The 72,089-nt window shown below is 37.9% G+C and overlaps 1 long non-coding RNA gene across 2 annotated transcripts; it reads left to right on the plus strand.

Annotated features, from left to right (window-relative positions):
• Positions 1-14,850: 14,850 nt before the first annotated feature.
• Positions 14,851-27,735, plus strand: LOC141541421 (uncharacterized). Of its 2 annotated transcripts, none has more exons than XR_012481791.1 (3): positions 14,851-15,079; positions 24,609-24,722; positions 27,121-27,735. It is a non-coding gene; the product is annotated as an uncharacterized LOC141541421 (long non-coding RNA). The 2 variants fall into 2 exon arrangements; XR_012481790.1 differs by lacking the exon at positions 14,851-15,079 and adding an exon at positions 20,586-20,684.
• The last annotated feature ends 44,354 nt before the right edge of the window (positions 27,736-72,089 follow it).

Consider the following 72,089-nt stretch of genomic DNA (forward strand, 5'->3'; position numbering starts at 1 on the left):
TCAAATGGGGCACTTCATAGGTGTTCTTTGCTTTGGACTGAGAGCAGAGTAGCATGAATCACAAAGACCTGAATTGAAATCCAACCTCAGAAACTCACCAGTTGAGTAATCTTGACATCATTTAAACTGTTTTCTTTACTGCAAAATAGGGACCATAATAGCACCTACCTCCTAAGGTTGTATGAGGATCAAATGAGAAAATACTTATAAAGCACTCAGTACAATGCCCAGCACCTTATAGGCACTGCATGGCTTTAGCTATTATGATTATTAACCAAAAAAGTCTAGCTGGACCTATCTTATTTCACCTCTAGGACTATTGAGTCATTCTTAAGGATTAGGCTATTAATGATGGGTCAACAAACAGGTATATCTTCATTTATTTCCTTGACTTTGGTCAAAGAAACCATCTTTACTTTGTTGTAACCCAACCATTACCCTAACAACCATTATTCCATTAGGTCTTTCCTGTTTTACCAGAATTTCCCCCCTTGGCAGTAAGGTGAGGTGAAGAACTCAGATTCTCTGGAACCCTTGGACATTTGTCCTTGGTCTGAAGTACTACTTGCTTTATTTTAAGTGACACTTGCTGGATAATTTTTGAGTATGGGATTCAACAATCAAAGCTCAGCATTCTGTTCCAACTATAATCTGATCTCCAGCCTCCCAAAGACTTGCTGTCTCCAGAGCAGGGACCCTGGCTCTGATGCGCAAACCCTCCCTCCATCAATGGAATATTTCAGGACACACTTATTATCATCCTAAGTTATATATTTACAAGGGAGAAAGAACACTAATAGATATGTCAATAATAAGGGTCAAAAATGCAAAAAGAATTCTACCTTGTGCAGACTGGATGGCTCCCAAGTTTCTGAAGCTATGCTACTCAGCTGAAATTTCCTGGGACCAAATGGGCCCATCATGATTCTCCCAAATGTGACTCAAAGAAAATGACAAATTTCTCGAGCTCCCTCTCTGGAAATAGTCTAGCTTGGCTTTGAGTAAAGTGCATTCAGGTTGTACTGGCTTTGTAAAATGGGGTAGTTTGCTGCACCTCATTTGCTAAGGGTTACTAAGATTCTTTCCAGTTCTAAATCTATGAGAGAATCACTCTTAAGCTACTGAGAGAAGCTAAATAATGCAGTGAATACAGCACTGGTTCTGCAGTGAGGGAGACCTAAGTTCAAAAGCTATCTTAGCCACTTGTAAGCTGTGTGACCTTGGCAAGGGATTTAACCTCAGTTTCCTCATCTGTAAAATATACACAATGATGGAACCTACCTCTCAGGGTTGTTGTGAACCTCAAATGAGATGATAATTGTAAATTGCTTCTATGTAAGTACCAGAGAAGCTTTTTTTTAATGGCAGGCCTCTGATGCACCATCCTCAATTTTCCACTTAACCATTCTCTAAATGAGTAATTATTATGTCCTTCCTCCAAGGGAGAGCATGACATGACTTGGAATACCCCAGTGCAGGGACAGTGGTAGAGTAGATAAGTGCTAGCTTTAGAGTCAGAGAGCTCAAGCTCAAATACTGACTCTGATTCTTGAATCCTGTTTGAACTTCAGTCTCAATTTCTTCATTTGCAAAGTGAGAGGGTTGGACTGAAGAACCTTTAAGATCCCTTCTGGCTCTAAATCTTCCCACTTTACAAAAGCATTCTGTCCTTTTTTTCTCACCAGTTGGTTTAGACATCACACAAAACTGCCTGATCCATGGACAAAGAATACCAAGACTTTTCCCTAAAATTCAGAAATTCAACTTCTCGTCTAAAGCCATGAAATGACATAGGTGTCTCTAGCTAGAGATTTACTTTTATAATAGGCATGAATTGACTTACAAATTGCTGTTTATTTTTATAGCTTCTTCCAAACTTAGGGATTCTCCAATAAGCAGAGGCCATTAGGCGGATGCAGTAGCAATATAAAGATTTCTCAGGCACAGAAATGCTTGAAAATCAAGCCGGGTGCTAATTTTGCAACAACTGCCTTTAGGTCTTGAAAGTGCCTGAGCGATTTTCACAAAGCTTCCTAGTTATAAATAACAGGCCGACTGCTCTGACGACAGGTTTAAATTAATTTACTGGGCTGCCAAAACTAGGAGGCAGCAAATATGTTTCTGATTTGAATGTACAGCGGGAGAGAAGGCGGGTTTTTTTTTTCTTTTTTTTTTTAAACCAGAAATGTGACCTAACGGGCTACAATCCACCCCCTCAGCATCCTAACTTATGCCTCTATTTATTGACACTCAGGGACATATGCTGCTGACCAGGTATAAAAATTATCCTGGCATTTACCTTGCTTTGAATTCCATCCATTGGATTCCCTAAGTCTCTCACAGGCCAGCCCTGCACAGCAGATTGTTGATTACTATCATAAGCACCAGGAAGGAGTGTGACATACAAGAAGCAGCCTTCTTCCCTGGGAGTTTGCTGTAATAAGCCTGTGGAAACAGCAAGGGATCCAGAGCTGTGCCATGCTATGGCCCCAGCCAGAGCCTCTGCAGAGACAATCCCTACAACAGTCGTTCTTGGATCAGAAATCCCTAATGATTTGGAAAAGTAAAGGAGGATGAGTTTGGGGTGTGCTCCTGGCTCCCAGCCCTCAGTCAGTTGGGAGAAATGATGGTGCATAATTAGTAAATAGTGTCATTTTTAGCATGGCTGGGATGACTGTTGTTCCAGGGTCTGTTTCTGGGATGGGGCTGTCTTATGAGAATTTTCCCCATCACTGGAGCTCTTTGAAAAGAAAGAAGATCCCTTGACAGGACTATGGCAGAGGGGATTCTGGGTCGATTAGACTAGCTGACCTGTGAGTTCCCATCCTGAGTTGAGATTCTATGACTCTGTGATTTTCCAAACAACTTTCTTTAAGAAAATCTATCTTATGATTCAGGCCAGTTCCAATGATTTTGTGATGAAGAAAGCCATCTACACCCAGAGAGAGGACTGTGGGAACTAAGTGTAGATTACAACATGACATTTTCACTCTTTTTGTTGTTGTTTGCTTGCATTTTATTTTCTTTCTCATTGTTTCCCAGTTTGATTTGATTTTTCTTGTGCAGCAAGATAATTGAATGAATATGTATGCATATATTGGATTTAATTAAATCTCTACCATGTTTAATATATATTGGACTACTTGCCATCTAGGGGAGGGGGTGGGGAAATTGGAACACAAGGTTTTGCAAAGGTTAATATCAAAGAATTATCCATGCATATGTTTTGAAAAATAAAAAGTTTTAATAAAAAAAGAACAATGAGTTGGGGAAAAAAGAGTGTATCTTATTATCATGGTCATTCTCTAAGCAGTTGTGTAGCAGACTGACATATTATCTAGACTTCCTGTGTTTGTATCATCAATAACTTATTCATGTTCTTCTAGCTCCCTGATTAATACATGCTTTCCTTGATGGCAGGAATTGGTCCTCCTTTTAAAAAAAAAAATCCATGACAGTGGCTCTCAATGGGTATACCAAGTTGCAGGTTTCTCTAGATGTTCTTCTAAATGCTTTCAATACGCTACTTGACAATACCTGGCCCCAAATATAGTTTGCTGCCCACTTTTCTTGGGTTGGCAATGGGAAGGTCCTAAAAACAGCTCTATCCATGGAAGTACAAAGCTGCCTCCTCTCCTCTCAGTCCTGAGGAAGTCAAAAAAGAGTAGGGTGGGAGGGAGGAGAAGGAGAGATAAAAGAATCCTAATGGGGCTGGAGATCTGACTACCTGGGAGCTTTTCTTTGTTTCATGGCAAAGAATATCGTGCCATGATCCAAGAAAGTTTCAGAATCAATGATCTAGTGCCTTGGAAACATCAACAGAGGGCAGGGAAGGAAGAAAATAGGAAGGAAGGAAGGAAGGAAGGAAGGAAGGAAGGAAGGAAGGAAGGAAGGAAGGAAGGAAGGAAGGAAGGAAGGAAGGAAGGAAGGAAGGAAGGAAGGAAGGAAGGAAGGAAGGAAGAAAGGAAGAAAAGTGGGGAAAAGAGGGAAAAGGGAGGGAGGAAGGAGGGGAAGAAAGAAGAAAAGAGGAAAGGGAGGGAAGAAGGAAACAGGAAAGTAAGGAAGAAAAGAAAGGAGGGAAGGATAAAAGGAAGGAGAGAGAAATAAGAAAAGAAATGAAGGAAGGAAAGAAGAAAGAAAGGGAGGAAGAAAAGAAGGAAGGAAGGAGGGAGATTGAAGGAAGTAGGGAGAAGGAAGGAAGGAGGGAGAATGAAGGAAGGAAGGAAATGAGGAAGTGATGCAGTTAGTGGCAGTGCAGAGTTGAGGTGTGAGAATCTGGTAGGCGCAGATTCAACCTGAAAGAATTCATGATCCCGAAATATTAGACTGGCAAAAAAAAGTTTATTGTTAGCACTGCAGAAGGGAGAGAGGAAGGAAGGAAGGAAGGAAGGAAGGAAGGAAGGAAGGAAGGAAGGAAGGAAGGAAGGAAGGAAGGAAGGAGGGAGAAATCAGAAAGGAAAGAAAGGAAGAAAGGAAAGAAGGAAGGAGAATGAAGGAAGGAAAGAAAGAAAAAAAAAGGAAAGGAGAAAACTCAGAGAAATTGTCTCCATGTTTTTCTTGCTACCACTTAAAGATAATAACAAAAAACAGTCACAATAATAATAATTGACATTTCTATAGCCTTGTGATATAAGAGGAGTATGGATCCTTGCCCCTTGTCAGCACTCTGTCATACTGACACAGCTACATCTATTTCTTTCTCCAAGGAAGCAAAGGGCTTGGAGGGGGATAACTGACTTAAGACTGAAAATGTGAAACCTAAGGGAGGAAAAAAGAAATGGCAATCAGGAAAACTGCAGAAACTAGCAAGTCTCTTGCTATTTCCCCTCACCCTGGTGGGCTTGCTGAGGAGTTTTCCCTTCTCGTTCCTGTGGTCTGGCAATCTGAGTGAGATTGGGGCTATTCCAGTTGCAGCAGGCAAGACTCGGATTCCTTGTTTCCCCGCTGAGCCAGACTGTTGCCCCACAGAGCCAGGGCTTTTAGTGTCAGGGACTCCCTGATCTTCTAGCATCTGTGGAAGCGGCGATGACTCTGGTGGGAGGTGAGAAGGGGATGTTTTGCATCTTGTCTAATTTTGCCCAGGGCTGAAGTGACTATGATTTTCTCTCTATGGCTTCCATGAGAGGAGGAGGGAGAGACAGTATAAGACACTGAATTCTCTCTGGAATCTTGGGGATTGTAGTTGGAAGGCTGAAACCTGAAGGCTTTGTGATAAGTGTGTAGCTTTATAACTTTACAATGCTATCTAATGTAATTAAGCACTTGCTCAACTTTGACCTAAAAAGGGGCAGGGGGGAAAAAAAGGGAGGGGGGTAAGTGACTGAAATAACATGATGCTACTGAAAAGAGAGGGGCATAACTAGCAAATGAGGGCAGAGCTAGGAAATGGCAGGGTTAGGAACATTCCTGGGTAAGAAGCCCAATATGGAACAAAGACAGGTAGAAATGATTGACAGCCACCTCTCCCAGGCTCATTGAAAGAACCCAGATGAAAATTCCATTACAATAAAATTGTCAAAGTGTTTCATATAAAGAATAAACATGACATGATAGATAAATTGATGAACTTGGATTCAAAATGATTAGGAAAAAAATAAGCACTTATTAAGTGCCTACTATATGTCAGGTACCATGCTAAAGGCATTTTACAAATATTATCTCAATAACCCTGCAAGGTAGGTGTTGTTATTATCTCTATTTTTCAGTTGAGGAAACTGAGGCAGACACCAAGTGACTCATTTTAAATTTGAATTCAGGTCTTCTTGATTCCAGACCTAGCATTCCATCTACCTCTTAAGACTGGGGACTGAATTCTATCCTTAACACTTATTAGCCTTATTAATTATATGATTGTGGTTAAGCTACCTAATTTTGGTTTCCTCATCTAAAAAATAAAAACATACAATTAATTGGACAACAATTTGTCTGAAAAATATCTGGGTGTTTTAATTGGTTGCAAGCTCAATTTGAGTCAACAGTTTGATTGATATGCACTGTTTGATCTCAGAGGAAAGAACCAGGAGAATAAGGCCAATTAAAGGAGATTGAAAAGGTCAAGATCAAAGGTGACCTTACCTTTGGACTGTCATTTGAGGTGGATCCAAAAACAAAATAAAACAACTCTGCCCTCCAAATATCTCCTTGACTAAATTTGGTAATGAAAATTTCCATATTATTTACTCTTAATCTAGGAGTCATAGATTGTCAGAAATTTATCACAGGGTAGAGAGCTTCAAGTCTATGGGCCAGATCCAGCCTTTGATTGGATTTTATTTAGCCTATTGGAAGGATGGAATGAGAAAGCATGAATGGATGGCAATCTGTCATCAGAAGACATACTTCATTGATCCTGGGCTCATTAGTTCATTGAAATATATAAGTATGGGGCTCACTGGTCTAGAAAATCATCTAAATATGGGGTAGACACCAAAAGTGGTATCCCTATTTATGCCTATTTTTAAAAAAATGTAACATCTTGACTTTGGCTACAATATCTTAAAAAGTCACAATATAGATATATTACTGCTTGAAAGTTTCTTTATATGTTCTTTATGTCATTGCATATCTACATTTGTTTCTTTTTTTCTGCATGTCTCCTTCTATACTTATCTCTGCGAATATTGTGTCAATGTGTCTATTTGCAAGTCCACGTACATGTGTTTTATTTTGTGCATCTTTCTCTGTAATACTCTTTCTTTTGGGGACTCCATCACTTTGTCCATATGTATTGCCTTCTTCCTTTCCAGTTCACCTTCCTTTCCTTTCTTTGTACTTTAACCATTTCTAAAAGCTAGCAAAAAAAAATACAATTGTTGAAAGTTATTGTTGAAAAAAATTTTAAGTGCTTCCAAGAAGCTTTGAGGATTATAGTGATAGAGTGACAGGGAAGGAGGCCATTATTTTATGGTTAAAGATTACTTTGTAATGACATAACCAGGTCAATTATTCATGAACCTCCTATTATTCTATCTTGAGCTGATACTTTTAAATGATAAAACAAAGTGTTAATAAGACCAATGTCTCTTTGGTTATTTTGTTGAAAACTTTTCTGCATCTGGTACTTTCTACCCTGCTCTCTCTCCAGGAGAGCTTCCACCATCATCATCTGCTTTAGTTCTAGTCTTTACATCCACACCAAGGCTCAAGTTGCAGAGATGATATGAGTAAATAATGACTAAAAGTCTCCAAAAGTCAAGGATTGCCTAGGAAGTTAGTAGACTCTCCCTCACTGGACTTTTCCAAGCTAAAGCTTTTTAGTGATATTGTTCAAGGATTTCTTGGTTAGATATGGGTTGGATGAGGGAACCTCAGAGACTTCCATACTCAATTTTGAGATTCTGAGATTTCAGCAAGTGTTTTCTTCTTAGCTTCAGGCTATTAAGAGTTGTGTGTGTAACAGAAAGAACATCCCTAGAGTCTAAGCATCAGCAGCTAAGTCCAGTTGCTTGGAACTATAGTAGACATATTAGAAGGGGAACTCTCAATTCAAAGAAACAAATGAATAGGAATAGGAAAAGGATCATAATAATTAATATATATATATATATATGATACTTTAATGTTTACAAAATACTTTGTGTTATCTAATTAGATCTTTATAGCAATTCTGTGAATTAAATACTATTTTCATCCCCCATTTAATAGATAGGGAAATTGAGGACGAGAGGTTAAACATAACAATGATAATAGAATTTATATAGCACTTTGTGGTTTCAATGTTCTTTACAAATATTATTTCATTTGATCTTTACTGTGATGTGTTATTATGATCCCCATTTTATAGGTAAGGAAACTGAGGCATATAGAGAGCTTAAATGAATTGCTCAGTGAGTATCTGAAGCTAAATTTGAATTCAGGTCCATCTTCCTGACTCCATCCACTGCACCACCAACTTGCTCAAGCTAAGTGATTTTATAAGATCATAGCTTTAGACTCACAATGTTACAAGGTAGGTGCTATTATTATCACTGCTTTGTATTTGAGGAAACTGTAGCAGGTGAAGTGATTTTTATAGAGTTACATTGATAGTTAAGTCGGATTTCAATTCAGGGTTTCCTGATTCCACACTCAGAGCTCTATTTGCTACCTTGTAGCACTGTGAAGATGGGATAAGATGACATTTGTAAAGCATTTAACACAGTGACTCTAACAAAGTAGGTGCTTAGTAAATGCTTGTTTTTTCAGTATGAATTATATGATTCCCTGTAGGTTTTGCTAATGGAAGTGATTCCTGTCTCTGAGTAACTCAGGACAGAGAGAGAGAGAGAGAGAGAGAGAGAGAGAGAGAGAGAGAGAGAGAGAGAGAGAGAGAGAGAGAGAGAGAGAGAGAGAGAGAGAGAGAGGAGAATGGGGAGAATCTGAAAAATTCAGTAATGTTGTCTGCTCATGAATTGTTTGATAGGGCAAAGAACTGAAATCAGTCAAAATCACTTAGTAATGATAGGTTGATTGAGTCCGGGCGTGGCATAATGGTGCATATGATAGAGTGTACAAGAGTGCTGGACCTGGAGTCAGGAAGACATCTTCCTGGAGAAGGAAATGGCAAACCACTCCAATATCTTTGTCATAAAAATCCCAAATGAAATCATGAAGAATCAAACGTGACAGAAATAACTGAAAGACAATAAAGAGTTTCTATCAAAAAGATCCTTTTTTCATAGTGAGTATAGGAAGCAGGGATAAAAATGCCTAGATCTAACTCAGTCTTGATTGTGTTTTGTATTCCACATTTACAGTGCTCTTTAATCTTCATTTGGGTGTAGAAGGTCTTTAAGGGACCTGTGATCCATTCCCATCCTTTTGCACTTTACAGGTTATCTCAGCTGAATATCTGCTCTCTATCTGTCTTTGGAACGACCTCTCCAGATCTCTGGTTTTGCTCTTCTGTGTCTCCTACTGAACCAGCTCTCTGCATCTTATTTATGTCTCTCTGTTTTCACTATAATAAAGAATTTGGACTGCTTAACAATGAAGCTTACAGTAATGACCTCATGTTTCTGGAATTCAGATACCTGGCAACTTCACCTGCCCAAAACCTGGCTAAAAACCAAGAAGGAAACAGAAGAGGTGGTGGATATCACAAAACTCATGCCCTTGCTCCTGAACAATCAAGTCACTTTATTCTTAGTCTCAGTTTCCTTGAAGTGGGAATAGTGTTTATCTTATCCAGCTCACAAGGCTGTAGTGAGGAAAGAGCCTGGCAAAACTTGGGAGACTGGACTACATTACCTCGAAGGTCCCTGCCAGCCCCAAATCCATCTTATAATGCCATGACCTTAAAGAACTATGTAAAAGTGACCTTTTATTAGGGCTGCAGGGGACTTAAAGGAAGCACTCACTCACACTCTAATTGGTTGAGACAATGTGTATGAAAGGGCTCCCTGGCAGAGCTGATAAAAAAGCCCAGAAATTCCAAAGTGCAGTGGGCAGGTCAGATAGCAAAGCTCAAAGTTTTTTAAGGTACATGGGCAAATCAAATGACAATGGCCAGGAGTCTGGTGGGTAGGCAGGTCTGTTGACAAGGCAGATGATAAGGCAGTTTATGCCCGTTGACAATGGATAGAGCACTGAGTTAGGAAGACCTGAATAAGAAGCCAGTCTCAGATCCTTAATATCTATGTGACTCTGGGCAAGGCATGTAGCCTGTGTCCAGTTTCCTCAACTAGAAAATGGGGATAATAGCACCTATCTCCCGGGGTTGTTGTGAGGATCAAGAGAATATTTATAAAGTGCTTTGTACAGTGCCTGACACATGGTAGGTGCTTAATAAATGCTTATTCCCTTTTCTTCCCTCCTCTTTCTTCTCCTTCTCAAGGCCCAGGGGACTTCAAGATGCAGGAACAGGGCACAAGGCAGACCTGGTAATCTGCCAATCCACCAGAAGGCTGCTCATCTCAGTGGTATGAATAGCCATGTTGTTGTACCCATACTCACCCACTCTACCATGTAGCCTTGGGTGCCTGCATTGTGGGAGAGGCAAAGAAAAGGCAAAGGGAAGGGATCCCTGCCCACATTTTTCCTACCTTAGGCAATGAGGTAGTGCGGGCCCTGGGCTTCCAATCAAGATAAATCTGAGTTCAAATCTGGCCTCAGACACTGGCTTGCTATGTGACTCTGGGTAAGTTTGCTTTAGTTTTCCCAGTGAAAAATGGGGATAGTAGCCTTCCTTTCAGAGTTGTTGTGAGAATCATAGGAAATAATAGTTGTATTTTGTTTATATATCTATGTATTTAATATATCTCTCTCTATCTCTCATTGCTGTTATTATTATTACCTGGCAGACTCAGAGAGTGTTTCAGTAGCCAGGAGTCAGGAAAAGGTGCCTCCAATGGTAAATCTTTCTGCTGCCAGGTCCAGATGACATTGAACAGCCCAGGATGTAATGGGAGAGGAACAAAAGGAAAGTAAGGGGGAAGGATGATTCGCTGGGGGACAGACAACCATAACAAGGCTTTGGGGGAATGGGAAAGAAAGGAGACAGGCAAATACTGATGAGGGGAAAAAGACAGAAGTCCAGAGCATGATGGGAAAGAGACTTGGACAGCATAGAGGCAAGGTGAGGATCCTAAGTACATGGAATGGGGGTGACAAAAATTGCCAAAAGAAAGAAGAGAATCAGGAAAGGGGATGAAAGGGCACTGAATGCCATGACTCCTTGATATTTTGCCTTTGGACTCACCCCAAAGAAAGTATTGGGGAACCTGTTTTAAAAAAAGTTTCAGCATTCCCTCACAGGTGATCAGAATTAAAAATGCAAAAAAAGAAAATCAAAAAAACAAAGTACTCTGAAAGTGCCCCTGGTATTTGTAGAACCCTTCAAATCTGTGCTTGAGAAGAATCTTAATGATCTGGTCCAACCGCCTGCTTGGGAATCCAGTCTCTTAGATCATTTCCTCCCAATATGATTCTGACATTCCATTTGAAAGTAAACAATTCCTCAGACTCCCCAGTGTCCCTAATGGATGTGAAGCAGAAATGTAACCACAAGATATGGAGAGGAGGCTATCCATTTGAAAATAAGCATTTTTCCCCCCGAAGAAGTCTATATACGGATTCTTTTATTTGGAACAACTACAGAATATATCACTGCTGAGCAAATGGTAAATAAAAAAGGGGCTGAATAAGAGACACTGAGACAACAGCTAATAGTCTTGGCCCTTAAGAGGTGGATTCAACTCCTGCCTATGACACATATTAATTGTGTGATCTCGGGCAAATAAATCATTTAAATGCTCAATGACCTGGACAATTTACTTTTTCTATTTCTTTTTCAATTAATGAGCAATTTCTTTCTTCTTTCTCCTCTGCCCTACTGAAAACAAACAAACAAACAAAATGAAACCCTTGTAATGAATGTGCACAGTCAAGCAAAATAAATTCCTACATTGACCATGTCCAAAAATGTCTGTTTCATGCTGCTCCCTGATCCATCACTTTCTATTAGGAGATGGAAAGCAGCCTTCATGGGTCAGCTAGATGGCACATAGAGCTCTGGGTCTGGAGTTGTAAGACATGAATTCATATCTGGCCTCAGATACTTACTAGCTGTATAACCCTGGGCAAGTCAACAACATTGTCAAGATAAAAAAATCTTTGAAAGAATTAAGGATGATTCCAGAGAACTGATGAAGGAGATTGTTGCTATTTCAGTCTTGTACAGCTCCATTTTGGGGGCTCTCTTGGCAGACATACTGGGGTCATTTGTCATTTCCTTCTGCTCATTTTACAAATGAACAATTGAGGCAAATGGTTAAGTGACTTGCTTAGGGTCATATAGCTAGTAAGTATTAGAATTTGAACACAGGTTCCCTTAACTTCAAAGCTGGTGTTTTATCTATTATGTAACTTAGTTGTTCCCATTATTCAAAATCCACTTAACAAAAACTTCTGGTAAACTTCTGACAAAAATTAGGTTTAGACTACTTAAATCTACCATAATAAACACTAAACAACTTTCTAAAATTGCAATTTTAAGTGAATTTTTTAAAAAATATTTTTAATACACATTGCTTTATGACTCATAGTGGGAGAGAAAAATCAGAGCAAAAGGGAAAAATCATGGGAAAGATAAAAAACAGAAAAAAAGAAGTAAACATAACACGTGTTGGTTTACATTGTCTCCTTAGTTCTTTATCTAGATGCAGATGGTGTCTTCTGTCCAAAGTCTATTGGGATTGCTTTGACTCACTGAGGCACTGAAAAGAACCAAGCTTTTCATAGTTGATCATCACACATTCTTGCTGTTGCTGTGTCCATTGTATTCCCGGTTCTGCTTGTTTCACTCAGCATCAGTTCATGTAAGTCTTTCAAGGTCTTTCTAAAATCAGCTTGTTCATCATTTTTTATAGAATAATAATATTCCATTATCTTCATTTACCACAACTTGTTCAGCCATTCCCTGATTGATTCTACATTTTTGCACATGTGGGTTCTTTTCCCTTTATTATTTTTTTTTTAATTTATTTCTTTGAGATACAGACCCAAAAGAAACAACGCTAGATCAAAGGATATGTACAATTTTATAATCCTCTGGGCATAGTTCCAAATTGTTCTCCAGAATGGTTGGATCATTTCACAACTCCACCATCAATGTATTAATGTCCGAGGCCTAAAAATGATAAATTATCTATAAGAAATGACCAGCAGGATGAATACAGAGAGGCTTGGAGAGACTTACATGAACTGATGCTGAGTGAAATGAATAGAACCAGGAGATCATTATACACTTCAACAATGATACTGTATGAGGATGTATTTTGATGGAAGTGGATATCTTCAACATAGAGAAGAGCTAATTTAATTCCAATTGATGGACAGAATTAGCTACACCCAGAGAAGGAACACTGGGAAATGAGTGTAAACTGTCTGCATTTTTGGTTTTTTTCCCAGGTTATTTTTGCCTTCTGAATCCAATAATAACAACAGAAATTCGGTTCTGCACAAATATATTGTACCTAGGATATACTATAACACATTTAACATGTATGGGAATGCCTGCCATCTAGGGGAGGGGGTGGAGGGAAGGAGGGGAAAATTTGGAACAGAACTGAGTGCAAGGGATAATGTTGTAAAAAATTACTGCATATGTACTGTCAAAAAAAAGTTATAATTATAAAATCAATAAAAAATAAAATAAAATAAAAATGATAAATTATAAAGGATCTGCCCATCTATTTGAGTGTAGAGAGTTTCCTAGCCAGAGAATTCCCTGGATTAAATCACATTCACCAGATTTGGAACTGACCTTTTAAAAACAAACCCCCCCCCCTCCCTCCACAAACAAGCATAAAGAATGTTCTTAGAAGTGACTTTCATGAAGAGCTTAGTTTTCTTCCTCAAAAAGCTTCTCCAAAAAGCATTTATTAATCTTTATTATGGACCAGGCATTATGCTCATGAAACTTGCTTTTATAAGGGGAAACAAACTATATATCCAAAAAATAAATACAAACTTTAATTTTTAGTGAGGGTAAGGGAGAATTGGTAGGGTCACTAACAACTGGGAGGTATTTCAGAAGGCCTAATATTGATGATGGGAGTTGAATTAAGCCTTAAAAGAAGCTAGGGATTCATAGAAAGGAAATGAGCCTTTATAAGGGCTCTGTGCTAAGTGCTTCACAAATATTCTCCAATTTGATCCCCATAACAAGATACTATTCCCTTTGTTCAGATTAAATGACTTGACCAGAGTCTCACAGTTACAATCTATCTGAAGCCAGGTCTTCCCTACTCTTGTCTCTGTGCCATCTACTGCCTCCAATTCTAAGATAAGGAAGTTAAGGAGTAAGTACATTGCAAGAATGGGGAATGGCTTGTGCATAGATAGGTAGATAGATAGAAGATAAACATGTTGGTAAATAGATGGATGGATAGTAGGTAGATAGATAATTTATTAAGAGTTAGGTATTGTTAAGGATTTGGGTATATAAAGAGATCGTAAAGGAGGGAAAGGGACCCACATGAGCAAAAAATGTTTGTGGCAGCCCTTTTTGTAGTGCCTAGAAACTGGAAAGTGAATGGATGCCCATCAATTGGAGAATGGCTGAATAAATTGTGATATATGAATGTTATGGAATATTATTCTTCTGTAAGAGATGACCAGCAGGATGATTTTAGAAAGGCCTGGAGAGACCTGACATGAACTGATGCTGAGTGAAGTGAGCAGAACATGGCAACAACAAGATTATTCAATTCTGATGGACATGGCTCTTTCCAATAAAGAGATGATTCAGGCCATTTGGAATGATCTTGTGTTGATGAGAGCCCAGAGAGAGAACTGTGGGAATTGAGTGTGAATCACAACATAGCATTTTCATTCTTTCTGTTGTTGTTTGCTTGCATTTTTCTTTCTCAGTTGTTTGTTTTTGTTTTTGTTTTTCTTTTTGATCTGATTTTTCTTGTACAGCAAGATAATTATATAAATATGTATCCATATATTGGATTTAACATATATTTTAACATATTTAATATGTATTGGATTACCTGCTATCTAGGGGAGCAGGTGAGGGGAATGAGGGGAACATTTGGAACACAAGGTTTTTTAAGAGTCAATGTTGAAAAATTACCCATGCATATGTTTAGTAAATAAAATGCTTTAATTTAAAAATTTCAAACCAAAAAATTAAAAATTAAAAAAAGAATTGGGTATAAATATAAGAAATATGAATGGTCCCTGACCTCAGGAAACTTGCATTATAAAACAAGAAGACTAGAATTTGGAGGAAAGTTGTGATGAGGAAGGAGAGAAGATGATGTCATGTGGAACAGGTTAGAAATGATGTGTAACATTTAACATGTATGGCATTGCCTGTTGTAAGGGCCCTTTAAATGGGAGGACACAGTGCATCGGGAGATTGAGGCCCAGAAGTAATTTCTGTGGATATTAGGACTGCCCTTGGGCGGGATCCTGGCCATATTGAGATAGTTTTGTAATGGGTGACTCTCTCGCTGATTGGCTGTGTGTGTGACCTCACAGGCCCTATGTAAGCCCACTGCAGGCAGCAACCGCCCTCTTTAACCTCGTGCTGTTCACCCTGGCTCCCCAGCCTGGGTGGCCAAGCCAAGATGGGTAGCCGAAAGAGGTAAGGATTTTGGTGGTGAACACGTGGGTCTTCTGACCAGGTGTTCACTCGGGAACCAACAAGTCAGGGCATCAGTTAAGGCATTATGTGAGTAGGTATAATAAAGGCTTTTAAGATTACAAGTGGTTGTTCTTGAGTGCGCTACCGGTTATTAAGCTATAGATTCAAGAGATTGTGGCCAGAGACCTTAGAAGGCCTCAGAGGAGGCGAGCCGGGTAGAGCTCACACTGCAAAGGACAGTGGTCAAAGGTACTCTGGTGGGTCTAGGACAGACTAGTAATTGTAACTGCCAGGAGAGCACATTACAGCCTGTCATCTAGGGGAGGGGGTAGAGGGAGGGAGGGGAAAATTCGGAAAAGAAGTGAGTACAATGAATAATATTGTAAAAAAAATTACCCATGCATATGTACTGTCAAAAATTATAATTATAAAATTTTTTAAAAAAAGAAAAAAAGAAATGATGTAGAGGTTTAAGACCTTGTCCAGATTTAAAAAAAAAAAAATCACTTATCAGAGCTGAGGGATTCGGAGGTGAAATCCAGGTTATCCTGGAGGAGGTAGGGGGTGGTCCATGCAGAGATGGCACATGGAATGGAGCTGGTTAAGAAATCTAGTGGGAGGAAGCATGAAGGCAGGAGTTGAGATATCTCATATAGATATAGCCAAGGACTGGGAAGCATTCAGAAGATTGCTGCTACTAGCATTCTTCATGTAGAAGAGCTTGGGTAGCCTGTTTCCAGGAAAGAACTGATGACATCTAATGGAAGTATTCCAGAGGGCATGTGTAGACATTCTGTTAGCTGACCACTCTTGACTGGTTGAGGGTTTTGTGAGGTTGAGCTCAGTAAATATTGCAAAGGTTTTTGTTGACTACAACCTTTTTCTAATGGTTTGCCCTTTTTTCTTCAGCTAGCTTCTAAGTTGAAAACATCAGATGAGAGACAGTGGTTTTAGGGAGAGATCTCAGGTCTTTTCATCTGACGCTGACATGTGGAGTGACTTTTGGGACTCAATCCAAGTAAACTGAGCTAAGGATTCATCAGGAAATCATGTCAATATGGGACCAATGCTATGTCATAGCTGTGCTAGTCTACCCAGGGATCAAGGTTATGTAATATGTGCTCCTAAGATCCTCCTAAGGGGGGTTGGTAGGGAATGTTTGCATTTCTATTTTTGTTATACCTTCAAAGTAAATATCACATTATAAAAGCTAATTGATGTTAATTGACTAAATGGTCTTAGGGTAGCAAGTTGTTATGGCTAACAGAGAAAAGAACACACTGGGAATGGGATTCTGTGCGAACAGTATTAGATGAGAGACCCAATCCTTTAGGGGTTGCCCTAGGACCCCAAATTGTGAGATATAGCCAGGCTGATTTGGGATAGTAGACCCAGGGTATCTTTGCTACATACAGAGCAAGCAGATGAATTTGGCTTGAAAATGCAGAACATAAGGGTGAATTATCTAAAATAAGTCTGGGAGTGCAGGTTAGAACCTGATGGCAAAGGGCTTTGAGCATCAATGTGTCTATTTTACCATGGAAGTGATAGTGAACTAGGGAAGCTTTTTGGCCAGAGATTCCTCTGGCTCCACTCTTCAAGGCTTAGCCCATGTCCCACCCTTACAAAAAAATCTTCCCCTTGATCATTTGGGCCCTTCTCAAATTATCTGATGAGGGTATTGTGGTGGACTTGACGAGCACTTCCCAGGACTCTTGTCCACCTTTGATATTAACCTTTCCACTCAGGTCTCACCTGTGGCTCCAAGAAGCTGTAGCATGTGCAGCAGCAGCCATATCCATTTGGCAGATGGGCTAAACTAGGTTGATGGTAACTGACAGGCTTCAAACCCATCGGGTGAGTTAGGGGAGTGTCAACCCTGAGCATGTGAAGACTCCCTTTGGTGGAATGGGCAGATGAGAACAGTTTGTTCCAAAGGCCATGAAGTGGCTGAAGCAGGCGCTCTGGAGAGCTTAGAGTGCTGGCAGACAGAGACTCCAAGGTCATCCACTGCAAACTGGGCTTTCAAGAGTCATCTTGACTCATCTTGGACTTCAGTTATCAAGAAGAGAACAAACTGATGACTTCATTCTGCTTCACTTAAATACAATTCATCCACAAGTCAAAACTACCTGTGATGTCACCGATCCTCTTCAAAAAAGGAACAAGGGAGAAAAAACATGATAAATTATCCATCAGAATTGATCGTCATATAATCTTGCTGTTGCCATGTATAATAATCTCCTGGTTCTGCTCATTTTTGAATTGAATTTAAATCATAGACTGAGTCATAGTCACAGAATCTTGGATATAGTTGGGTCCTTAGAGATCATTTAGTCCAATCTGTGCCTGAATCAGAATGGTAATATAGAGGAGATATTAGATATGATTTAGTTCAACCTTTACATCTTACGGTTGGAGAAACTGAGGCACAGAAAAAACAATTTGCTCAAGATTGCAGAGGTAGCATGAGGAGAGCCAAGATGTGAATCCAGATCATCTGACTTCAAACACAACACTCATTTCACTGAAAAGTGATCCTAATGAATGTATAGTCAGTCATCTAGTCTCTATTTGAAAACCTTCAATGATGGGAAACCTGTTTGGAAATGGGAAATGGGAAACCTTCAATGATGGGAAATTGTTGTGTTCCAAAAACTCATTTTTTAAGTCTGTTACTTGGAACTTGATGCCAGCAACATCCTCTCTTCCTCCCCAAAAGCCCATTCTTCCTTCCCTCCCTAGAGAATTAGTTCCATTTAAAGTAGCTTTAAGGAAAAACAACGATATTATATGTGTATTAATAAGTCCCTCACTAGGATATTCACTTCATGTATCCTGACTTGAATAGTTCCTGACATCACATTTCTTCCTCAAACTCTCCTTAAAAATTGGCAACTCAACAAATATTTATTCAGAGCTAAGCACTAGGGATATAAAGACAAAATGAAAACCAGTTTCTGCCTCAAGGAACATATATTCTACTGGAGAGACAGAACATGCAAACAAATAAATACATGATAATTTGAGGAGGAAAAAAAGCAAGCACTAATAAATAAAGAGTTTGGGAAAGGTTTCCAGGAGGAGGTGACATACCAGCTGTGGCTTGAAAAAAGCTAGACTTTCTAAAATCAATTCAACATTTCCTAAGTGCCTACTGTGTACCACACTCTGTGCTAAGTACCCATTTAGACTGAGCTTCTTGAAGGCAGGGACATCTAAGTGGGTAAGGAGCCTGAAAAGGATATTAGAAGATGGAATGGCAAGTTCCGGAAACATCAGAATAGATGGGTGTGGCTGGAATGGAGAATATGTGAAGGGGAATAATGTACAATGAAGTTGGAAAGATAAATACCAAGTAAAGCAGTCTGATTTATCCTTTCCAGTTCTAGAACACTACTAAAATCAATACTGCTATTGTTCCTGGAGAGGGTGTGTTGATCTATTCCCCTGAGGCTACAATAACAATCCCTGTAACTTTTTTTGTTGAGAAAGCAAATAGGTTTTACTTTTTTTTTTTTTCCATTTAAATAAGAAGAATTTTTTTCATTTAGAAAGAACTAATACAATCACATATTTGAAAGGAAAAATAATCAGTACAAAAATGGAGGGGAAGGACAAGAGAATCCCACTACTGACCTGGTGATTTCATGATTCTAGTTTTCCAACCACGTTGAAATCATTTTCAAAGAAAATGACATAAGCAGGTTCCATATTATAGTTTTATTAATCATGTCTTTTCAAATACCTATTGTATACAAAAAGACAAAGAGAGGACCTCCCTCCCACCCCCACCTTGAAGCATGAAGTCAAGAAATATAATATCCCCAATATAAACAATGGAGCCTAAATGAGTTTCTACTAACAAGTGCCTCCACATGCTAATATGACCATAAGCCATTACAACCCTTTTCAGAGCCATCATACTAAGGTGCATCTTATGACTTTTTTTTTTTTTTTCTGCAGCAATTGGAGTTAAGTGACTTGCTCAGGATCACACAGCCAGGACGTGTTAAGTGTCTGAGGTTAGATTTGAACTCAGATCCTCCTGACTTCAGTGCTAGAGCTCTATCCACTACATTCTAGCTGCTCCCATTTCTGTGACTTTTTAAAGGAAAATATGTCTCCTTGGTCATCTTTCCTTTTTATGTTATCTTCTCCATTAGAACATTTGCTTTTGTCTTCTCAGTGTTTAATACTATACAATACATTGAGCACTACAAGTGCTTAATAAATGGTTTTTCATCCATCCATCCATCCATCCATCCATCCATCCATCCATCCATCCATAAGAGAGCCAATGGAGAGCTACTGAAGCTTTTTTGAGCAGGAGAATGATATGATTGCATTTTAATATATTTGGGCAGGGGAGAAAATGGGTAAGATTTCACTACTGGGTTTCTTTAGGGGTGGAGAGTCCATCTGAGCTGAACAGAATGCTCAAGATTTGAGTTTAAAAGGTACCAACTTAAAATAGGCTCCTTGCATGCAGACACCCAAGTCCCAGACAGCCTTTGTTCCTATGTTGATTAAACAGCAGCAGTTTACCATTGACTATGGGGAAGCTGGTAGGATGCAGTCTCAGCTCTTGCATGTTCAGAACAGTGACAGACTAAGCAGGGCCATGTTATGGCTGATATACAATACTGCAGAGACACATTGGGAATCCACTCCTCCCAGGTGAGAATGGGTTGCTCTTCACAGATTTGCTACAGCAGGGAGCTGTTGGAACCCGTACCCTTTACAAACGTTTATCAGCTTCAGTCCATTCAGGAGATTTTTGTCTCTTGCCAGCTCTGTCTTTTCATTGGAAACACAAGGCTTTTAGCCCAAAGAACAGCAGTCTCTCCACTGGTGCCAAAACTAGTCGTCTGAATCAAGTAGAATCAGGTTTGTTAGGGGAATGAAGAGGAAGCTAATTTACAGACCAACGCCACTGGATAATGAGTGGGCGTGCAATGGTGCTGTGAGCACATACCATCCCCTCAGCCCCCCCAGTGACTGATGCTGAGCCTGTAAAGAGAATGGAGGCAATGCTGTGATTACCCCATTCTGAGCAGTCCATCCACATTCATAATTTATTAGGAGCTGTCAGCACACACTGAGCTCTGCAATGGGTAGGAGGTATGTAAACAAGGAATGATTTCAGGCCCCTGGGAGAATACAAGTTCAGGACACAAGGAAGAGGGAGACAGTGCAAAACTGACCTAGATAACATGAGTGAAGAGAGTACCGACATAGGTGGAAACAATCTCCTTTTGCATTTAACTTGGGGATGGGTGGAAGAGGGAAAAGGACACCATGGATATTTAAGAATAAAAAGTTCTGGATTAAAGATGTGATTTCTGAGCCCCGAGTACTTTTGTAATAGTCTTGTTATGAGACAAATCTACTAGCAAAAACCAGTGGGATTCTAACCCATCCAATAATTGGCATAAGAATAATCTCTTTTTGGGGCAAAACTTTTCTAGGTCTTCAACAATCTGGCCCAAATATATTTTCCCCCAAATCACAGAATCCTACAATTTCTGAGCTCACCAAACTACTGATGAAACTTGACAACATTCTGATAAACCGTCATCCAGCTTTTGATTGAGCATCCCAGGTAGGAGGGAGCCCACTATCACCTAAGGCAGAATGTGTCTCTTCTGGATGGCTTTAATTGTTAGGAAGCTTTTCTTTATGTTGGCTTAAATCTGCCTCTTTGCAATTTCTACCAAGAATCCTCATCTTCACATGGGTCCCTTTTCAACCTACAACTCCTGCTGCTGCTGCTGTTCCTCCCTACTCCAAACTAGATCAGTCCAGCTGAGAGGAGCTATATAAGCCAAGTGGCTTTGCACCCTTTGGAAACTTTCATCCTCATTTTCATCTTGGACATATCCTTTCCTGGCACTGAGCACAAACCCTTACCCTACACCTTACCCTCATCCCTTTGCACTTCAAGAATTGTCATCAAATCACCACTTCTATTGCCTCTAGTAGAGCTCATCAGTAGACTGCCCTATTTTCCCACTTGCTATCTTTGTAATTTTCCAGATCTGTATTCTTTCTTCTGGCTATCACTTTCCTCCTTGAAGGTAGGGACCATATTACTTTAGTATCTGTATCTCCAATGTTTGGTACAGTGCTTGAGCAATAGCAAATTGTCACTTTGTCACTAATTCAGTCCTTTTACTCTTCAAATTTTCAAAAGTAGCATTATTTTACCCTGTCTTTTCTTCAAGATGTCACCTGAAGCACAGATTTCCTCTTCTGTCCCTCCTCCTCTCCCACCCCAAAGTGGTACCAATTTTAAGCTCAAGTGGACACAAATTAATCCTAAATCTGGGTCTGATCCCAAAGACTGGGGGAGGGGGGAGATCAGGCTTTTCTCAATCTCTCTTCTGTCACAGTGTCCCTCATCCTAAGACTCTAAGGAAACTCTCTTAAAGAAGGCTTAGGTATAAGCTATAGAATAACTATTAATATCCTTCACTAAAAAGAAATTAATGTATTTCTTAAGTCCATAATATATGAGAATTCATACTAGGAATTTTTAGCCTGAGTAAGAAAAGATTCAAAGGGAACATGGTAGTTCTCTTTAAGTATTTGAAAGGCTTCTAAAAGGAAAATGGATTCGGTTTGTTTGGTTTGGTCTCAGAGGTCAGAATCAGGAGTAATGGGTAGAGGTGACAAAAAGACAATGTCAGGAAAATTTTCCTAACATTTAGAACTATCTGAAGGTGGAATGGGTTCCACAGAAAGTAATGGGTTCCCCCTTCTTAGAGAGTTTCTAGATATTGGATGATCACTTGTTTCTTGTGTTATAGTGAGGGTTCCTTTTGTGTTTGAAGTGAACTAGATGATCACCATTGTGGCCAGAATTCAGGGGAGAAGGGCAAGAAATCCTCTCCTCTCCACCTCTGGAAATCCACAGGTGACTTGGCTTTGACTTTGTCCCAACAAAGCTGCAGCTTCGAAAGAGACCAGATGTCATCTCTCTCCACTTTTTTATTCCCCATGAACTGGGTGACTCTTTCCAACTCAGTCATTTGTCCCCATTGACCCACATGTAAGTCATGGGAAACACACAGGAACAAAACAGGAGATTACTCATGCCCTTCTTTTATCCAGAGAGGGATCATGCCATGTGGACCACCAAAAAGAACTAGCCTGTGTGCTTAGCCTCATCCCTCCATTCTCATTACATTTAACTTAAACATCACTAGATCCTTCACCTGAGTCCTACACAATAGTAATAATAGCTAACTTTTCTATAGTTGCTTAAAGTTTTATAAGACACTTTATACACATCCCATTGGAGCCTTAGAACAATTCTTTTTTTTTTCTTGGTCTGATAACTTTATTTTTTTTCTTTTAAATAGGATTTCATTTTTGCCAATTACATGTAAAAATTTTTAACTTTTAATTTTATTATATTATATAATATATAATAATTATGTTATAATTATTATAGCATGCAAACATTTTCAATAGTATTTTATTTTTGTAAATATATGCAAAAATAGTTTTCAACATTTATTTTTGTAAGACTTTGTTCTCCAAGTTTTTTCTCTCTTCCTCCTTTACCTCTTCCCCACCAAGATAATAAGCAATCTGATATAGGCTAAATATATATAATTCTTTTAAACATATTTCCATATTTGTCATTAACATTCTGAGTTCTTATGCTTAAAAAGTTATCAAATTGTGTATACCCTTTGACCCAGCAGTGCTACTACTGGGCTTATATTCCAAAGAGATATTAAAGGAGGGAAAGGGACCCACATGTGCCAAAATGTTTGTGGCAGCCCTCTTTGTAGAGACAAGGAACTGGAAACTGAGTGGATGTCCTTTACTTGGAGAATGGCTGAACATATGAATATTATGGAATATTATTGTTCTGTAAGAAATGACCAGCAAGATGATTTCAGAAAGGCCTGGAGAGACTTACATGAACTGATGCTGAGTGAAATGAGCAGGACCAGGAAATCATTATACACCCAAGATTATATAATGATCAATTCTGATAGAAGTGGCTCTCTTCAACAATGAGATGATTCAAACCAGTTCCAATTGTTCAGTAATGAAGAGAATCAGCTATACCTAGAGAGAGAACTATGGGAACTGAGTGTGGAACACAACATTGCATTCTCACTCCCTCTATTGTTGTTTGCTTGCATTTTTGTTTTCCTTCTCAGGTTTCTTTTTTTTTTTTTTTTCTTTCTTTCTAGATTTGATTTTTCTTTTGCAGCAAGATAACTATATAAATATGTACACATATATTGAACATATCTTTTAACATATTTTACATGTATTAGACTACCTGACATCTAAGGGAAGGGATAGGGGGAAGAGGGGAAATTTTGGAATAGAAGGTTTTGAAAGAGTCAATGTTGAAAAATTACCCATGCATGTATTTTGTAAATAAAAAGTAAAAAGAAAAAAAAAACATTCTGAGTTCCAAATTTTCTCCCTCCCTCCCCCCTTCCTAAGATGGTAAACAATTTGATAAAGATGATATATATGCAATCACGTAAAATATATTTCCATATTATTCATATTGTAAAAGAAGAATAAGATAAAACAATCATGAAAAAAATAAAGTGAAAATAGTAGACTTCAATTCTATCATTTCTTTCTGTGGAAGTGTTTAGCATTTTCCAACGTGAGTCTTTTGGAATTATCTTGACTCATTGTATTGCTGAGAAGAGCTAAGTTAATCATAGTTGATTTTTATACAATGTTGCTGTTGCAGCGTGCAATGTTCTGCTGGTTCTACTCACTTCACTTTGCATCAGTGCACTTAAGTCTTTGCAGATTTTTCTGATATCATCCTGCTTGCCATTTCTTATAGCACAATAATGAATGTCCCATGACAATCATATAGCACAAATTTGTTCAGACACTCCAGCTGATGTATATCTCCTCAATTTCCAATTCTTTGCCACCACAAAAAGGACTATTGTAAATGTTCTTGTATATGTAAGCCCTTTTCCCTTTAATGACTGATCTCTTTGGGATACAGACCTAAAAGTGATATTGCCTCAGGGCAATTCTATGAGATAGAGTCTACTAATAGCTCCATTTTACAAATGAGAAAATGAGATTCAGAGGTCAAATTTCTGCTTTATTATCATATTATCAGAACCAGGATTCAAATCTAAGTCTTCCTAACTTTATAATAACACAAGTTTGCATTTATATGGCACTGCTGAGTAAAGTGAGCAGAACCAAGAGAACATTGTATACAACAACTTGTACATAACAACAAGATTATATGATGATCAACTGTGATGGATTTGGCTCTTCTCAGCAATGCAGTTATTCAAGACAATTCTAATAGTTTGGAGATGGAAACTGACATCTGCATCCAGAGAGAAAACTATGGACACTGAATATGGATCAAAGAATAATATTTTCCTTTCTTGGGGGGGGGGGAATTGTTTGCTTGTTGGTTTGGTTTTTTTTTTTTTTTTCCTTTTCTCATGTTTTTTTTCCTTTTGATCTGATTTTTTTTTTTTTTTTTTTTTTTTTTTTTGTGCAGCATGACAAATCTGGAAATATATTTAGAAGAATTGCATATATTTAACCTATATTGGATTACTTGCTAACTTGAGAAGAGAAGGAAGAAAAATTTGGAACACAAAGTTTTGCAAAGGTGAATGCTGAAAACTAACTATCTTTGCATTTATTTGGAAACATAAAATACTATTAAAATAAAACAAATATTATCTCACTTGATCTTCATGACAACTCTGAGAGGTAGATATTGTTTTCATTCTTATTTTTAAAATGGGAGAACTAAGAAAGGTAAGTAATTTGCCCAGGATTCTGAAGGTAAGAATCATCTGAGATAAGTGTTATTTCTATCCCCATTTTAAATAAATTTTTTTTTTTTTTTTTTGCTGAGGTCATTGGGGTTAAGTGACTTGCCCAGGGTCACACAGCTAGGTAGTGTTAAGTGTCTGAAGCCACATTTGAACTCAGGTCCTCCCTGACTTCAGGGCTGGTGCTCTCTCCATAGCTGTCCCTACATTTTAAAGATGGAAGAACTAAGAAAGGTTAAGTAATTTTCCCAGGATTCTGCAGGTAAGAAGCATCTAAGGTAGTTCTTGAACTCAGGTCTTCCCTGATTTCAGAACTCTCCCTACTGTGCCATGTAGCAGCCTCAAGTTATATATCTGTACAGCCTATTATCCATTATGGTATGTTGCCTTTTAATTGCCTTTTATCCTCTTAGGTACCATCTTCTGGAAGGTCTACAATTTATCAATATTATCCTAAAATGTGATACTGAGAACTCAGAATTACACTCCAGATATAGTCTAATCATTAAACAAAGTGTAGTAGCATTAACTCTTTCCTAGTCCTGGACAGTCTGACTTTTAATTAATGTATGAATTGGTCTTATATGCTTTTTTGACTACCACCCTTTTACCTCATACTGAAATATGCAGTCCACTAAAACCCTGAAATGTTTAAAATAAAATTTCTGTCTAGCCAGTCCATCTCCATTCTGTACAGTCATTTGCTTTTTTGTTTTTGTGGCAAATGGAATTAAGTGACTTGGCTAGGGTCACACAGCTAGCAAGTATTGAGGCAGGATTTGAATTTGGGTTCTCCTGATTCTAGAGTCAGTGCACTATCCATTGACTGCCCTATTTACTTTTTTTTTTTTTTTTTTTTTTTTAAGCACAAATCTTAAACATCACAGTCATCTTTGCTAAAGTTCTTATTAGTTTCAGCTCAGAGTTCTAGCTTGTCAAGACATTTGTCATCTAACGTGTTAACTATCCCTCCTTGCTTTTTAAGACTCTGATAAAATGTTAAGCAGCCCAGGGCCAAGTACACGTCCTGGGGGCACTTTACCAGAGACATTTTTCCAAGCTGACATAAAACCATTTATGACTGTTCTTCAGGTCCGGCCATTCTACCAGTTGTCAATCCAGTGAACCCTGTTATTATCTACTCCCCATCTCTCCATCTTTTCCACAAAGAATAACATGGGTATACTTTGTCAAACATTTTGCTAAAATCTAGGTAAAGTATATTTCTAGCATTCTCCTGGGCTTTCCAGTCTAATACCCTTGTCAAAACAAGAAATGAGGTCAGTCTGGCATGACCTACCCTTAATGAAGCTATATTGGATTTTTGTGAGCATTTTTTTCCTTTTATAAATGTTTCCTAATCATCTCTTAAATAATATGTAAAATTCCATAAGTTCAGGGGGTTCTGGGTACTCTCTCCCATTCATGGACCTTAACTTTGGACTCAAGAATTCAATCCTGGCAAAGCCTTGTTCCACAGTGTTGGAATCAGGACTGTTTTGAACTCTGGCTCATTATATTGCTTACTTTAGAATAGAACTTAGGGCTACAAAGCTTAGTTTTTCCTCAAAAAGGATTAAGAGAATCCTTTCTAGAAATATACTCAAAGTACAAAGTAAATCAGCTATAGAACAGCTATTTATTTCCTTAGGCACACCAGATATGCTCAAAATATAAAACACTAATAAATATTCCTGGAAAATATTTAAAGCATGGTATAGTAACCCATTATTCCTATTATACTCTCCCAGGATTGATATTTATAGCAATAAACATGAATTACTTTGTAGTACTTTTGAACAAACATTTTACCCATATATTGGCTCTGTATTGCTCAGACAACTCAATCAAGTTCCATCTTTTGGTAAGACAAGCCATATCTTGCTCTCATCTTCCTATTGATGGTCATTTTCTTTTCTGAAAAACATTGTAGGGATCACAGGGAGCACCCACCATGGGACAGCCAGCATTAACTGAGGAACCCTAATCACTAAAACTAAAAGTGGTTCAGTAAATAGAATGCTGAATCCTGAGTCAGGAAGACCTGAATTCAAATCTAACCTTCAATACTTTCTAGGTATTTGACCCTGGGCAGGTCATTATCATTCTCAATTAAAAGTGAAGATAATACCTACATCTCAGGTGCTTGAGAGGATCAAATGAGACAATATTTGTAAAGAGCTTTTCAAGTTTTAAAACACTATATAAATGTTATTTCTTGTTAACTAGATTCCCAAAGTCACTACCAGCTTTATGAGAAGTCATGATTGCTTTATGAGAGCTCCTTTGTGCTCAAGGAAAGATAAACAAAATGGATGAGAATGCTGAAAGTTAGTTGCAGACTCAATGGCACATACTCTTACTGACATGTGTGAGCAGTCACCATAACTGAAGAGAAAGAGGAAGAAGAAATCCTCTCCTCATTGTCACATCACAGGTGGTCAAAAGGAGACCTGTTGGCGTTCCAACCCACATATTCAAAAAATAGGAAGAGGAAGATGAAAGCTAAAGTTATCTCTTCCTTTTAAGTCTAGAGAGGAGGCGATTCTTCTTACTCAATGACTTTTTAATAAAGATGCTCATCACAAGAGCACTATATAAGCTCCATGCAATCAGCCCCCTATGGGACCTTTGGGGGTCCACTACCACTCCATAGGGCAGTTCCAAATTCCAATTCCCCTTGCACCATTGCTACAAAATTTAAAAAATGACTTGACTTTTATGGAAATGTTTTGCATAACTCACAAAAGGTTTCTTCTTAATTGTGGGTGGGGATAAGGGAGATAAACTAGAACTCAAAAATTTTAAAGACAAATGTAAAAAAAAATTGTTTTGAATGTAACTGGGGAAAACATATTACATAAACAAATAAAACAAAATTCAAAGAATTCAAAAAAATTCAAGAATTTTTGCCAAGAATAAAAGATAAACCTACTTGTCTCTAGGTTACCTATTGCTGCTTATTCCACATTCTTATTCTCTAAAACAAGGTGGGGGAGGGGTGGTGGTATTTTCTCTTTTCTAATCATGTTATCTCTCTCCTGTGCCAGAATTTTTAAGAGCTCTTTGATAGTAAACACCTCAGCAACCACAAATGTCAGTTCTTTCAAAGATTATGGGTCAGCTGATCTAGGTAACTCATCAAAAGATATCTAGGTATGAGTTTACTATTTCCTTATTTATCTTGAGTAATAACTCCCTATTAGTCATTTTGGTTTTGTCCTTTTAGTCCAAAGATCATTGTTCTTGGCAAAGAAAACAAGAGCAAAATAAAAACTGAGCAAGGAACTCCGCCTTCTATTTCCTGTTATCATCATCTCTGGCACCTTGAGGAGAAGTCCTCTCCTTTCTTCAATACTCCTTTTTTCCTTAATATACCTTTTAAAATAAATTCTTCTAGCTTCTAGTTGTTCTGAGCTTTAGCATACTGGCCACTCCTCATTGGGCAGTAGCCTTCAAAGTAAGGTCCAAAGAATCCTGGGGGTCTCTGAAGTTCTTTTCAAGGGTCTACAAATTAAAAATCACTTTTATTTATTATATGGGAAATATTTATGAATATCATCCACTTAAATAAAAATTGTTTGGACAGATCCTCAATACTTTTTGTAACTGTTAAGATACTGAGAAAAAAAAGTTTGAGAATCACTGTCATTAAGGACTACATCAGGATTGGTGGTGCAATTGGATAGAATGCTGGACTTGGTATCAGGAAGATTTGAATTCAAAACTAGCCAGAGACGCTTACTATGCAACCTTTGCCCATCTCAGTTTCCACATCTGTAAAATGGGGATAAAAATCCAGGGTTCTTATGAAAATAAAATGATATAACATATTTCAAATGCTTTGCAAATTTTGCATCTGCAACTCTTAGCATAGCATTTGGTATATAGTAGAAACTCAATAAATATTGTATATCTATATATATGTATCTATACACAAACATATAATTATATGATGCTTTTATATTCATCCTTTCATTCCTGTTCTTTCTTCACATATGTCTATTGTACATGCCTGTTAGGGGTAGCTATTTGGTGCAATGGACAGAGCACCAGCCCTGAAGTCAGGAGGACCTGGGTTCAAATCGGATCTCAGACACTTAATACTTCCTGGCTGTGTGACCCTGGGTAAGTCACAACTCCAATTGCCTCAGCCAAAAAAAAAAAAAAAAAAAAAAAAAAAAAAAAAAGTACATGGTTTTTAAAATAAATTGATGAGTTCCATCTTATCTTTCCTAATTTGCCCTTCTCTTCCTCATCAGAATTTCTTTTCTTTATTCCTCATAGATTCATTTACCTTGTAGAATTTTAATCCATCTGGATCCTATCTATCTTTTCTCTTAGCCCCTTCAAATCTCTCCCAAAAGAATGCATTTCTAACTCTGCCTGGTTTCCTCATCCTTTTCTATCATAGATTTTAAAATGCAGTAACTGCTTTAAGCTCCTTTCAAAGGTTACCATCATTTCTAAACCAGCAAATAGTTTCTCCATGTTGCTGAGAATCTGATCAAATAATGGGTTTGCCTCATTTGTTCCTCCATCTTTAGAGGAAAGAAATTACCACTAAGTCAAGTCAAGAAATTATTAGCTATCCGAGTTTAATTGGAGTCTTGGTGGAGGGAGAAGGGAAATTAAGTAAAATGTGCACAGCTGAGAAAAAAAGAAACCCTACAAGAAAGCAAAAAAAAAAAAAAAAAAAAAGCTGAGCAGTTTGGAAAACAATGTGTAGTATTTATTATGTAGGTTTTCTTGAAATGGAAATGTATTGTTTTATATGAGACCTCCCATGTGTAAATGAAAATGTTCCTTTTTTCTCAATTTGAATTTAAGTTTAAAATGAATAAAAATTTTACAAAATAATAAGAGATCTCCAGGCATTATTGCCTTTTTTGCTTTGGTTTGAGAACTAAAACAAAATATAGATGTAGTTGGAAGGAACTCCAAAATCCCATTTAACTCAAATCTATGATTCTATTCTTTATTTTGTCAGTGAAGAAACTGAATTCAGAGTGATTTCAAGAGGGTCACATGCTAGTATTAGAGACATAATTTGAACTCATATCTTCTTGATTCTAAATCCAGCACTCTATCTTCTATATCACACAACCTTTCAGATGTCTGGATGATTGAAATGTCCTATCCTTACTACATCACACTTCAGTACTAAGCCATTGTTCTGCTTTCCCAGATCAATTAATCAATCTATCCATGGATTATTGGATACATTTCAAGAGAACCACTGAAATAGAAAAATGTCTTTATTTCGATATAATTGATTTCCTTTTAAATAAAACACATAATTTATTAAATAAAATATTATTGAATATAAATGTTATTTAATTCAAATATTGAATATTGTTCAATACCACTTTGTGTTATTTAATATATTAAATATCTGGTAGAAACATTAAGTATTACTTAATATAAATGTTAAATAAAGTAAGCTGTTTAATTCTATATACTTTATTTCATGTACATAAAGATATTATCCTGAGAAGGGATACAAATATTTTAGCAGATTTCCAAAGAGGTCTTTGAGACAAAAAAAGCTGGGCACACATTATAAATTAATTAAATAAATAAATAATAATTAAAATAAATAATAAAATTATCTGATGATAATATCATTTCAGTTCTTTTCTGTTTATTTTTACTTATTAGGCTTCTCCTTACTCATCCCCAGATTTCTCACCAGTATACAATATGACCTTTCCCATCCCTCCATTTTTTACTAGCAGTCTTAATAGAAGGATGAAATTACCACTGTCAAATAAAAAAAAAAAAAATTAGTCCTCTAAATCTGCTACACTTTTTATGGGCTGAAACTAAGACTCTCCTGGATCCAAAATCATTGTTACCTTGGGAATAGTGTGGGCAACTGGAAGAATAATGGGTTTGCAGTTAGAGGGCATAGGTTCAAATTCTAACTTTGCTTATCTGAACTTAGTTAAGTCACAATCTCTCTGAACCTCAGTTTCCTCATCTGGAAATACTGGACTAGATTAGATCTAATGTCCCATCTAGTTCTTTATCTACTGAGGTCATTGCAATAGTGCAAATGTGAGGTGATGAGGACCTATGCCAGAATGGTGATAGTATCAGAGAAGAGACACCTCTTCTTACTTCTCACTTCTCTTAGCAACTGATTGGATATGATGGATAAGAGATAATAGAAAGTTAAAAATAATAGCTAGGTTGTGAGCCTGGGAGATTGGGAAGATGAGCTGGGAACAAAGAGAATAAGTTCAGTTTTGAACAAATTGAGTTTAAAACATCTACTGCACATGTAGTTTGAAGTGTCTGAAAGACAGTTGGAAGTGTGAGACTAGAGGTCAGCAGAGAGGTTAAGACACCATAGATAGATTTGAGAATTATCAGCATAGAAGTGATAATCAAATCCATCAGGGCTGCTGAAATCATCAAGGGATGTAAAATAGAGAAAGGAGATAATAAGGGTCAGGATAGGACACTGAAGGATGCCAAAGATTAGAGGTCATTATCTTTATGAAGATTCATCAAAGGAGTCTGAGAAGGAGCAGTCAAATAAGTAGGAAGACAACAGAAGATAGTGTTATCTTGAATATAATAGTATATCAGGGAGAAGAAGATGATAAACAATGTCAAAGAATGCAGAGAGGTTAAAAAAAAAAAAGAATGGAGATTGAGAAAAGGCCATTGAATTTGGCAATTAAGAAATTATTAACTAAAGAGAGAAGTTTTACTAAAATGATGAGATTAGAAACTAGATTGTAGGGGCATCTAGGTGGCACAGTGGATAGAGCACCAGCCTTGAATTCAGGAGGACCCGAGTTCAAATCTGATCTCAGACACTTAACACTTCCTAGCTGTGTGACCCTGGGCAAGTCGCTTAACTCCAGCCTCAAAAAAAAAAAAAAAAAAAAAAAAAAAAAAAGAAAGAAAAGAAAAGAAACTAGATTGTAAGGATTTAAGAAAAAAGGAAAAGGAAAGAAAGTAGAGACACCTATTTTAGGAACTTTTCTGTGTGTGTGTGTGTGTGGAAGTTATGCAGAACATTCCAAATTAGCGATGTTTCAGAAGAAAACAGAGACCCCCAAAATCAAGAATAATAAAAAAAGCAAAAATGTGCTTCAAACTTCATTCAGACTCCATCAATTCTTTCTCTGAAGGAGAATAGCAATTTTTTTTTAAATCAAATCCTTCAGAATTTTCCTATATCTTCGTATTGGTCATTCACAATTGATCATTGAACAATATTGCTGTTACTGTGTACAATGTTCTCTTGGTTGTGCTCTTTTCACTTTGCATTAGTTCATGTAAATCTTCCTAGGCTTTTCTGAAAGCATCCTGCTCATCATTTCATATAGCACAATAGTATTCCATCACAATCATATATCACAATTTGTTCAGGTACTCCCCAGTTGATGGGCATCTTCTTAGTTTCCGGTTATTTGCCAAAAAAAAAAAAAGAGCTCAAAATCTCACAATAATCATAGTAAATTAGTTACTGGGAAGTAAGATACTTTGGCCATATTTGTCTGCAGTAAGTATCTCTCCCCCCTCCCCCCCATCCAGGAACTGTTTTTTCCTATGGTACTTAAGATGCTTCAGACATTGCTTTCTCTCAGATTTCCAGAACTTAATTTGTCTCTGTCCAAGTACTAAGAAGTTGCTGTAGTCTATGTCTCACACAGATGCCCTTTTCAATAAGGAAAATGTGGGAATAAGAAAGGGACTAACTTTACTTCTTCTCTCCCTTCTCCTTCTCCCCTCCTCCCCCTTTGAATATTTGCAGTCTCCATAAATTAGAAATAAGAATTTCAGGCTATGTGCAAACAACACATAACTGATAATATTTCAAATATTTTATATCATATGTTATAGTAATTCAATATAAAACACCAGTTTCTCATTCAAACAACATATATATATATATATATACACAAAATTATGTAGCATACTTAAACAACTAAATATATAACTCACATGCTATGTATGCAAATATAGCAATAATATGCATTATAAAATTATATATAAACAATATGATTATGTAAAAGCATATGTATATATTTCATACAGTGAAAAACATTTCATAATAATGATGAATTGTATAAAACAGAATAAAGTATAGTTGTATATAGGCACTATTATACCCATACCATTAAGGAATGGAATTTAGCAATATAAATAATCATTTCATGGCCAATCATAATGGTGCATTATGAGTAAGTCTACTCATTGACTTAATAGTTATAACACTCTAATCCTGATTTTCTAAATTTCTAGATGGTTATTAGCATCATGTAATGGTAACTGAGCTTGTAAATGGATCGGGTTGTCTATCACTCAATTTCTTACGAGTGCACTCTATTCTCTCCTTACAACTATAGGATTAGGCTATTGCCACCACGTTCAATCCTCTCTCATTAGAACTGGTATTCCTCTATGACAGAGAGTCATGATTGAATGTCCTGATTCTTTGGGGAATAATTGCACCTCATCAATATAATCATAAATTTCTGAGCTATAGCCCTGTCAGTCTTTCTATAATAGGCAGATTCTCTTTTACTCTAAATATGTTTAGGTAACTGTCCATCGTTATTGTCTGATGGCTTTTCAGGAAACCCAATTAACTCCTCAATAGCTGGTAGATGCAAACAGTCTGTTGTATTTTGGGGCCCTGACCATTTTCAAGGGTTATTTTGTAAATTAGTAAGTTTTTCCATTCTTTCTAAAATGTAATAGAGAACAGTTCTAGCAGTTCGATTTTTTTTTTTTTTTTGCAGGCATGCATACTAAGATTCAAATAATGACCCTATCATTTGTCTGAAGATCTGGACACTGAACATTGGATCTATTTTTTTTTAATCTCTACTCTTTTATTACCAAGGTAAGAGTTTCTGTCCCAAATATTTATATGACTACGTTAGAATGGCCTTGCAAAGCCTGCTTAATGTTCAGTGTTGAGCTGTGCATCTTCAAAAACATTTTAGCAGCTTTCCTTCAACAAAATAACAAAGTCTGGGACTTATCCCTTTTTCTTTATTCTCAACTACAAGTTTCCTTTTAGACTTCTTTACATGGTTTGAACTGGAAAAGAAGGGAGAGGTGAGGGGTTGTCATTAGCTCTTCCAAATCTGTAGCCAATAGGGGGACTCTGTCATCCATCTACCTATGTATCTATCGATTATCCCTTTTAATCATGATTTTCCCCACTGCAATTTCATTGTATCATAGGTGAACATAAAAAATTAGATGGGAATTTTGGGGGGAATTTTTGGAAGCTGAAGATAACATGGGAAGACCAGCAGATATCACGGAGCCTCTGACCAAATTTTACAATAAAAGAAAAAAAAATTCAGGCTTCTTTTCTGGTATTAAGAAAGAGCCAAAATTTTTCCTGATCATTGGGGCACCATGTCCCTAACCCTTGTGATATGTAAGGGATAACTGTACCTACCAATATACTCATATACATACAAATATATACATACACATTTTACAGAGCAAATGACTTGTGTTAAAGTTTTAACTCTAGCCCTATGATCATATACAAGTCACTTTACTTTCATTGCCCCAAGCAATTTTCTAAGACCATAAGTTACAGAATAACTGTAGATCTTCATTAGTAGGAGGAATTTCCTCACTTTGGGAATTCCCTTCTCTGATGAAAATACAGATCTAGACAAAAACACAAGCAAGCAAAAAAAACCCCAAACACAAAACCCTGGACAGTTCCATGATTCGCTTCCACAAATGCCATTCAAAAAGCCTACGTTGGGGAATCATTCCCCTGCAATGTCAAAGGCCCCAATGGTCTGAGTGCTAAGCATATGTGTTGTACAAATCGAAGACCACCTGGTCCAGTACCCTCCGTAGAATCTGCATGTAAAACTCCTGCCATTATGATCTCTGTTCAGATACACGTCTAAAAAGTAGCAATCCTTTCTCTTAGCCACCATCCTTAGGTTGTTGTATTTTCAACAAGCCTTTCCTTTTTAAACAACCAAGATGATTCTCAACAAAGGTAATTTTCTGCTCCTCTGGCTCAACTCAATTCATCTTTCTGAATGTAATTAGTATCCCTTTAGTGTTCTTTTATGCCCAACTAATTGCACCTCGGTTCAGGAGTTAAAGCTCCTGCCTATCCATTTAGGCAAATACTGTAATATCTAATTAAAGTCCAGGCGAGGGAAGGATGCCATTGTGGGGACTCTAGGTCTTACTCCTTTCTAAAAATTTTAGCTTTCACAGAGGGGTAGGGAAGAAGGGAAGATGAATCCTAATTTTTATATTTAAACCCTCTCTGGATGAGACACATTTTCTTTAGAATGAGGCCTTAGGGGAATTGGAAGCCCAGACTGTTAACTACTTCTTAGAAATGGACTTTAATCAGAGGACTTAAAATTACATTAAGAGGAACTGAAGAAACTTATGACTCATTTGGAACTAGTCTGGGGGATCCTTAAGTATCAGCAGCACCTTGAAATTTGATTTCCTTTTCTTTTCTTTCTTTTTTTTTTTCCATTTGTAAACCAACACTACTCACTTAGTGAAGTGTCGTAAGCAAAGATGTCTAGACCCACAAACTAACCTGATCCGAGAGGTCTTCTTACATGTCACGGTCTTTTACGAGGCTCAAAATATAATGGGGAGAAATAACCCAACTGCAATGGAACTACAGATTGTGGTTGATGATGATTCTTCTTCCTTGAAGAGGAACAATGACATCAGGAAAGTGAGGTCTTGACTTGCAAGGACCACTGGCAATGGCCCCAAATCCATAGAAATTTAAAGCTCAAGGTCACTATGGAGGGCCAAGTCATTTTGCTTTTCAGGCCCTAACATTTCTATCTGTAAAGTGAACTCCCTTCTAGCTTTAACTCCATCACCCCGGCTTATACAACTAGTGAATTCCCTTATTCTTAGGTGAGAAAAGGGAGATCCAGGAAATGTTAAAGAATTTGCCTAAAGATATGCAGGTAGTTGGGGCAACTAGGTGGCACAATGGATAGAGCACCAGCCCTGATTTCAGGAGGACCCGAGTTCAAATCTGTGTGACCCTGGGCAAGTCACTTAACCCCAGCAAGAGGAGGGGGGAAAGATATGCAGGTAGCAAAACTGGGCTTCAAACTGAGGTCTTCTTGTAACAAATGAAGGCCCAATCCCCTAGATCAGTGGGGCCAAACTCTTAAAAAGGGGGTTTCTAATTCACATAAAGAATCCTTGTGAATTCAGATTGACAGTTTAAAAATGTATTTGTATTCATTTTGTTAAATATTTCCCAGTTACCAAGCTAATGAAATCACAAGTCTAGTAAAGACAACAACAATAAAACCCATCGCCAAAAGCAAAAATGCATTAACATAGGAAACTCACTGTGAAGAAACTTTTCTACCCATTCAGATTGGCACCTTGTTGACTGGTTGGTTAACAGTTTTCCTGAGCTCCTGCCTCTCAGAAAACTTTCCTCATACATTTCTGAATAACCTTCTAGAGATAAGGGAGATTTGGGGGGCAATACTAGGCTTAGGATCCATCAACAATAATTCCAAATTTGAGATTTTGAGGATTCAATTGTCTTGAGACAAAAATGGAGTTTCTGAGTCCCTTGGAGAAAGAAAAAGTCACCGATAAGCCCTTATGGCTAGAGGAACATTAAGGTAGAAAAACAGAAAAATCTATGACATAGGAAAGCAAGAGATCAGCACTTGCCTTCCCCAATCTTCTGCTATGAGATTTTTTACTATGGAAGTTTACATATTTATTTTCAACCTTATTTTTCCAATGACTAAAATTTTTAATTCTCTCCCTTGCTACCTCCACCTCTATTAAAAAAGAAAACCAAAATTATGACAAAAATGGAAATGTTATGAATGTAAATGTAAAAATAGATAAATACTGTAATTGTAAATATTGTGAATGTAAAAAATGTAATAAATATGTGTAATCAAGCAAAACAAATTCCTGCTTGGCCATGCCCAGAAAACTATGTCTTGATTTCAACCTTATTGTCTTTATGTCAGGATATTTCATCGATAGTTCTCTGAAATAGTTGTTGGCAGCTTTCAGAATTGCCCATCTTTTTAATATGTCTGTCATTATATAAGTTGTTCTCCTGGTTCTGTTCACTTTCTTCTCCATCAATTTGTGTGAATTCTTAGATTTCTCTAAAACATCCTCTTCATTATTTCTTTTTAAATGAAGTTTTTGATGTCTTTTTAAAAAATAACACCATAATTTCCTCCTGTATCCCATTCCCCATCCATTCCTACCCCCAAGAATTCTATATAATAAATAGGATTTTTAAAGACAAAAAAGGAAAAAAGGGAGGAAATCTGCATTACTGATCAATTTGGGAAGAGGTTTTTTTCCCCCTTCAGTTCAAATTAAGATGTTTCATTCAATTTTATCATCATTGCTCTTTTTGCTTTCATCTCTTTGGCTGTCCTTTTAAAAGTATAATTATAGTCAACATGGGTTTTACAAAAGTCAGATTTTGGGAAAATGTACAAACTCGTTTCAGACCAATATTATATAATCTCCATTTTACAGATAAGAGCTTAAGTGACTAACCCAACCAAGTTTTCAGACTCTGAGTCTCCCAACAGCAGATTGTCTCTCTGAGAGAGAACACCATGTATTTGCCTTACTCGTGTATCATTAGGATCAAAAGGATTTAGACCTGGAGGGGGAAGTTGCCCAACCCCCTCATTTTACAGATGAGAGAGCAGTTTTTTAATGAGGATAAAATGAGATTATATATTAGGGCTTTAACCACCCGGGGGCTCTTCAGGGCACTGCCCAATTTGAGGAGACCCTGATTCCCAGCTGGAAGTCCCTCTCCCAGTTAATTACATTTTTATATGCCCCATAATGATTTCTGGGTCCCTATTACTAGAAGATTGTTGCATCCATCCCTATGATATATGCATTTTAATAGTCCTAATGCATGTAGTTAGACTTGGAGGAGGAATTAAGGGGAGGGTTGAAGCTGTTCTAGCCTGGAAGGGGGAGGGAGGAGAGAAGAGGATCTTGGAGGCAGCCACAAAGTTGCTCCTCCCCATAGCCAGCTGGGCTCCAGGGAGCACCACTCCCCCTCACACATTCCCAGTTGGTCAGCTCACTCTGGTGAGGTAGAAAAAGAGAGGAAGTGACTCAAAGTGATATATTTGTTTTTCTCCCAATCCCCTCAAAAAAAAATTTTAAATGAAAAGAAGTATTCTGAAAATACAAAATAGACATAGTTAAATACTATGCACTGGCAAGGCAATCATTATTATTAATATGAACCTATCACCAAGTTGGATTACAGTATGTTTGTACAGCCTCTCCTCCTAGGTTCCCAGGAGGAATTGTACTTGAGCAAGCCAAAATGTACTTGCTTTTTCAGGATACATAATGGTAAAGTGGAAAGAACCCTGGATTTGACATCCAAATTTTGGGGGGTTAATCCTACCTGTAAGACTGACTTGCTTTCTGACCTTGATATAAAGATATATATTTATATCTCTATCTATCTATCTATCTATCTATCTATCTATCTATCTATCTAATCACCCTGGATCTCCAGATTTAAAAAAAAAAAAAAGTCAGTGTGTTGGGAATCTAAATTATATCTGATATAGGGAGGGGAATTAGACAGAAGTAAAATTCCTTATTATAAGATGCAGAGATGTATTAAAAAAGAGGTATCCTAAACCTCAGAGATTCAACAATACTTGTCACTGAAAGTAAAGATGGGCATTCTGTATGAACTTGGCAAGTAGACTGCTTTTGACCCAACACGAGGAGAGGAGGAGATCCAGGTCACTTCCCACTCATTACCATCATGCAACCTGCCGCTCTCCAGACACACAACCCAACCTGGAGGGTTGATCTTGGCCAGAGCTCTCACCCAACTGTTATGTCAACTGTAAGCCAAGTTCAGCAAGATTTGGCAGCCCCTGCATGAAACAAGGCTGGGAAACTAATGGAGCAAGTGGGCCTCTTGCCATTCTGGGACTTAACAGAAAAAAGACCACAAAAGTCTGGGAAATCTAAATCCTTGCTGGCTAGCCCTTGTCAACAATTCCTGGTAAAATATTCACCTGTTTGAGCTCAAAGTGTCCTCTGTTCCCCTCAGTGGCTCCAAACAAAAAGAAACTGGGTTAACTAGTCAGACTGGTTCTGAAACATGAAACTCGACCGATGCTTCGCCACACTCTATCACCCATGTTACCAGTTGCAGTCCAACTGGATTCCTTGTTCACTGAAACAACCCAGACACACAACAGACCCATTTACCCAAACCCATTTGCTTTCTTTAAAGACCCAAAGGATTTTTAAAAACTGGCCCCACTGGCCGTCAGTGTCTTTAGGAAAGCAAACAATTTTAAGGGCAGTGCTTTGTAACAACAGAGAAAAGAGGGGAACGCCTTAAGGAAAGGCAATTGGAAAAACAGCCAATTAGCTGGTAAATCCCCATTGTCTATGAAGTGAATCGGAAAAGTACTCTGGGGAAGAGTGAGACCAGCTGCAACCCAATTAAACCCATTGGCCCAGGAGTGCCCAGGAGAATTCCAGTTTACCTAAACTCATCTGCTTTTCCAGGAATCTTCAGGGGTTGTGGACCTGGGGATCTGGAGTGATTTCTCTCTTTTCTATTGATGGCAACTCAGCTAAAATATGTTTACAAATCAAAATAAAGGACAGAAACTACCTCATTAAAATTGCTTTTCTTTGTTTGTCCTAGCAGCTGGTTAGAAGAGGGAGGGAGATAGAAGGCTACCCCAACCCAACAGTCTAAGACAACTGGAGGGATTATCACAGTTAAAGTGAATGGTGAGGAGCAATTTATGCTGCATTTGAAAGGCTCTGAGCTTGTGAAAGAGCCTTGATCCAGTCATCATCAATGTCATGATGTTCTAGTAGAGACTGAAAACTTGGAACTCCTGAGTCGTTACTCCCAAGGGGATGAGTAAATAGATTTCTGCCTATACTGATCATACAATCTCTTTCCCAGAATCTTTAGGCGATATAATTTTGCCAAACAATTCCTTCATGTCATTGTCTTTGGATATCAAGGGCATATGCCATGGGAAGAGGAGGTAGGCTGGTGAAGGATTGCAAGAGAGAGATATTAGATTACAATGGAAGGTCAAGGGAGTCAAGGGAGAGGAAGAGGGTTTAGAAGATACTTGGAACCTAGAGAGGAGCTAAAAGGATTCGTTGAAGTCAGAAGACATTGATTGATAAGCTAGAGAGGTCCTAAGAAGATTTGCTGAAGTCAGAAAACGTTGGGAAGCTAGAGAGGTCTTAGAAAGACTTATTGAAGTAAGAAGACAATGAGAATCTCTTGAGAGGTTCTAGAAAAGCTACTTGGATGATGAAAGGGTTTGAGATTATTCAAATGAGAATTATTTGCCCTGGAAAAGAAAAGAGGGGAGGGGAGGGAAAGAATTTTTTTTTTTCAAGTATTCAAGAGTTATATAGAAGATTGAAAGGACTTTTTATTTTTATTTTTTTTTTGGCTTGGATTCCAAAGATAACCTGGGTGGAAGTTATATGAAGACAGATATGGGTTTAAATAGAACATTTTTTAGCAATTAAAGGTCTCCTATATGGGTAGCTCAGGGAGTGTTGGGTTCTACTTTCTTGGAGGTTTTCAATCAAAGGCCAGAGGAACTTAAGTCAGGTATATTGTATTGGTAATTTTGCTACTGGTGGAGTTTGTATTAGGTGATTTCTGAGTTCTCTTTCTACTCTGAGACTTGGTAATTTAGTGAAATGACTGACTTGCCCATTGTGTCCTATTGGGTGGGAATGAAAATAAAAACTGAATGGTTTTAACAGATTGAAAAGAATACGAAAGGAAAGTGAAGAAGAGGGAGAAAAGAAAAGAAAAAAGACAAAGTTCAAGATCCCAGCAGGCAGAGCAGTTTCAAACAATGGCAGGGCTGAACTAGGGCCAAAGAGAAGTGGTGATAGAGGAGGAAGTGAAGGAAGAAGCTGATACAAATTATCTAAAGGGAGGTCCAGAGCTCCTAAAGGGAGACTGGGACCCATCTATTTTGTATTGTTGTTTGTCAGTTATCTATTTGGCTAGTTAGCTAGCTGTAGAGAGATGACAATTGTCTCTTGTAAAATTAGTGACTTTCTAAAAAAAACAAAAAACCCCCAAAAAACCATGATGTACAAAATTCCATTCGCTATCAGCCTCCAATCAGCTAAGGAACTAGCAATTAAACATTATAAAGATATAATATGATTATATTTTAATGTTATCCTCAAAAAAATGAATTTTTCAAATTACAACTCATTTAATGCAACATAATTACAATTAACTACTTGCAAAATACAACTACCTTTTGTTTTTCACTGGAATGTTAAAATTTCAGCATCTATAATTTTGGCTTGAGAAACTATAATTAGAATCATTTAAAAATAAAATTTGTTTTATTAAAAAGAGTTTAAAAATAAATATGCTGGCCATTTAAATTTTTGTATTTAAAGAAAAATAAAAAATTAAAATTATATTCTATTATAACAAAGTAAAGCTATGCCCCAAATTTTTACTGTGCAACTTTATTGATTTAAAAAGCTATATTTAAGAATAATTGAACCAGGAAAGTTTTGATTTTACATAAGGAGATGAGATTTCATCATCATATTGTCAAAGCGGAGAAGTGAGTGTTCTGTCCTTTTAGAGTAAGAAATATGGGGAAAGGCTCGGTTTATAAAGTGGGTTAAGTATCTTTGCCAAGAAAAACACAAATGGAGTCACAAGGAGTCAGATATGACTGCAACAACTTAACAAGAACCCCCCAAAATGAGGAGATTGGACCTATGCTTTTTTTCAAAGAATCAGTTGCTAAATATTTGTCAGTACACCACTGCCTATAGGATCTTAAGGCCATTTTCCCTTTCATTTCATGGATGAGGAAATTGAGACTAAGACTTTCCAGGGTCATATAAGTAGGCAAATTGACATTTGAATCCACGTTTCTGATACCAGATCCAAGGATTTTTCCACTCTTACTTTCTCATTAGAAATGCAAGAAATAAGGTACATAAAAGGAAGAGATTCAGGCTGATGGAAAGTTTGTTAATTATAAATATTATTCCAAAGAGCACAGTAAAATTAGTAGGAAGGAAAGGAAAGGAGCAGATTATGCCAGATTAAATAGGAATGCCTCTTTTATCGCTCTATCTTTTATAGTTGGATAATCCAGGATTTGCAAAGAGCATCTGCGATTTCCTGTGGGATAACCTCTGTGTCATCTTATGCATCATTTATCTCCAGAATAACTTCAAAAAGACGGCAAAATAGAATTTGTCCTTCATTCTGTTGTATATGCTAAAGGTAACAAAATAAGTAAAAGCAACTCAGTCCCACAGCAAAAGGAATAAGGAGATGGGGTCCAAGTAGATCTGGATTTTAGAGGTAGGGAAGTAGGAAGCTGAGACCCAAGTTGGAGGAGTGTTTTAGAGGAAAGAGAAACATTATAATAGACAAAGATGGTCCAAAGAAAAAAGTTCTGGGGCAGTGGATAGAGCACCAGTCTTGGAGTCAGGAGGACCTGAGTTCAAAATCTGATCTCAGACACTTAACAGGTCTTAAGTCACTTAACCCCAATGGCCCCAACCAAAAAAAAAAGAAAAGAAAAAAATTCTATCCAGAATGATTTTATAATAGGTACTTCCAGATTCAGTCTTTACTTGATTTCCTGGGTAGACTCATTGTAGGATGAATAGGGAGGAAATGGAAACTTTAAGAGTTAAAAGTGGGAAAGGAAAAGACATAAAAAAGTTTAAAAGGTAAGAGAAACTATGTTTCAACCTTCATTCATATTCCATTGGTTCTGTCCCTGGAGATAGATGGCATTTTTTACAATAAGTCCTTCAAAATTATTTTAGATTATTGTATTGTTGAGAATAAGTCATTCACAATTGAGCATCATATAATGTTGCTCTTACTGGGCACAACATTCTCCTGATTCAACTCCACTTTGTACCAGTTCATGTAATTCTTGCCAGGTTTTTCTAAAAGCATCCTGCTTGTCATTTCTTATAGCAAAAATAATATCCCATCACCATCACCTTCCACACACTTACTCAGTTATTTCCTGGTTTATAAATATACCTTCAATTTCCAATTCTTTGCCATTATGAAAAGAGCTGCTATATTTTTGTACATGTAGTTCCTTTTCCTTTTCCATTTTAAAAATATCTCTGAGATACAGACTTAATAGTGCTATTGCTGGCTCAAAGGGCATACATAGTCTTATTGACCTTTGGGCATAGTTCCAAATTGCTCTCCAGAATGGTTAGAGGAAATAGCTTTTAGGATTATGAGTAAAGAAGAAAGAAAGCCAGTTCTGGCCATCAGGAGTTGAATTTGGGAGAACAGAGCTAGCAGAAATGCTGTGCCAAAAGGGAGTATCACAAGTTTAACTGTAGAAGGGAAAGGATGTAGGAACCCTGGAATTCTGAAGGTAAGAATTGGTGAGGGCATTTGTGTTCCCCATGTGCATCTCTGGTCTCCCCAATACTGCCTGCCCTTATTTTATGATTTTGTCAATTGCTCTGGTGTAAAATCATCTCATCAGGCATGTTCTGTTCAAATCCCTCCCATCTGGCCCCCCATAAATATAATTTTATAAGAAGCTGTCAGGCCAGGAATAATGCACTGTCATACAAATCATAAACAAATTCTGATTTTCTCAAATAAATACAAAGAGCCCTACTTCCTATCACCCAGTAGTTGATCATTTTAAATACAAAAATAAACCTAAGAGGCTGGCCAAAAAAAAAATTAAAACTAAAATAGGCCATAGGGTTTGGCTGAAAGAGTATCTCATAAATGACCTTGTAGAAACAATTTAAGGAGATTACAAAAGAATGAGTGATGGAGAAATGGAGGCAATAGATAAAGACTGTTTATCCAGGAGTTTTGTAGCAAAATCTGAAAAATGGGGAGCATCTAGAAGGAAGAATAAGGTCAAGTGACTGGTGGTGGATGGTTTGTTTTTAAAGTGGAGAAAGATAGCTTGGTGGGGCAGTGGATACAGAGCTGGGCCTAGAGTCTGGAAGACTTATCTTTCTAAATTCAAATCCCTCCTCCACCTTCCATAATCCATACTTCCTAGCTGGACAAGTCACTTAACTATTTATCTCAGTTTCCTCATCAATAAAATAAGCTGAAGAGGAAATAGCAAATCACTCCAATACCTGTCAAGAAAACTCCAAATGGCGTCATGAAGAATTGGATATGACAGAGCAACAAGTGGGGAGGATCCATTTGTTTTAAAAGACAAAAGGAAAGAATTCAATGGAAAAGGAAAGATTTCTGACAATTAAAGTGTGTATAAGAGCAAAGTTTATTGGGAGGTGATAAAGGTGATAAGGCTCCAGAGTCTTGGTCAGTGGTCTTCAAACTTTTTAAATCGGGGCCAGTTCACTGTCCCTCAGATTGTGGGAGGCAGGACTAGAGTAAAAACAAAAGCTCACACTCTGTCTCGGCCCCTCAGCCCATTTGCCATAACCCGGCGGGCTGCATAAACGTCTTCAGGGGCTGCATCTGGCCCACAGGCCATAGTTTGAGAACCCCTGGTCTAGGTGAAGGATTTAGCTCTGGAAAAGAGAAGGAACAAAGACAGCTTTAGATAAAACTTGTCCTTACTATTTAGTCTATACCCAGTTCCTTCCTTGTTTGTATCCTCTTGCTACTTCCTCATTTGCTCAATGTTTTCATATTGTTTCCCCATTCTCATATATCAAAACATGCTCCAGGAAGGGATCTGAGGCTCATTCAAACTAAGATACAGCAATTAATTGCTAGAAGAGATCCCTTCCCAGGGGCAATAAGAATAATTCACATTTATACAGCTTAAAGCACCTTGCTTATTTTGCAGATAAGGAAACTGAAACTTAGCAAGATTAAACAACTTGTCCAAAAATACTTGGCTAATAAATATTGGACTTGAAACATAAAAAACATATTTTTTTGACTCCAAGTACAATTCTGATTCCCCTCTGAGTTCATCTTCTCCATTTAGATTTTACTTTCTAACAAGCTGATGAAATCTTAAGCTAAAGAATGAAGTTCTAACTGCTGAATTTTGGGCATCAGTCAGCAGATAGGAAGGAGTAAAAAGGCTTTCCTACCTCCTGAAATAAAATCATATAAGTGATAGCTTAGTTCACCCATGCATGTCTAGCCCTGGAACTTCCTCTGAAATTGGAAAGAAGAATTGAACAGTTCAACAAACATTAATTAAACACCTACTCTGTGCAGAGGATTGCATTATGTTGAGGGTAGGTAAAATGATTAGATAATTGTCTTCAAGGGGCTTGGAGTATAATTAGGAGAACTGATGAATGTTCAAATGACTCTAATACAAGCAATATGTGATTAGTGGATGAGAGAAGGAGAATTTTTATTTTGGACATAGGGAGTTTGAGGCAGCCAGGTGGAATGGTCCCATTGGCTATTAGATGAGAGAACATAGCTGTGGAGAGAGGTTAAGAGCTAGATCATCTGAATGGTTGAAGCTATTAGAGTGAATGCAGAGAGACGAAGAGACAGAAACAGACATAGAAGTAGACAGAGAGAGGCGAAGATAGAGGCAGAGAGAGTATGCAAGGAAAGGAGGAAGAGAGAAAATGTGGAACAAATATATATGTGAATAAATGCAGCATAACTCCTGCCTTTCCATTTCTCCATTTGCCTTAATCCTAAACTTATTCTTCACATTCGATGTGACCTTTATCCCTCAGTATTAACCTTGCTGTGGCTACATTCTATTCTACCAAGAATGTTGTTTCACCAAAAAAATCAAGGATGTTCATTGAAAGATCTCTATTCTCCCATATCCCTCATCTCACAGTATTCTCTGACATCATCTCCCATTATCTCATCCTTCCATTCGATCTCTGATGATGAAGTGACCCTCTGCTTGCCAAGGCAAATCTCTCTACATGTAGCCGTTTCCAATCTTTCCTGATATGTCCAGTAAACTGCCTTCATCTGTGTGTGTCTCTGTGTCTCTGTATGTCCGTCTGATTTTAATCTTCCCCTATTTTTTGGACTATTCCATGCTACTTATAAAACCTAGTCTCTACAATCTTTATAAAATATTCACTACATCTTCTCCTGGACTACTTGCAATCATCCCATATATCTCCTCCCCTTCTCATTACTCACTGAAAGAGTTGTCAACACTCAACATCTCGGATTCTTTTCCTCTCATTCTCTTTTAATCCCTCTGCAATCTGGTTTCCAAACTCATCATTCATCTGAAATTGTTTTCTCAGAAGTTACCTCTTAATTGCCCAACCTAATGACCTTGTCTCAGTCCTCATTTTGTTTTACAAACTTCCCCCTCCCCCAGCAGAGATCCAGTTGTTAACCATTTACCTGCACATACTCTACAACCTAGTCATATTGGTCAACTTCCTATTCCACATGCATGATGTTTAGTTCTTGTTCCTATATCTTTGCAGTGGTTTTCCCCTGTTCCTAGAGTATTCTCTGACATCCTCAAATTCATATTCCTTAGCTTCCTTTAAGATTCAACTCAAGGGGCAGTCAGCTGGTGCATTGGATAGAGCACCAGCCCTGAAGTCAGGAGGACCTGAGTTCAAATCTGGTCTCAGACACTTAACACTTCCTGTGTGACCCTGGACAAGTCACTTAACCCCAATTGCCTCAGGGAAAAAAATTCAACTCAAATGCCATCTCTTTCAGAAAATCTTTCCCAGACCCCATAGTTGCTATTACCTTCTCCTTAAAAACTATTTTCTATCTCCCCTTTCCATAATTTGAACGTATTGGCAGAATATACTCATATATGTTATTCCCCCTTTAGAATATAAGCTCCTCAAAGGGCAGGAATGGTTTCTTTCTCCTTTGTTGTTGATTTTATTATTCTTTAAATATTTTATTTTTTTATAGCTACTTGTAAAAAACAATGATTTTTTTTTTCTTTTCATTTTATCCTCTACACTTAATACAATGTCTACCACTTAATAAGTAATTGCTGATTGGTTGGTTTTCATTAATTTAAATCGATGATAATTACTTAAGTCATTGACTAATTATAACATCACTCTCCTAACAGTGGAGGAATCAAAAAAGAGAACGACTTTTCTGAATATAACTTTGACTAATAGGAAAGAACTGGTTGGCAAAATTCTAAATCGGGGGCGATAATTGATGAAGGTCCCATCACCTGGAAGAGGAGTTTGGGCTTTTTTGTTTGATTATTTGTTTTACTCAAAATGAAGCAGTAGGGAACAACAAGAAGTTGTTGACAGGCAGATTTCAGCTCCATATTAAGGAAAAGTTTCCTAATAATTTAAGATGTCAAAACTGGAATGAGTTGCTTCAGATAGTGGGGGTGCTTCTATCAGTCTAACTGAACACTTGTCAAGGATACTACAGAGGGGACTCCTGCTCTAATATAGGTTGGGATAGTGGGTCTTTAAGGTCCCTGTGTCCTTCAATTCTATTCCATACAAATCAAACTAATATAAAATGAAAAACATTCCTTGGATGAAATTCAAGGATACCCACTTTACCTTTACTTTTGTTTTTTAAAGGCAATTAGCGTTAAGGCTTGCCAGGGTCACACAGCTATTACGTATCTGAGTTGGGATTTGAACTTTGGCCCTCCTGATTTCAGAGCCAGTGCTCTCTTTGCTGCCCCATATAACTACCCCACCTTTACTTTCACAGAAGCATAAATTGAGGGTGAGATGCCTTCAACACATTATATAGTCTGGCAATACAGTCAGCCTCCTTATTAGTGGTCTATGATATTTTTAGTGCTAAAATAATCACCATTGCCTACTTGGTGCACTTAGTTTAATGGATTAGAAAATTTGAATTTTTAATCCCTCAAATGTCAAACTCTTATCTTTAGCTTTAAAAAGGGATAAAAAGAAGAACAGCACTTGGACAAGGAATGACACAATAATGATGCTGGTCATTATCAAATATATTGAGTACTAACAATAATTTGTCAGACAAGCAAAAGGGATTTTCTTTGTTCTGGGGCTAGACCTAGCTTCATATTTTTTCTTTACCTCTCTCATTAAAGATCAGAGGATCATAGACAGAGCTGAAAGAGACCTTAGTGATCTTCTGGTCCAGCCAATTTATATTATGAATGAGGAAGCAGAAGAAGAGAAAGGTTAAGTGATTTTCCTCAAGGTCAGACAATAGCAGTCCTGAACTTGGAACTCAGGTCCTCCAATTCCCAAATCAGCATTTCTTCTTTTAGATTATGCTGTCACATTATCTGTTATGTGTATCAAGTCAGAACTCCTTCATCTAGCATTCAGTGTCTTCCTCAATCAGACCCAAACCTGTTTTCCTGACTTTTTTCACACTACTTTCTTTCTTTCAAGAGCTCAGTCCTCCTGATAAATCAGACCAGTTGACATTTCTTAGCCTGCCTTTGTTCATACCATCCCCTATCTCCTAGAATGTGCTGCCTCCCCCAAGTCTTCTACCCCATCCTTGATTGTTGAAATCTTATCTATCCTTTGACGCCCAACTTAAGCACTTTCTTTTCCACAAGCTTCCTTGACTTCCCCATTCAAAAGTGATTTCCCCCTTTTGTATATAGATATAAATATCCATACATAGATAGATAAATAGATGGATAAATATATCTATCCTATCTGTATCTATAGAGATTATAGATAGTATATATATATATATACATATATATGAAGATATCAATCATATGTCTACCCACTTACCTAAATATATAGATATGTCTCATATATATTCAGGGTATATAAAGAGAGAAAGATGGATGGATGGAAAGATATTTATATCTACCCTATGGATCTATATCTATATAGATTTATATAGATATAGATGGGGCATATATCTGTATATAGAGAACTGTAGATCCAACTATCTCTATCTGAAGAGAGAAATATCCATATCTATAGTCTATATCCTGTATCTATACACAGAAATATAAATATAGATAGATGTGTATGTGTAGCTATATATCCTAAATAGTTATATTCTCTTTTCTATAGTCATTTATATGTATATTTTAACTCTTTGACCAGATTATAAACTGGGTCTTATTCATTTTATAATATCCGTAATACTTGGTAAATTGGCAATCAATTATCACAGATGTAGAACTAGAAGATACCTTCTAGGTCATCTCATCCAATGGTGTCAAACACAAATAGAAGTAAAACCTTGTAGGCCCATAGTGACTTGGAAAACCACAAATTAACATTATCTATGTTGTATTGCATTTTTATTTGTTTTGTTAAACTTTTCTCATTACATTTTATTTGGGTTCAGTCTATATTTGAGTCTTGCTGACTACAAATTTGAAGCCTCCCATTTAGTCCAACACCCTCAAAATACAGATGAGGAAGCTAAGATTGATAAAGTTGGGACAAAATGCCCAAGAACTAACAGTTAGGAAGTAGCATAATCAGGAATAAAACTCAAGTTCTAATTCTAGAGTGGCTAGGCGGCACAATGGATAGTGTACCCAGACTGTAATCAGGATAGAGTTCAAATCTAGCCTCAGATGATTACTAGCTGTATAAGTCTCTACAAATTACTTCACTTCTGCTTGCCTCAACTATATGAGGGTAATAATAGTAGCTACCTCCCAGAGGATCAAGAGAAATGACATTTGCAAAGTACCAAGTATATAGTAGGGGCTTAATAAATGCTTGTTTCCTTCTCGATCTGGTGCTTTCCATTGCACTATGCTGTCTCTTCTTGTTAATGAAATATAACCAAGATTCAGTGCCCAGTCTCATAAAAGCCCTCAGATCCCCCTGATTAGATAATAATTATAACTGACATTTATACTACATTATATGGCAAGATGATGTAGTGGACAGAATACTTTGCCTTGAAGTCAGGTTCCAATGAGACCTTTGAGATTTCTCAAATGATTCCAGACTTGTTATTTAACGTTTTTGAACTTCAGTAAATTCCCTAGGACCTAATAAATCAGATACCAGGAATACCTGATCTGTGTTGATTAGAGAGGGGTCCCTAAGCCCATAATTCTTGAGGGTCAAGGGGAGATAACAATGTGTTAAATATTTTATACATCCCCAAAAGATCAAGGTCACAGAAACAGGCTGACCATAAATCCAGTCCTTTTCCATTGTTCCTTTATGAGTGAGAAAACTCAACCTCATTAAGGTTAAGTGACTTAATCATGGTTGAATTGCCAGTCAATGTCAGAGAGTCTAAACTGACGTCTCCTCGGCTCTCCTGCTCCTCCTCCGTGCAGCCTCTATAAAATTCATAATTCCAAAAACTATGACTAGCCGAGAGACAGCTGCTCTGACTTCTCAACAACACCAGGAATAGTTTGAAAGATTAAGGCACTTTCTAAGGACCAGCCTTCCCATGCTGGGAGGGAATTCTGCAGAGTAAGCCTGGGTACAGGAGCACCTGCCATCCCAGGTGGACTCCCTGAAAAGCAAATGTAAGCTCTGTAATAAGGCATTTTTCTTAAATCCTTATTCACAGCTCTGAGCCATCTCTTTCCCCATCACTTCCAGGCACATGACATTCAAGCCTATTGGCAACAACCATTTCCCCCCTTCTTTCCTTTAAAATCATTAGATTCCAACCTTTAGTGCCATTTACTATGAGAAGTAATTACAGACTCAATCCCGAAACATAAAAACCTAATTCCTTGGCGGATTTCTCCTATCAAAATTAAGACTCTGGGGGAAATGACTCAAATGAGGGCAAAGACTGCAAATTATCTTATGATGGAGGATAAATCATGCTTTGTCAAACCAATGAAGCTCTTCCTTTCTCCCTGGCAGAATCAATAGTGATGAATGACTGGGCTGGAACCGAACTCTGGGCTCTGGTGCCTGCTCACTGTGCTCAGCTCTTGCTGGAGTTTTCACTTTCATCTGGGGAATGTTGCTTTTTGTTAGTCTTTTGTGTTTTCATCTATTGATCCTATATTTAGATAATGGTCGACTGCTGTGGATAAATAATTGTAGTAATAGGCAAAAAAAAAGGCACAGGAAAGGAGAGAAGATAAAGAGAGGCTAGGGAGCTTTTTTTTTTAGAAAGCTAAACATGTTCAATCCACCAGCCACAAAGAAAGTGAGAGAGGGGGCTAAGCTGAGAGCTTCCAAGTTCAGAGGCTCTGATTTCCAGGTGCCCTGTACACCCTGTTCTGTACACCCCTCTCTCTTGTCTTTCTGCCCAGAATGTCTGCAGGCACACCTTTCCTGCTGTGACCTCCATCAACGCTATGCCTTCTGGGCTTTGCAAGGAAGCTGCTTTGTGGGGAGACCATACTCTATAAAATGTAATTTATGGCATTAATAGCATTTGCAGTACTGCCTCCCTTAGGTTATTACAACTGATTAGGCAGACCCTGTAATGTGATTCGATTTTTTTAAAAAATGAGAATGACTTGTAAGCATTTGGTTCCCCATTTGATTAAGGTAAAATCATTGTTCCCCTCCTCCCAGAGAGTTGGCCAGTTGTAATAAAGGTCTAGTTTTCTAGCCCCACTCTCCCCACATTAATAGCAGAGCAATATTTCTTCTGTCTTATAAGGCTCACTCATAGCTCCATAGGCTGATTATGGAGCAGAAGTTGAAAGACAATAGGATGTCTATTTCTGGAGATAAACGACTATAAATTTTTTTTTTTATTATTAAAGCTTTTTTATTTTCAAAACATATGCATGGCTAATTCTTCAGCATTAACCCTTGTAAAACCTTGTGTTCCAGTTTTTCTCCTCCTTCTTCCACCACCCACCCCCAGGTGGCAAGTAGTCCAATATATATTAAATAAGGTAGAAATATATATTAAATCCAATATATGCATACATATTTATACAATTATCTTGCTACACAAGAAAAATCAAATCAAGCCAGGAAAAAAAATGAGAAATAAAATAAAATGCAAGCAAACAACAACAAAAAGACTGAAAATGCTATGCTGTGAACCACTCTCAGTCCCCACAGTCCTCTCTCTGGGTGTAGATGGCTCGCTCCATCACAAGATCATTGGAACTGCAAATTTCATTGTTGAAGAGAGCCACTAATGAGTATAAATTGGAAATGCAAGAAGTGAACCTAAACTCCACTGATGGCATCGAACTCTGAGTTCCAGACTTTTCTCTCTCCCTTCCTTACGTCCCCCCCTTCCCAAGACAGCAAGCAAGATTGATCTGATATAGGTTATAGATTAGTGTTCTGGATTTGGCACCAAAGGGCTGGGTTTCCGTTCCTGGTTCAGCTACTTATTCACTGTGTGACTTTGAACAAGTCACTATTTCCCTGAGAATTAGTTCCTTTATTTGTAAAACAGAGTAAAGTGTCTTCCAGCTCCAGTGGAAAAACTGCTTTGTGTTTGAATGGTATTTAATATCCTTTTAGGAAAAAAAAAAGATCTAAAGAATTGGGTTACTGCTTCTCGCTTCTCCCTTCTCCATTATAATATGGCTTGGACCAAAGTTTCTTAAGCTGTGGGTTGTATGTAATTGAATTTGGGGGTCATTAAATTATGATTTATTATTAGTAAATGTTTGATTTGTATGCTTTTTAAAATATACTTATGTATCTGGAATCATGAAAAAATTTGGGGGGGTAAAAATGGGTCACAAGTGGAAAGTTTAAGAAATCCTGGTAGACTACATCAGAGTTATATATTCTTTTTTTTTTATATTATATATTTTTTTTTTTTTTTTTTTTTTTTTTTTTCCCTGAGGCTGGGATTAAGTGACTTGCCCAGGGTCACACAGCTAGGAAGTGTTAAATGTCTGAGATCTGATTTGAACTCAGGTCCTCTGGTGCTCTATCCACTGTGCCACCTAGCTGCCCCTTTATATATTCTTAATATCCCATATCCATTAAGAACTGGAAGGGAGCCTAGAGGTTCTCAATGCCAAGTCCTTCAGATAAGGGAACTGAGGCTGGGATGATTTACCAAGATGACTCACAGATAGTAAGAGAGTGAATCAGGATTCGAATTCAGGTCCTCCTGATTCCAAATCTGGTAATCTTAACTACTACACAAAAAAGTACTTTTCTCACACAAATCTTTTGAGATAGGGTACAGGTATTAATCATCCCTTTTTTATAGAAGAGGAAACTGACTTGCCCAGGATGCCACATCAAATATCAAAGAACTGAAATTCAGTTTTTTGAAATCTATAAACAGGGTCCTTTTCATTATATTATCCTGCTTTATTAATCATTGAGGAAGCAAACTCTCTGGACATATAGATACAATAATTGGGTGTCTCGGTGTGTTTGGATTGTTGGAATTTTTTTTTTTTATTCTGGGTTTTTTAAAAAAATAGTTGCATTTTGTGGCTTAGAATCTTCTGCAAACTGTAAAATCTCATGGAAAGGCCCCTCCCCTCTAGCCTGAGCAAAAATTGGCATAGAATCCAGAGCTACATGTCTACAGCTCCTGGAAATTTAGTCTTTGGCTCCTGGGAAAATAATACTGGAACCAAATGACATATGCTCACAAACAATCCTTGAGACAAAAGGCCTTTTCCTCTCGAAACCAGAGGGTGACACAGAGAGAGGCTTTTGGAATTCTTCCACATGTTGCAAACATTTGGTGAGCTCTGTAAACTGGTCATTAGAGCCAATTTTCAGACCAACCCTAATCCCTAGTGAGCTGCATTTCCAACAGTGATGAACCTGACAGGAGTTTGCTGTTTCTCTACTTGGAAAATACAATGGAAGAAAGAATTCTGGGAAGCTAAGAGGCTAAGGGAATTTTTAAGGAACTCAAAATAAAGGAAAGAATATTCATCCTCTTCCCTCCCCCTCACATTGGCTCACTTTAATTTAGTTCTCCATCAAAAGGCCTAGGTATTACAATGATAAACAGTGCCATAATATTTAGACAGAAAGACAGGAGAGGAGGGGGAGGGAACCTTTCATCATTCCTCATTTCTGCAAGCTTAGAAGCTATAGAAACATGATAATGCTTCTAAATTAAGGATGTGGTACAGTACAGGTTTAGGTTTTACATGTTATTCAACATGCTGAGCGCTGGAGTTAGGGCTGAAGGGCTCCAAGAGACCAGCATGAAGTTACTCTCAGCAGTGGCCAGCACAAGCAGTTATGACAGTCATTATCATCATAATTCAATGGCTCCAAGCCCTATATTCTTTTCATTTACACAATGCAGCCTTTATGAAAGTGAAGAAAGATGAGGAAAAAGAGGAGGATGAGGAAGGGAAAGGGAAAGAAGGAAGGAAAAAGGAAGGAAGGGAGAAAGAAAAAAGAATGAAAGGAAAGAAGGGAGAGAGGAAGGAAAGAAAAAGGAAAAAAGGAAGGAAGGAAGGAAAAAAAGAAAAAACAAAGAACAATATAAAAAAGAAAGTAGTGAGAAAAGGAGGAAAAAAGGAAGAACATTTATTAAATTCTCACTATGTGCCAGGTACTATGCTAGGTGCTGAAGATACAAATACAAAATCATGATTAAATTCTAATAAATTGAGATAACACATTTAAGACAGTGGTAGCCAGGAAAGGAGTTTTATTCTGAGTCACTGGGATTTAGAGGGCTGTCTTGTGTCGGACAGCTAAGTGGCCCTGCAGTGGATAGACCCCCTGGTTCTGGAGTCAGGAAGACTCATCTTCCTAAGTACAAATCCGGCTTCAGATACTTCTAGCTGGGTGAGACTGGGCAAGTCATTTTATCTTGTTTGCCTCAGTTTTCTCATTTGTAAAGTGAGCTGGAGAAGGAAATAGCAAACCTCTCCAGTATCTTTCCCAAGAAAATCCCAAATGGGGTCCTGAAGAATTGGACATAATCAAAGAACAATCTAGGTAGCAAGGCTCAAACTTGTTTCATTCAGTCATTAGACAACAGAACCAGGAGCAAATTGGGTGGAAGTTTTAAAGTACAATATTCTGTCAGCAACTCGTAGACTTTCCAAAAGTGAAATGGGCTGCCTGGAGCAAAAAAGTAGGATTTCTGTCTTGTATGGATGGGACTACATGACCCCCTAAGGTACTTCCATTTCTCAAACTGGATGCTTCTGTTTCAAAGATGAAATACAGAGCCACAGGGCTCACACCTTTTCCAGAAGCTTTTCTTGTATAGATTTTATTATGGGCTCAAAAAAGGTAGAAAAGGAGGGGAGGAAAATGTCATCAGGTGGATAGCTAATAAAGATATGAAGCCTGGTCTGGGGCTGGCTAAATAGCAGGACAGCTCAAAGCGCTACAGGAAGACCCAGTTCCAAAGCTGAAGGGAATGGGAATGGTGGAATCAAAATTCTAAGTTCAGCTCTTTCTCCATTATGCCCCATTGTTCCCAGCATCCTTACACTCAGTCCTATTTATTTTCAGGGTCTAGGGAGTTTTGTTGGGACAGCAGATAAACAATGGGACAATGAAACTCTTAAGTGGGTTTGGTTGCCATGTTCTTGAACCATGGTTCATACAATTTACTGGGTGCCATATTTGTAGCTGTCACAGTAGCTACTAACTGACTCTCTTCTAGGGCTGACATGGGGTAAAGTAGGGGATGGTATGGGTTATTTTAGCATTAAGTACAAGATCCTAGACCTATTCAAATGCCATTTAAACCAGCATCTTCATTTTACAATTGAGCAAATCGAAGCCCAAGATCATTGATTTGCCCAGGTACTTAGTGTCAGAGTTGGTCTTTGAACCCTGGGTCTCCAGCTGCAGAGCCAGCTCTTTGTCCACCGCATAAAACGAATTAACTAACAAGCCAACAAAATAAGAACGAGCATTTGGCACTTCAGCCTATGAAGGATGAGACCTGATGGCCTCAGTTTTTCCCTCATAGACCTGTTTCTCCTTTGCCTTTCCTTTAAATCTGCCTGTGTATTCTAAACAGCTGGAATGACCTTGGACTGTGCCCCAAATTCCTAACTTTTCATGGACTGTTTGCCTCATTTCTTCCAGATGAACCCTGACTGAACTGACTCTTGCTAATAATTAGCCAGCCCTAGGCTCTTCCCTACCCCCCTAGGCACAGGTCCAGCCCCAGCCCCACCCTGTGGGTGGGGATAATAATAGATTTAAGGCTGGCAACCCTTATCTGATTTGATCCCTGAAGCAGTTACTAAAGACATTATTATAGTCTTAGTCATCTTTACAGCTAAGGAAACTGATCCCCAGGGATTTTAAGCATCTTGTCCATGATCACATAACTAGCCAGTGCCGGTCAGCCAGCTGATAAACATTTGAGTGCCTACTTTGTGCCAGGTACTCTGCTGAGCTCTGGGTATATATAAAAAAAGCAACAAAAAAAGACTCCACTTTAGAGAGGGAATTTGACCAAAGTTTTTCATAACTCCAGGTCATGGACCCTTTCCATCACATCAGTCTGCCTTTTTTGGATCATTGGCAGATTCCCAGCTTGTTGAATTAGAGTAGGGATGGAAGAAGCATTTATTAAGCACTTACTCTGTGCCAGGCACTATGCTAAACATTTTACATATGTTATATCACTCAGACCTTCCAGATTCCAGTCTCAGCAGTATCCATGGTGCCATTTAGCTGCCTCTAGAACCAGAATAATCTCAGGCAACAAGCATGGAACCAGTGGAAGCAATGAAAAGACATCAGTGAGTTTGTGTATTGAAAATAGGAACTGAAATTCCATGAGTTCCCTGGTCTGGCACTTCCCCCATAGTTTATCTACATTGGACAATGGCATGCCCAATGAAGGCATGAATGTACCTTCTCATAGTTCACCAATGGCACCAACCACCCACCTGCCTCAGTGAATGAATCAATGTCTGGATGAAAGGTGTGGATTCAAAATGCAGCTGAAAAACTCCCGTTCTATGGGTAGGTCCAGATGTCTGAGGTCTTTTCCAGTTCTACAAGTCTCTAGTTCTGTGACAGTGGAGGACTTTGGAGGAGGATGAAACTGGGAGGAAGGGAGGAAGAAAAAACAGTCTCATTTTATGAGGAAGAAGACCTCTGGAAGACGTGAGGAGAGAAGTATCCAGATACAGGTTTATTTCCAAAAAGTAGGTCATCACCTAACTCACGTTTTTGCTCCATCTATTAAATAAGGAGCTGAGACAATAATATGCAATCAGTCACTCCTCATTCAGACAGATTTTTTTAGAATTAAATTGCAGAGGATTTATCATCTGTGAATAAAATTACATCTAGGATGCTTGGTACATTATTCTGGGAAATCATACCTACAGTGTGGAGACCTATCTCTAGCCATTTATCTAATCTCATTATCGTCTCTTAGGAAAGTTGGTGACCCAGTGGACAGAGTGCTGGCCCTGCAGTTAGCTGGATGATCCTGAGCAAGTCATTTAACCTTGTTTGCCTCAGTTTCTGTCTGTAAAATGGGCTGGACAAGGAAATAGCAAACCACTCCAATATTTTTGCTAAGAAAATTCCAAAATAGAGCTGAAAAACTCCCATTCTCTAATGTTGGAGATGACAGAAATGATCTAGATGTGATTCCTGTTGGGGTATGGCCAGGACCAGAAGTCAGAGGTCCTTTCCAATTCTATGAGTCTTTGGGTCTGAGACACTGGAGCACTTCAGAGGAGGATGAAGATGGGAGGAGGGGAAAAATTGGCTATGACTAATTAACTAAACAACAGCAAATTTTTTTTTCTTTATTTTAGTGTCCAATTGTTTGTTACTACATTATTTCTTATGTAATTAATATTATAATAGCTGACACATATTACTTTTAAAGATTGCATAGCACTTCATATAATTTATAATTGATTCTTATAACAATGTTTTGAGATTATTAAGTATTGCTATCTTTATTGTATAGAGAAGGTAACTTAGGTCCAGAGAGGCATAGTAAATAGCCTTGGAGTCAGAAAAGTTTTGAATTTTACCTCTGACATTTTGTTATCTTCTGAAAGCTCAGCAGGAAATGAAGGACAAATAATTACAACCTATTTTGGTTTTTTCATTTTTTATCTTTTTTTTTTTAGTGAGACATAGTTAACACAGGAAATGTTAAGTGTCTGAGACCAGATTTGAACTAAAGTCCTTCTGACTCCAGAGCTGGTTCTGTATCCACTGCACCATCTAAGTGCACCATTGGTTCCTTCATTTAAAGAAAAGCAGAAGCAGTGGAAAGAATACTCATCCTAGAGTCAAAAGATTTGTATTCAAATCCTACCTCAATTGTGTGAAGTTAGGTCACTTCCTTGGTTTAATTTTCTTTATTTGTAATGGATTCCCAAAAGTCTTAGAGCAGTTTTAAACTTTAGTGACTTAAACTTAAGTAGTGTAAAGTGTACTAAATAAAAAGATAAAACTGGGTGGGTCCCTTGAAGATCTAGCTCTTTCAGCTTCTGACTATATATCAAGGATTCTAATAACAGAAATAAGCAAAAACCAAAAGACCCATTAGTTCCAGGTTTGTCCCCTTAAAAATGATTATGTTTCCAAAGAACTTTCATTCTTGGGAATTGAATATCATATTATCTATTATAAGACAACTAAAATTCAGAGACAGCTGCACTGGAGCCTGGTATTAAAAGAAAATATTTAAGGATTTATTTTTTTCATTTAGATCCTGACTAAGATTTTTTTCCTCAAGCAATCCTATTTAAGAGGGGTGTCTCTAACTCTGAAATGCTTTTTTGGTTCTAAATAAAGTTTACATGGAATCACAATGTATAGTTGTGAGTAAAAAAAAATCCCCAAATGAAAATTTTCAGTGTCTTAGAAGTTCCTAGCAAACATATGGGTGGCTGCGGGTGGGATGATGAGGGAATGGAAGATTGGAGAGGGAGGAAGAAAAGCGTATGAGTTTTCTGAGTGGAACCATCAGAGTTTTGTCCAAGGGAGGACATTTTAGAGGGGCCCGACTAGCCCCTTCTCAGGACAGGCTTCCCGTCCTGCTCAGTCCTATCTCCAGACAAGGATCCATCATTTATTTCTTCCTCCCTTTTCATCTCACTCTGGAGAAAAGAAATTTCATGTTCTCTCTCTACAAGTCTCTGACTTCCACTTCCTCAGATTAGAGGCTAGAGGAGACTTTTAGGAGAAAAGACAAACATGGGGGATCCCAAGGTAAGTTTCTTCCCCTGGGCCACACTTCTAATAGTTCCCTAAGCACAAAAATGATTAATTAGGGCACATAGCTAAAGTAAGATAAGCTCAATTGGTTCGTTGGTTGGTAGGATGATTGGTTATTCATCTTTCATTCTCAAAAAGAACCAAACTGAGACCTAGGAAAGAGCTTAATTTAGAAAGGTCAAGGTCACCCACTGCATCCTGGGTCATCTCCAGTTGTCTTGACTTTTGTCTTGCCACTAGATTCGGATGATTTGGGAGGAGAGAGGAACTAAGTAATATAAAACACAAAGCATGACCTTCACAAGAGTGCTTCAGATAAAGACAGCTATACAAGCCCAGCTCTTCTTTCTGAACCTCAAATGGGACTTTTGGTCAAATTGCATTGTCCTGCAGAGATCTTACTGTAAGCTCCTGAGGTTGCTTCTGTCAGTCTGCAGCCCAGATAGATATCTTGCCCTATAGGAGATAAGCCTTTCTTCCAGTTTTCTGTCCTAATAAGTTGCCTAAGACTGCTGAGAAGGAGCTGACAGTGGCTAGAGTCCTGGGTATGGAGTGAGGAAGACCTGAGATCAAATATGGATTCAAATATTTACTAGTTGTATGACTTTGAGTAAAAATCACTTTACACTGAGTTTCCTCAACTATACAATGAGATAATAATGACAGAGTTGTTGTAGAAGTCCTGCAGAGTTATGAAGATCAAATGACGTAAAATTTATAAAATATAAGCATCTACTACACAGTGCTTGGAACATAGTAGGTGCTATAGAAATATGTATTCCCTCTTCTCCTACTACTTCCTTCTTAGGATGGAAATTAGACTTAGAGAAATTAATTGAAGGACGAATTAGCTTTCCAACTTTTATATATCCTACCTTATAATTTGTGGGCAATATAATTTGCTAAATCCAATTTCACCCCTTCTTCATTCCTTAAAAGGAGAGCTTAACAGTGGGTATTTATGAAGTTCTTTTCATCTTCAAAACACCTGGCAGTATTAACTAATTAAGCCTCCCAACATCTTTGATTAGCTTCTCTTTAAGATGTGAGAAAAGAGCCATAGAAATCATGTGATGTGCCCTTGGCCATTGAAGGAATGATCTTTAAAGATAGGATTGGAACTCAAAACTTTCTGGCTCCAAGTTTAACAATAAACCTAACCAAGAATTCTCCTTCCTTAGTGCCTTGAAGGAGGGAAATGATTTGGATCATGTCATTCCTAAAATTCTTTCAATAGCAATGCATTCTCAAAAACACTTTGAATCTCTGGAGTGTCCTGAAAACAAGTCCCTTTTTTGTTGTTCCTTCTGCAGAGCATCACGCCACAAGGGCATTCACTTTTTAAATCAGAAGGGTTATTGCAAAAAGTGAACAAAGTACCCAATTCTCATTGTTTTACTCAGCTGCCTTGTATCTATTCTTAGACATAAAGCCGACTCAGGAATCTAAGGTAAGACTGCTTTTTCTGGCATCCTCCAAAGATTGCTTTTCTCCATATGCCCAGATGGAAAGCAAAGCAGTTATTCAGAATCAGAAAAGGGTCAGCAATCATTGTTTCTACTTAGGCTGGAGTAACTCATCATCAATTTTAGTTCCAAGGCAATTTCCAAGTCTTGTGGTGGGAGTGGGCTGGGATATGTGTGTGTGTTAAAGTCAGAGGAATCATTTTAAAGGCGAGTCTGGCGAGGCAATTCTTCCAGCTGTGCTAGAATCTTGTCAGATTCTAGACTGTGACCATTCCATATGGCAAGTGAAGCAGCAAGAACACCTATCAGTGATGGATGGACCCAAGAGTTTGAGTGACAATGGTTATTGCAACAATGAAAAAGTGACATCAAACATCTCAAAGTGGAAACTTGACAGCAGCCTGAAATAGCATGGGCAGTTCTCAAACCTGTATGTCCACCCCTGAAACTTTGTTCCAGTCCCATATTATTAACTGCCTGGTGGGCATTTTCACTTGGATATCACCTCAATCTCATATGATCGATCACAGGTTTAAAGACTGGAAAATCTTAAGGGGTCATTAAACCCAACCTCCACTTTTCAGACAAAGAGCTTGAGAGGTCGGATTATTTGCCCACAAATAGTAGGAGAATGAATCAAGATTTGAACATAGAATCTTCCCATCATCAGTACAGTGCCCTATTTACTGCTCTAGGCTGTTTCCCAAGATACAGCAAATCAAATTGGATCAATGTAAAAACATTTATTAAGCACTTATTTTGTGCCAGTCACTGTGTTTAGGGTCAGGGAGACAATTTCAAACTTGCAAGAGGGTCTCTGCCCTAAGGAATGGGGAAGACAACTCATAAGGGGGAACCACAGGGAGGTCCAGACAGAAATCAGGAAGTGATATAGTATCAATAAAGCAGAGAGGAAAAAGTGACTTTAAGCATGAGAACAAAGTTGTTAGTTTTTTCCCCCCTGAAATATTAAATACTTTTTATTTCTCAGTAAGCTTTCTTCCTGTCTTGCCTGTGGTTCTAGGCAAGATAAGATGAGAGCTTACCTATGATACCTTAAATTAATTTACAGACTTAGCCACTCAAGTATCAAGGGAATACTTCATAAACCTAGACAAAATAATAACAAATTCATTGGGAGGAACTTTAGTTCTGAAATCTCAAGGGAAATAATGGGGGGAAATCAGTAAGAATAAAGAGGAAGAAGACTTTCAGACTGTCTAGGACTATAGATAGAACCTTATATAATGTCAGGTTTTTGGTTTTTTTTTCCCCACATGTCAGTTATTTGTGCAGAATTGTTTTTTTCCTTTTTTAATTTTTTTGTTATAAGGCATGTCACTCTATGAGAAAGAGAGGTAGGGATACATCGAAAAATGTAGATAATGTACAAACAAAAACTATCAATAAAATGTATTTTTTTTAAAAATGCTATCCAATTTCCTCTTTTCCTCCAGTTCAATTCTGGATTCAATAATGTATTAATCTTCTAATGTGGACCTCTTGTCTCACCAGTTTGTAAGCTTTTCACAGGGAGGGATGGTCTTGTGCATTGTGTTCCTCACATAAAAAATACATTATCGATTGCCTAATTTATAAAATCCCACCCTTTTCAGCAACCTAGGCAAAGAGAAAACAATATATAACAGTGCTCCTACTGAGATGGCAACGGCACAAAAATGCATCCTGAGTATCCCCAGGCAACACTGGTGTCACGGCCTACTTGGCACATACACTCAGTCAGCTATGACAAATGTCATCGGCTGAGCAGCATGTGAATGATGAAGGCCTGGAAGTTCATTTCTCCAACGTGACATTGATTTATGACCTGGGTAAATGTCTCACAAAGCTTGTAATATTTCCTTCAAAGACATTGAAAATTATGGATTTCAAGCCCAATAAATGTTGATTTCACATGAATTTTTAATGAGAGAACTGGAGTTTGGTATATTTGTTTTTTAACCTATTCAAATTGTCCCCGGTGAAACAAATCATAACCTGTTCCATATGCATTAGTGCTTTCTGATCTTTTAAAAATAACACTCTAAATTAACCCAAGGAAAACAGGTGTGTGATAAAGACAGTGAGTGTGATGGTTGGGAGGAGAGAAAGAGAGGGAAGAAGAGGGAGATGGGGAAGAAAAGGAGAGAGAGAATAAGAGAAACAGAGAGAAGGGGTGGAGAGAAAATGAGAAAAAAGGAGGAGAAAAAAGAGGGAGGGAGGGAGAGAGAAAAAGAAAAGGGGGAGGAAGAGAGACAAAAAGAAAGAAAATTTAAAACATCAAACTTTTAGGAGGGATAAGAATCTATTATGTACAAGGGAGGAACTATGCCAAATACTTAAGATACAAAAACAAAAATTAATTCTTGTCTTCAAGGAGTTTATGTTCTAGAGAGAGGTAGAGATAGAGAAAATTGGACAGAAAGAGATGTGGGAATTGGAAACTCATCAACCCCAATCCAATCATACACAGAGAACCAGGTACACTGAGCTTCAGTCAGCAAATTTGAGTGATGTCGTGGGACCTAAAATTTCAAATATTAGTGGACACGTTTCTGTAGTACAGCACAGTCATTAATTTCTTTGGCATTTTCACCACTTCATGGCTGCTGAGCATTCCCAGTATGTTCAGGTTAATAGAAAAGTGCAAATCCAGGAAGTTTTATGCCTGCATAACTCTACTTAAAAATACAGTCTTAGGCAGTATTTATAAAAGGGGGAGAGTGTGTCTGTGCTGGCCAACAAATAGTATTAAAGAGATGAGAAGGCACTTTTCTCTCTTTAATTGCCTTTCTCGCTCCTGGATTCTAATCACTGGAACAATTTCACCTTCAAGGGCAAACTTCTAGCTGTGATGTAAATAGCACTGAAATACATGGGTACCCATGGCACTATTCAGGGTGAAGCAGAGAGGAAAAAATGACTTCAAGCATGAGAACAAAGTTGTTGGGTCTTTCCCCCTGAAATATTAAATACTTTTTACTTCTCAGTAAGCTTTCTTCTTGTCTTTCTCACAGCCTGAATCACAGGATGTTAGAATTAGAGGGAACTGTAGAGACTGTTCAGGGGATCACCGGCTTTAGAACGAGATGCAACATTGGACATGTTCGAATTCAACTCCTGGCCAGCGCCCCTCCCCACGCCCTGCCTCTGGAAATTTTATAAATTCAATTCTGCAAACACTAAATGTCAACTCTATGCATTTATGTAAACTCTGTTTCAACATCTATGCAAGTATTTTGATAGATGCTGGGGATAAAGATGAAATAGTCCCTGACTGCAAGGTGTCTATATTCTAGTATAAGGATGGGGGTTTTCTCACCATTCCAATCAGACAGAAGGTCTAGAATTTTTGAAGGTCCAGACTCAAAACTCCAAGGAGAGTAGTAGTGGTTTCCCTCCAGGGACAGGCTTGACAATGCAAATGGGAGTGGGACCAGTGAGCCCAGAGAGTACTCCAAAAGTGTACACAAAATAAATACAAAGTGATTTGGGAGGGGGCAAAACACTAGCATCTGGGTCAGGAGAGCAAAGATGAGAATAGGCTTCTGATAAGAGAGAGTAGCCCTTAGGCTGATTTCAGAAAAGCCGGGATGTACTTATATGAATTGATGCTAAGTGAAGTAAGCAGTACCAGAAGAACATTGTACACAATAACAAAATTATGTGATTATCAACTGTGATGGACTTGGCTCTTTTCAACAACAAAGTGATTCAAAGCAATTTCAATAGGCGTGGGATGGAGAGTGCCATTCATAACCAGAAAGAGAATTATGGAGACTGAATGTATTTTTATCTTTTTGTTGTTTTTGTTGTTTGTTTGCTTGTATTTTTTCTTTCTCATGTTTTTTCTCCCTTTTGATCTGATTTTTTTTATGCATCATGATTAATATGGAAATAGCTTTAGATATTTAAATAATGTATAACTTAAAAGAGAAAGACAGAGAGAGGGAAAAAGCAAGAGAGAAAAAGACAAAAAGAGAGAGAGAGACAGAGAGGGAGAGAGACAAAAACAGAAAGATAGACAAAGAAAGAAAGAGAGACACAGAGAGACAGAAACAGAGACAGAGACAGAGACAGACAGACAAACAAAAATAGCCCTTTAGCTGGGCTTTTCAAGTATCTAAGTTAAGAAGAGGAGTTTAGTAGGAAATGCATCCTGGGCATTATGGACAGCTTTCAAAAGACAGAAGGATGTCCATGGGTGACTTTTAAATAGTGCTTTAATGCTTACAAAGTATGCAGTTAGGCAAATACAAATACTTTTTTTTTTTTTTTAAGGGTATTAATAGCTATAGGAATGAAAAAAACAAATGGAACTGATGCAGAAAAGTGAAATGATTTTCTCCTGGTCACATAGCTACTAAGTGGCAGAGCTGAAATTTAAATTCTGATTCTGAATCTAAATTATAAGCGTACTCAACACTCATGTCGACCCCAGCCCATTATTTATAAAAAGAAGATGTAATGGGAGCTTCAGTTCCCAATTGTTATATAAAATGTTATATAAAGTTCCCAATATTATTTACAGATTTGGTTTTTAAAAAAATTTGCTCTCTTTTCATCTAAGTGATCTCTCTTACTCTCCTCTTCCCCTCCTCCAAAGATTAAATATTTAATTTTAAAAGCTATTAGCCTAAGGGTTGCTACATTAGGTTTGTAGTCTAATGAGACACATTTAAAATTCATAGTTGGATTCAGCTATACTAGGATATATAGTTATGAAAGAGAAGAATGGCTTATGTATATGCTCCAGTTATAGAAACCTCCTTGACAAAGGTCTGAAGGGATTGGGATCCCAGCCACATGGTAGGAAAGGTGACTCCCCAATGTGGCTCTCCCATCTATCCCACACCCTCATGCTTCACGCAAAGGGACACAAAGAAATGCAAGAGGCGGGTTAGCCACTGATGTGTATGAGAAACAAGATTCATTCAATCAGAAGCCATCTTTAACAGAATAAAAAAAAAAAACCTCAACTTAGAAACGGGCATCAATCACATCCATCTGAAATAAAGGGGAAAGGGATAAGGTTCTTCATATCTGCTTTTTTTCCCCTTCTTTCTTTAGAGTCCCAGACACTGAGCAAGCATCTTATATCTTGCCAATTCAGCTTTTATCTTTGATTCATGGGAGATACGACCAGGGCTGTTTCGTCTGTTCCACAACCACTCCAGGTATTAAGGAAGCCGTATCACGTCCAAACTCTGTATATTCTCTCTCTTTTACCTCTCCAGAGAGCCTTCAGACTTGTTCTGTAGGGGAAAACACCAGCCTTTAGCTTTAATCTCCAAATGGGTTTCTCTCTTTCCACATTAGGAAGAGATACAACTCCCAGAGTCTCCTGGGACACCCTTAGACTCCCTTAGGTCTCCTTCTAAGTTACCCAGTCCAAATCTTCCCAGAAAGCCTGAACAGGAACATTGACTGAAACCAGAGTAAGTTCTTTCCATTTATCTTTCTGATCCTTTAACTTGTTTTTTTCCCCCACCAGGTTCTTCTCAAACCTCCAGATTCTGCCTTCTTTTTCATAGCTGCCATTTATATAGCACTTTAAGGTTTGCAAAGTGATTGTCAAATATCATCTCATTTGATTCTCACAACAACAAGGTAGGTGCTATCATTATTCCCATTTCACAGATGTAGAAACTGAGGCAAACAGCAGCTAAGTGAGTCTCCCCAGGGTCTAAGTTAGGATTTAGTTTTAGGTTTTTCTGACTTTAAGCTTAGCATTCTATCTAAATGTCTCATTGAGGAAACCTCAGGATCACAGATTGTCAGATTTGCTAGAGACACAGCTAGTAAAGTCTATCTTTGAGAAGAATCCCTTTCATCCTTTGATAAAAGATAGACAACAGAGAGAAAGCCAGCGTGTCCAGACTTTTGGCTGGAGGCAGCCCATTCCACTTTTGGATAAATCTCTTTGGGAGGAAGTTTTCCTTCCATCTGTGTGAGACTTGCCTCTTAGCACCTTCCATCCAAGGATCTGTTCCTAATTCTGTCCTCCAAAGCCAATCACAAGTTACATATTTTTTCTTTAAGACCAAATTTTTTTGGTATTAGGTACAAGTATTTAAAGATAGACAACACAGTTCTCTTTAAGGCTTTTCTTCTCCAACTACACATAATTCCTTAACCTGCAGGCAGTTAGGAGATGCAGTTAATAGAGCACTAAATTTGAGGTCAGGAAGACCTGTGTTCAAATCCAGCCTCAGATACATTGAGTTTCTGGGTAAGTCACTTAACCCTTCTTTCTGCCTTAGTTTCCTCACTTGTAAAATGAAGGTAAGAATAGCACCTACCTCCCAGGTTAATATTTGTAAAACACTTTTGCTGTTATTTTGTTCAATCATGTGCTATTCTTCCTGATCCCATAGACCTTATCTGGGCAATGCTGATTATGGGTGGGGTTATTTTATTTTTTGTTTGTTTGTTTTTGTTTTTGGCAAAGATACTGGAATGATTTGCCATTTCCTGCTCCAGTGGATTAAGGCAAACAGAAGTTACGTGACTTGTCCAGAGTCTCAGTTCTTTCTGACCATAGATCCAGCAATCTAACTTTACAAACCTTAAAACCTTATGTAAAGGCTAATTATTCTTACTCATCCAATTTTCATATGACATGACCTAAAGACCCTTGAATATGATGCCCTCCCTTTAAAATGCTCTTCAATTTATCACTGTCCTACCTAAAATTCATCATTGAACATGCTTCAGATGAAGTCTGACAAGGGCAGGCTACCACAGGACTCACCCTCCTAACCCAGGACACTATTTCTCTTTGAATGTAGTCTAAATTAGTTTTAACTTTTAGGGGGACCCTATCGCCTTGTTGAGTAAGGTTGTAGCCCCTAAAGTTCTGGTCAAGGTGGTTTATAATATCATTTCAAGTATGACCTCAGATGTATTATCACCTAATCAGAGAGTGGGAAGCTAGCTCAAATATCATCCTCCTTGCAATAACTTTCGGTAGGGCTTGTCTTCTACATAGAACACCTACCTATCATTATCCACCAGCATTCCCACAATCCTTCTTCACATTACTGGGCAAGCACCCAACCTCCCCATTTCTGCCTTGATACCTGGAGATCCAGAGCAGCAGCTGTTGACTTGCCAATGAGCACATTCTGTTCCCAGATACAGCCTGTTAACTTCTTCCTCCCAGATCACCTAACTGCCCCAGGGGACCCTAGGAGGGGAACTCTGCTCTGCCCTGCCTTCTTTTTGTTTTGTAATAGAATTAATCTCAGTTTGGCACAGTGCTACAGTGACTAGAAAGCTGGACCTGGAGTCAGTAAAATCTGAGTTCAAATTCAGCATCAGACTTGTACTAACCATGTGACCCTGGGCAAGTTGCTTAATCCGATATGCCTCAATTTCCTCATCTGTAAAATGAGCTGGAGAAGGAAATGGCAATTGCTCCTGTATCTTTGCCAAGAAAACCCCAAATGGGATCATGAAGCATGAGACATGACTGAAATGACTTAATAGTAGCAACCCCTAGTAGGATATAACTTCTTGAACAGAGTCAGCCTTATTTTTGTCTTTATCTCCTCAGCACTCAGTGCCTGGCATAGAGTAAGCACTCAACAAGTGCGGTGGAATTGAATTGATCTGAACTAACTACACAGGGCAACTGGGAAATGCTGTAGGACCTGCTTGTATGTCCTGGAGGTTAGACATGTGTCCTAAGCTGGATCTCTGTTCCCTGGGGATCTTGCACAACATGGCTTCCTTTCCTCAGTGTTTGCTAGTAACCTTCTTTGATAAGCTATTGACAAGTGGTAATTTTTTTTTGCTCACATTGTGAGATTATGTTAGACTATTAAATGGTAATATATTATAGTGGAAAGAGTCTTGGAGCCTTGAACTTGAACTCACAAGGCCAGAGTTCAAGAATAGATTGACCACTTTCTTCTTCTTCTTCTTCTTCTTCTTCTTCTTCTTCTTCTTCTTCTTCTTCTTCTTCTTCTTCTTCTTCTTCTTCTTCTTCTTCTTCTTCTTCTTCTTCTTCTTCTTCTTCTTCTTCTTCTTCTTCTTCTTCTTCTTCTTCTTCTTCTTCTTCTCCTCCTCCTCCTCCTCCTCCTCCTCCTCCTCCTCCTCCTCCTCCTCCTCCTCCTCTTCCTCCTCCTCCTCCTCCTCCTCCTCCTCCTCCTCCTCCTCCTCCTCCTCCTCTTCCTCCTCCTCCTCCTCCTCCTCCTCCTCCTCCTCCTCCTCCTCCTCCTCCTCCTCCTCCTCCTCCTCCTCCTCCTCCTCCTCCTCCTCCTCCTTCTTCTTCTTCTTTCTTTTTCACTACTACTATTAGTAACTACTACTACAACTACTACTACCCCACTACCATTACTACAACTACAAGAACTACAACACTGCTGCTTCTACTACTACTACTATTACTATTACAACTACTATTTCAACTACTGTAACAACCACTACTACAATTACAATAGCAACTACTACTTGGAAAGTGAGGGCAAATCAACACATGCTATGTTTACTTTTTTCCCTCCTTTTTTCTGTTGTTTTTTTTTTTTTTCTCTTTCATGGTTCTGATTTTTTTTCTCCCAACATAATTCATAAAGAAATGTGCATTTTTAAAAAAATGAATATATATATGTAACCAGAAAAAATAAAACAATAAAAATTTTAAAATTAAAAAACTACTCTTACTACTACAATCACTGCAACTATTACCACCATCATAATTAGTACAACTACAACAACTACCACTGCTACCATTACTACCACCACCACCACTAGAACTACAATTACTACTACTATTACTACTATAACTACTATTATAATTACCACTACTACAACTACTATTACCACTAGCACCACCAGTTTACTACTACTACTATTACAACCACTACTACAACCACTATTACTACAACTATAACAACAACAACAACTACTACTAGTACTACCTGACACAAATTAGTACTGGGAAAAATAGGTTTAGAACTGAAAGGGATATTGACTCCAACCCCTTCTTTTACTGATAAGGAACCTGAAACCCAGAGAGATTCAATGATTTGCCTGTCTATGGCTGCAGAGTTAATATGTTTTGGAACTGAGATTTGAGCCCAGTCCATCCTCATTCAGTCACCATCACCATTACTTCTGCTTTGGCAAAACTCAGTGGGTAGAGCCCCACACTTGGAGTCAAGAAAACCTGCCTGGAACATTTACTTGTCTACATGACCCCTGGGCAAGCCATTTAACCCTCTCTGATCTCAATTTCTTGAATAAATGGGATAATAACAGCATCTGTCTCACAGGGTTGTTGGGAAGATCAAATGAGTTAACATATATAAAGCACTTTATGTATTTTAAACTTTAAAGTGTTCCACATATGCTATTTATTATTGTTAACATTTCATTTGAGCCTCACTCATGAGGTAAAGTCTACAGGGATCATTCTCCTCATATTACAAATGGGGAAACTGAGCCTCAGAAAGATTAAATAATTTAGTCATATTTTAAGTTAGAGGTAGGATGCAACTCTAGGTCTTTCCAAATCTTGTTCTTTTAGATTTCACAGAATTTTAATTTATTTGGATACAAAATGGTGATACTAAGACTTGAGTGGAAGTCTATCTGACTTTAGAGTCAGGGAGACCTAAATTCAAGTTTTGCTTGTGAATTATAATAGTTTTGTGACTAGGAAAAAGTCCCTTAAAATCTCAGCACCCTTGGCAATTCTTTAAAAATATAATATAGAAACAAGTTGCCAATCTTCATCAGTGAAGAGCATTTCCATGCTGGGAGCTCCTCCACTGAAGAGAAAACAAAAGTCTGGACACAAATTTTTAAAGGATCCATCATATTTATCCATTGTTATGAGGCTAAAGAACACCATAAGAAAATGAGCTATTCCTACCTCTCTGCTTCGAAGAGATCCATTTCATTAGTTTCTTTCTCTTTCTGGAGTCCTTTAAACTCCCACACCAACAATTCTTCTTTCCCATCTACCTACTTATTAATAGATTATATTGGCTGAATTCCTCTTCAGTGTCCTTCAGACATTCCCACTTAGCTGCATCCATTTTCCCCAGTGAACATCCACGTTCTTAAAAAAACTGCTGAAAATGCATATGTGATTGTGCTTATTAATTGAGGGGTGTACTGGGGTTGGGAGGGGGCTTTTGCTATGACATAAGGTTTTCTGTCAGGGGAAGCTAATGGCTGAGAAAACGAGGTAGGCTTTATGCTAGAAAAACCTCCCCGGATGTCCAGAAATTCTCCCTTTTCTTATATGAAACATCCTGGTGACTGGGCCTCCCACTACCTCTACTTCCTATATGTCTCTCATCCCCCACATCTGTTCTTTATCTGAAATCATCAGGAATATTAATGGATCTTTAGGTTTGCTGCAAATGAATCTAACTCCCTTATCGAGCTCAAAAATGCATTATTGTATCTTGCCTAAGATAGAATCACAGGAGAGGCAACAGAAGGAGCTGCTTCAGTGCTCGTAAAATTTAATCTAACTTAAACATTTACATCATTTCTTTAACTGAAAAATGAGATTTAGTTGAGAGGGTTGCAGGGCAAACTCATTACCAGGAAGAAAATCTGTCAGAGATTTATAGGTACTGAGCAGGACTATAAACCTCTTGCACAATTGTTGAAACCCCAAGAGTGCTGCACATCCATGTATTATGATATTACTCAGAATGTAAATCCAGTTTCAGTGTAGGTGGTTCTGGTCAGAAAGGTGTATGTAGGTGATCTGTAGGTATGATGTAATTTCTTATCCTCATAACTGGTAGGTGATGCATTTTGTAGATGAGGAAACTGAGGCTTGGCAGTTAGGTAACTTGGCCAAAATCCTTGTTTTTGTTTTTGTCTGGACCACGATTTATTTCATTTGTAGAGAACATTTTCCATATGGAAATGCAGTTAGGCAACCCAGTGGTTTTAGAGACTTGCCCAGAGGCACTAAGAGATTATAGCAGGTGATGTGAGTCAGGAAGCATTTGAACCCAGATCATCCTGACTTCAAAATGAGACTTTTCACAATCTGAAACTAGTCTCAAAATCAATATAGCTATTAATTGATAGAGTCGTGTCTTAAACTTATTCTAAGTCTTTTTCCACCAACCAAAGTACATCAGAAAAGGGAGAAGGTAGAACAGAGTGATATTACCTTTCTTTGATTGTTTATTTAATATATTTTAAATAATGACTATTTATCCAAACCTGTAATTTTATCAACATGAGAAACTTCTGTGGGAACTGATTGTAAATCACAACTAAGCATTTTCCCTCTTTTTGTTGTTGTTTGCTTGCATTTTGGGTTTTTTTTCTCATTTTTTTCCTTTTTGATCTGATTTTTCTTGTGCAGCACAATAATTGTAGAAATATATATAGAAAAATTGCACATGTTTAATATACATTACTTTCCATCTAGGGGAAAGGCTGGGAATGGGGGAGAAATTTGGAACGCAAAGTTTTGCAAGGGTCAATGTCAAAAAATTTTCCGTGCATATGTTTTGAAAATAAAAAGCTTTAATTAATTAATTAATTGATTGATTTTTTTTTTTTCCTGAGGCTGGGGTCAAGTGACTTGCCCAGAGTCACACAGCTAGGAAGTGTTAAGTGTCTGAGACCAGATTTGAACTCGGGTCCTCCTGAATTCAGGGCTGGTGCTCTATCCACTGTGCCACCTAGCTGCCCCTAAAAATCTTTAATTTA

The sequence above is a fragment of the Sminthopsis crassicaudata genome, chromosome 4 (assembly GCF_048593235.1).
Source record: "Sminthopsis crassicaudata isolate SCR6 chromosome 4, ASM4859323v1, whole genome shotgun sequence".
Lineage (NCBI taxonomy): Eukaryota > Metazoa > Chordata > Mammalia > Dasyuromorphia > Dasyuridae > Sminthopsis > Sminthopsis crassicaudata.